Source organism: Diceros bicornis, chromosome 31 (assembly GCF_020826845.1).
Source record: "Diceros bicornis minor isolate mBicDic1 chromosome 31, mDicBic1.mat.cur, whole genome shotgun sequence".
NCBI classification, from domain to species: domain Eukaryota; kingdom Metazoa; phylum Chordata; class Mammalia; order Perissodactyla; family Rhinocerotidae; genus Diceros; species Diceros bicornis.
In genome coordinates this window covers 17,698,464-17,770,552 of record NC_080770.1, presented here as the reverse complement: position 1 = coordinate 17,770,552, position 72,089 = coordinate 17,698,464, and the positions used below count along the sequence as shown (strand labels likewise).

The 72,089-nt window shown below is 35.1% G+C and overlaps 4 protein-coding genes and 3 pseudogenes across 4 annotated transcripts; all 7 read left to right on the top strand.

Moving 5' to 3' along the window:
• Positions 1-419, top strand: part of LOC131395623 (olfactory receptor 1052-like) — a 940-nt pseudogene extending 521 nt beyond the window's left edge.
• A 10,561-nt stretch (positions 420-10,980) lies between these two features.
• Positions 10,981-11,848, top strand: LOC131395364 (olfactory receptor 8I2-like; annotated as a pseudogene).
• Positions 11,849-20,035: 8,187 nt separating this feature from the next.
• Positions 20,036-20,992, top strand: LOC131395363 (olfactory receptor 5T2-like). The gene has a single exon (XM_058527272.1). The coding sequence runs from the start codon at positions 20,036-20,038 to the stop codon at positions 20,990-20,992; it is 957 nt and encodes a 318-aa protein (XP_058383255.1).
• Positions 20,993-37,960: 16,968 nt separating this feature from the next.
• Positions 37,961-38,902, top strand: LOC131395622 (olfactory receptor 8J2-like). Its single transcript, XM_058527480.1, has one exon. The coding sequence runs from the start codon at positions 37,961-37,963 to the stop codon at positions 38,900-38,902; it is 942 nt and encodes a 313-aa protein (XP_058383463.1).
• A 10,438-nt stretch (positions 38,903-49,340) lies between these two features.
• LOC131395621 (olfactory receptor 8K3-like) lies at positions 49,341-50,276 on the top strand. Its single transcript, XM_058527478.1, has one exon. The coding sequence runs from the start codon at positions 49,341-49,343 to the stop codon at positions 50,274-50,276; it is 936 nt and encodes a 311-aa protein (XP_058383461.1).
• Positions 50,277-58,853: 8,577 nt separating this feature from the next.
• On the top strand, positions 58,854-59,804 carry LOC131395362 (olfactory receptor 8K3-like; annotated as a pseudogene).
• Positions 59,805-70,870: 11,066 nt separating this feature from the next.
• Positions 70,871-71,809, top strand: LOC131395620 (olfactory receptor 8K3-like). The gene has a single exon (XM_058527477.1). The coding sequence runs from the start codon at positions 70,871-70,873 to the stop codon at positions 71,807-71,809; it is 939 nt and encodes a 312-aa protein (XP_058383460.1).
• The last annotated feature ends 280 nt before the right edge of the window (positions 71,810-72,089 follow it).

The following is a 72,089-nucleotide window of genomic DNA, read 5'->3' as shown; positions in this document are numbered from 1 at the left end:
TTAACCATTATTTCTGTGATATCCCTTTGCCCTCTCAACTTTCCTGTTCTGACATCCAGTACAGTGAGGTTTTATTTACTGTCCTCTCTGGAACCACATCAGTGACTACCTTTCTGATAGTGGTTTGTTCCTACCTGGGAATTCTTCTCACTATCCTGAAGACACGCTCTACAAGGAGAAGATATAAAGCCCTCTCCACGTGTGCCTCCCACCTAATGGTCGTGACTCTTGTCTATGGAACGGTGATATTCATTTACCTGGGAACTAGCTCTGGCTACCCACAGGGGAGAACCAAAATCCTGTCCGTGTTTTATACCCTTTTGCTGCCAATATTAAATCTTCTGATATATATTGTGAGAAACACAGAAGCCAAAGAAGCAATGAAAATAATTATTATGAGAGAAATATTTGCTCAGTGATCACGAATTTTCGAGCAGAAATATTTAGGGAATATTTATTGGTTCTACAGGCAGGTACATTGCTAAATACCTGTGGAACTTGTTGGAGAAAAGAAGGATGGTATTTTCAAAGCAGCTTATGTGCAAAGATATACTCATTATTGGCTTTTGGATAATAATATAGTAATATGTGTTTGTGTGTGTGTGCATGTACATACATATACATATGCAATACATTCTGTCAGAAAGGAAAAAATTTTCCTCTACCCTCTCAGGTCTGCTGATTGAGGTCCTATGAATGAAACTGACAAAAGACAGATTACCAGGAGAAAAGACAGTTTATCTCTATGCATATAAGGGTGCACAAAAAAAGTGGTTTGCTCAATAATTAGAGATGGGGTTTATATACCTAATTTAAAAAGGGAAAGGGAGAGGGAGAAAAGGCTTCCAATGGGAGATGAGAAATTTTGTGCTATTATTTGTTTATGCAGGTGTAAGTGGTCCTCTCTGTCTTCTTCCTGGCAGGCAAAACTCCCCGGAGAGAGAGGATTTATGGCAGCCTCACTTGCAGAAGTTTCTGCCTGTAGTTAGATAAGGGAATTTCTGAAAAAGCCTCTTTCTGCATCTATTGAATCCCAACTGTTTTTCATTTAAAATAATTTTATGCCACTGTATAACTTGGATCCTTTCAATTCCCAAATTTATTATTTTGAACCTCTAGTAACTTCCTATATAATAAATTGACACCATCTTCTAAGGATTGGTTAGTTACAAAATAGGATCTTCAGTTTTGACAAAGGATATAGTAGAACCAGTAGGTGACAATCACACAAACATACATACAGAAACACATGCAGGCATAACTCGAGAATCGATTACAGAGAATAAATACATTCTTCCTCCTCCTTTACAACTTTGGAAGAGCCAACCCATTTTACAGATGAAGAAACAAAGGATCAATGGAGTTAAAAGCTTACGAAAATAAGACAACATCCACATTTGAAGAGGTAGAATTCAAACACACATATATTCATGTACTTGCACACAGGCCTCCTCCCATTTTACATAAATAATAGACTCTCCTGTATGTATTTTGTATGCCATCTTTGATTAGAACTGTTAAAATTTGAATATTTAACTTTAAAAAATATCTCCACAGGGGCCGGCCCGGTGGCGCAAGCGGTTAAGTGCGCGCGCTCCGCTGCGGCGGCCCGGGGTTCGCTGGTTCGGATCCCGGGCGCGCACCGACGCACTGCTTGGTAAGCCATGCTGTGGCGGCGTCCCATATAAAATGGAGGAAGATAGGCACCGATGTTAGCCCAGGGCCGTCTTCCTCAGCAAAAAAAAAGAGGAGGATTGGCGGATGTTAGCTCAGGGCTGATCTCCTCACAAAAAAAAAAAAAAAAAAAAAAAAAAAAAAAAAAAAAATATCTCCACAGGCACAGAAGGGCTTCTTTTTATGGCGACTCCATTTCTACCAGTTGTTTAACAGAAATGCCAAAATAATACCGCAAAGATATCCTATTATATCACAGTACAGTAGAATTTGCTAAGAATCAGCATTTAGGAAACTTCCGTAAAACAGCACAGTCATTTAAAAATGCTAATAGTTTTTTTTCTACAAAATGACTATTGGAATGCCATTTTGCTTATGTTCATCATTCCATATAGTGTTTATTGTTCTGCTCACTCAGACATGAGTCAAAAACCAAGTCTAGCACTGTTGTTATCACCACAACTGTTAAGAAAGCAAACACAGCCTTTGCTAAATGACACCTTTGCAATATGCAGTGAACAATAGTTTTGAGTTTGTGTAAAGAATGTTTATATCTATTAAATGGAATAATATTTAGCTCATAGTAATAAATCTCATCTATTAAAATCTATAAATCTATGGACTTTTTTCTTTTTACTTGACAATTAAATTTGTGTAAATATACAACAAAATATGTGAAAGCAAATTTTATTTCATTGTCTCTATACAGCCCATTATTTTCTTCCAGAATAATCCCATTGTCAAATATTTTAACTGCATATCACAATAACGGCCATGCATTTTTCAAAAAGTAAGTAATCACTGTCATTGTTATAATCAAGTTTTAAAAGCAAAACTAGTATTATCATTTAATAAAGGAGTCCTTAGGACATGGCAAGCAGCTTTCTGAATGATATCTCACAATCACAGACTAACATCTAGATCTACATAAGGGCCACCAAAGCATCCATCTCCTGGTGTAAATACTTCAAGATTTGACATCTCACAGAGTAATTTATAGCATAATGATAAAGTCTGTATGTAAAACTTCATTTTTCTAATTGTTTTCATCTCAATAAATTTCTAATAATGAAATTCTTTGGTAAAACACATGTAAATATTTTTATTTTGATACTTTGCTAAATTACTTTCCGAAAGACTTATTTAAAACCTAATTCTTTCACCAATGCAAACATATTTATTTAAAAGTTTCGTTATTTTAACCCAATAGACATAAATAAATAATGAAAGTTCTGTAATAAAATCTCAAGATCTTGGGAAAAAGTCAAAACCAATAATGTGAAAATCAGTAAAGATGCAATGAGTGATCGTGTTCTTCCTTCCTCAAATTATCACTTGATTTCATGAGAAAACATTTGAGAACATAGAGTTTTTCTCTTCTTTTTCTCAAAAATGGACTTGAGGACATGGTCACTGGACCAAAATCAAGAAAACAAAAGCATATTGAATCAAATATAAGGGGTAAATTCAAAATAAACGGGCGTTCTGAAATATTATAAAATTACAGATAGAGATATTGTTTAGGAATACCATTAAAACCACGAGGAACCCAGATGTCTTTAAATATTTCTTACTCAAGCTATAAATTGGTAGAGTGAATTTTCACAATAGTTTTAGGCAGAAATATAAGGGCACAACAAAAATTAACTTCTCAGACCTAGCAAGATCTTATTTATATACAAAGGTAGTTTCTCCAACAATCACTAAAGGACCCTAGCCAAAAAATTGACTTCCCTGAAGTTTGCTTCATCCACTTCTGAACTTTGTGATGATCCTGCTTCTGACAAGATTTTTATGCTTTTTAAATTAAACCAGTAATTCAATCTAATTTGATAGCATATGAGTGAATGTGGTGTCTTTGTTTAGATCTATAACCAGCCTGAAGATATGTGCTTGATTTTGTTGCTATTAAAAGCCTCTATTAGTAGTGCAATGCTAAGAGTAATATATACCAATATATATCTACATATCAATCTGTCTCTCTAGCTCTATAAACATATATATACATACCTACATATGTATATTGTTTGCATGATAAGATTAAGGTATTAAGGTATTGCGTTCTACTTTTTTTGCTGTTATTATGTTCTACTTTAAGCTACAGTGGTCGGACAATCCTGAATTATTATATGTAGTAATGAATATTAAATATTTAAATCTTCCAATTTGTTTAAGTTCTTCTGCAGGGAAAAGCAACAAGGATGATAAAAACACACAATTATGGAGAAATATAGAATTGAAAGGGTCAGGGCACCCATTATAATTGCCTCATTATGGAAGAAATGTCATGAGAAGAAGGGATTAGATTTGTTTTATAGAATTGAAGGAATACAATGATAAGAATTTTAAAATTTTTGAGCTAAATGCATTTGAAAATCAAAGAAATGTATCCTTAATGATATCTTGACTACTTGAAGCTATATGGAAATATAATTTGACTCAATGTAATAAGGTTGTGCCATATATAATATCCCAAGACTGAGATGCACAGAAGATAAAGATCTCTTGGAAGATTGAAGCTAAAGATGGACAACAATTTGGTGAGAATTTGTAGGGAGCAGTTTGAGTTTCAGATGGATGGTTATGCATGTTAGCGTCCAAGTGTCTTTCCAACAGTTAGGCATCTGCTGATGGCTATTAAATAGATTATAACTTACAAATTTCAAAGAGCTCACAATGGCCTCTTTTTTGGTGCCATGTTCTTTTTTCGGAATCATAGAAATTTATAATTTAATGGGACCTGATAATTGTTATTCTGATGAGAAAAATGAAGTATTGAAGAGAGAAAAAAACTATATATTATGTATATGTATTAGGCCTCGTTACTCATTGGGTAATTAGTGGCATTCTGATTTTCAGCCTAGTTCTCTTTTTATTGCACAGTGCTAGAAAACAATTTGTTTCACAAGCTAATTAAGATAGCCAAGAAAACTCAACATTCCACACAGCAGTACACTCCTATATCTTTTGTTAGTTTCTGTCCTTGTTCCACACGTATAGGTTTTTCTTTCATATCATTCAGTCTTGCTAAAGTTTTGGGGTCTTCTCAGAGATCACTCTGAGTTCCCTATTAATAAAAAGAATACATTTGGTACCCACTCCTCTTTCACATTTTGAAATGAAGCTGGATTTACCAGAGAAGCGTATAAAGAAGACATCAGTTATTGGGTAAGATAAAGGCCTCAGATGATCATAGTCTTCTTGTCTGGCCATGTCATAGAATCCCAGGGGGTAAGGCTTGCCCCCTACGGTGTGACACTGACTGCACAGTGGTTGAAGACAGTGGAGGAAGGAGTTGTTGGTATAGCTCAAGAGTATGCACATCTTACCCACTGCCAGGAGGCAATCCACCATGCACTCGATCATCAGCGCGCCTGAACTGTGATGGCCTCTGAGCATGTTCCCCAACCCCACCCCTGGCTCTGGCCTAGGGATCAGGCTCAGCCCACATAAAGGGTCTGATCCCCATAGTAGCCCCATCCCCATACCCCTCTCTCTTTCCCTGTGCCCTCTCCTCTCTCCCTTCCCCCAACCCTTCCCTCTCCCCTGCCCTCCACTCCCCTCCCTTACCACCCCCATCAGCAAGTCCAATGGGAGGGGACTGGGGACCTGGGGGCTGCTGCTGCCTTGGTTGCTGCCTGAATTCCCCCTGGGCCTGGGTTACCAGGCCTCCTGCTTCCCTTGCTGCTTGGCGCCCATGCACTCTCCGGCCCCGCCTCCCCAGGAGGATCTGCTGGATCATCTGATTGTAAATTTTTGTTTTCACTTCTAACTTCTCTTCTGGACTTTTTCTTCCTATAAGGAAAAGACTGTATTTTATTCAACTTCGTAGTTCCAAGATTACTGGGAAAGAGATTATCACATAGTAGGTGCACAATACTTATTTGTTGAATAAATTGGTGAGTTAATTATTTCATAGAATTTTCTTACCTACAATGTACTAGCATATCTGATACTGAAGACTAAATAAATAACAAAGATAATCAAAAAATTAAGAGTTTTTCCATCTATTACAATAGAAAAAAAATAAAACAACCACGACTGGAATCAAGTTTTCAATATACTAAAGTGATGGGCATGTAAATTATAAACAAAGATACTATGCAGTTTCCCGTGCATAGTAATGAAATAAATGCCTAACAAGACCATCTTTGATTCATCGAGCTCTATTCAGTGTGGAGCTTGAGGAGATGGAAACAGTCCCTGTAGGCAGAGTGATGTGAAACTGAGGGTCAGGGACCGTCTCACGGGATTAAAATCTGCCCGCCCCCCGGTCTAGAGCGCCTCCTGCTGACATGCAGCATAGAGTTGCAGCTTTGGCCCCAAATACTACTGCTGGTTATTCATCTAAAGGAAACAAGTCAATACGTATTCTGCATCCCTTTTTAAAAAAACAAACAAAGAAAAATCATGATTAGTATAAATGCCCAACAGTGAAGGAGACAGTTTAACAAATGTGTGTTTACAGATAAAGTCATTTATATATTAAGGAGATGGAACAAATATTGACTGAATACATATTATGTTCTCAATATCATCAAGTTGTTTTATATATATTATTTAATTTCATCTTCATAAACACATGAGGCACGTGCTACTATTGTCACTTTGCAGACACGGACACTGAGGCTCAAAGAGATTAAGAAGTTTTCACAAGATCATAAAGCCAGTAAGTGATATTTCTGGACACAAACCCAGAATTATGGTTCCCAAATCCAAACCTTTTCAACTATAGCATCGAATTTTGATTTTAAAAGTTATAACTGCAGAGACTTAGGCATTTAAAAGCTTTGAAAATACGTGTGAAATATTAAGAGAAAAATATAAGTCCACACATGAAAATAGAATATGTTGTCCAGACCCTGGTTTGCAGATGCCATCCTCCCATAAAAGATAGCAGGTGTCCTTGGAGAAGTGGTTGTTTCTAGATCCAAGTCCCAGAAAATAAAAGATGATCCTAAAGCATATTGTGCTGCCAGAATATAAGAAGTGAGAGAAAGAAAAAAGACAATAGCATGTGCAAAGAGCAAAGCACATAGGAGCTAATTTGGTGATGGTTCCATTAGTAAAGCTAGAACAATTTAAGCTACAAAATAAATGGTGGTAGTATTGAATAATCACCCAAAGAACAAAATAATCATCAATAAGTGCATATTGGTAGAACTAACCAACTAAATAAATAAATACATAGGGAAGAAAGAACAACTCTTCCTTACAGAATAACTTCAATTAAAACATGTTGAAAGAATATGAGAAATGAAAATTTGCTACCAAAACTCCACAGTAATAATTGGTAGAGGCAATATTTTGAAAAGATGCCAAAAAGTGTAAATGAAATATTTACATAGTCTAAATTATCTTCCCCAAATAGATATACATATATATTTACATAAATGTAAATTACAAAGAAAAGAATCAGAACTTTGCTGTGAAGAAGTCTGGCAAACACTACTTAAACTAAGTGATCAAGTTTAACATCACTGGTAATATCACATATGGACATCATGCATCCTCTGATAAGATGAACAGGGCCTACATGTCACTTCACTGGCACTTTTCCCCATAATGAATAACCTCAATTTAATCATGGAAAAATATCAGGCAAAGCTAAATTGAGGGACTTTATACAAAATACTTGACCAGTAATCTTGAAAAGTATTACGGTCATGAAAGACAAGGAAAGAAAATTGGTGTGTCACAGTTTTCAGGAGACTAAAGAGACATGACACTAATTGCAGCATGATGTTCTGGATTGGATCCTGAAACAGAAAACAGGACATTTTGGAATAACTGCTGAAATTGAATCAAATCTGTAGTTTAGTTAGTATTATTGTATCAGTGTAAATATCTTAGTGTTAATAATTGTACTGTGATCATGTAAGATGTTAACATTTGTGAAGCTGGGTAAAGCATACATAGAAACTCTGTAAGTCTAAAAGTATCTAAATAAAAAGTTAAATATAGCTGGTTAACAACTAGAACTCAGAATAACTTTACAAGCAAATATGAATTCAATTGAGCAAGCATTTATTAAATGTCCATTGATCCTAGAGCATGGTCACTCATAGCCCTCTACCAATTGTATATTGGTAGCCACTGTACCTATTAGCTCACCAAATATCAGAATATTAAAGAACTAGACAAATTTTGAATCTTAAAAGAGGCAATTAACTCTAAGTAATGTGAAAGTAGAGACATTATCACTCTCATCTCTGTAGTCCCACACAAAACATATTAAACGACAAAACATGTTATTTAATAACTGCTCAATAAATGTATGTTGAAAGAATAAGTAAGAGAATGGATGGAAATTTGAGATTTCAGATATACAAACCAATTCTTTCAAAGTTTTATTTCTCAACATACATACTGGAGGGAAAAAACTGTAGTACAGTTTCCTTTGCCCTAACATCTGAATATGTTGATCATCAGTAAGTGATAGGACACATCTATAATAGATTTTATTCCTTTTTACAATTTCTACTGTGACAACTAGAATTAGAGATATGTTTTTTCCTTCACCAATGAAGAATGTCTTGTTTCATCATTGTAATATTAAATCCTTTTTAAAGATAAGTAAAATAAAATAATGCAAAAATCACAGTAGAAAAATAGTTTAATTAGACAAGTCTGTGAGATCCTTCTAACCCAGTGTTTGTGGAAGTGTTTGCCAATAGTCCATGGACCTGAGGCATTTTGCAAAATTTACTTTTGTGAGTCAATCTCAGACCTACTAACTTAGAATCTTTATAGGGTGTGGCCTAGGAAGCTGCTTTAAACAAACAAACAAACAGCAAATGGAATCATACTGTGAGCTGAATTTTTAGAAATAGCGACCTATCAGCTGAGCATGAGACTGAGAGCGCGAGTTTAATTTTTCCTTAAGGTTTCTTGTTCGTTTTCCTATATGGCACCCTTCTTCTCAGCCAATGATTCTGTGTATGTACCGTTGAGCACACTCAATTAAAAATCACTGAATGCCTGCATTAAAAATAAATACATACATGATTTGTGGATATGGGTGATAACATAATTTCAATGTACATTAACACTGTTAAATCAGTAGATAGGAAAACTCACTTCTTTTTACTGAGAGGGTTCTCTAGCATCATGTATCTCATATATTTTCATAATCTTTTAGGAAAGGATTTATATATATATATACATAAACTAATAATATCAAAATAAACATTATTTTTAATACTATGTCAATTACATTTTTATTATGTCTATGGCCATTTAAACTGAAATACACAAAAGCTAGGAATGTGTATTTCTGCAGGTTTCCGTTAGAGATGTATCCCAGGCAAATTAGGAATAGACCTTGGGTTCAATTAAGATACAGTTCTCAAGAGATCAAAGATGTTAATTGACCAATTCCTTTACGATATAAGTTTGAGGAAGAGATGCTGGTATAATAAGACTGTTTAACACATTAGATTTCAGAAGTGTATTTCTATGACAAAGTCCCATCCTTTGTCATGGGACTGCTTTAGAAATACACTAAGAACAAATCTAATCCTAATACCAATCTAGGTTTGAGCTAAAAAATTAGATTTTAATTCTCAAGGAGGCATGTAAGCAATTACTTTGTTAATTTGGTTCTTATTTTTATCCTATCAATGGAATGTAATATACAGAATAGCCAGAATTTTCATTAAAACTACAAAATTTTTCATCAACTTCAGAATATTAATAGGGGTCTAATATATAGGAAACAGAGCTCTGTGCTAATAGCAGCAGCAGCAGCAACAACAACAATAACAGATTCAAGCCATTATATTGAGAATTCATGAGATTCAGAACTGCAGATGAGGCAAATATAATTATATGCCAGAAATTAATGTTGAACTTGGTGAATATTGCACAATGTTTTCTCTTCTGGTTGTCTGGTCATAAACCTGGAAATAGGTGAAAGATAGCTGAAAGAGAAAGGGGCTTCCTCTGGATGACTAAATCCCAGGTAAGTCTAGTTTTATCATCCTCTTCTTTCCATAACTCTGTGTGTGTGGGTGTTTCTCACACTGAGAAACTTTCTCTTTTTACATGCCTGCATCTTCCAGTAAGCCTTAAGAAAAGTGCCTTGAATGACAGGCAAGATAAAATGCCTTCAATGACTACATATATATTAAATAAGTGAATGAGTAAATAAATATAAACACTTGTGATCACAGGAGACACTGAGTGATTAAGTACACTCAATATAACATCAAGTCTCTGGGTTACTCAAGTAGAGTGTCAAATGCCTGAAACACTTAGATTAATATCATGTTAGTTTCAGTTTTTATTAATCACATGCTTATGTCAATTGAATTAAGCAAATAAGTTCTCCAATTTCTAGTGAGATCATCTTATATTTTAATTTTTTATTTTAAATGAAACAAATCATATTTATTTTCCTGTTTGTAGCCTTTTTATCATTGACTTGAAAACTACTGTTTCGCAATGAATTGACAGGCACCTGATGTTGTATAAAATCACGCACTTTTTATTGGAAAGAAACATGTTCATTAACCACACACACAAAACAGTTTGACTGTGTCACAGATTAAGTTCCTCATTTGGTCTTAGCTCACCAATAGAAAGAAATTTCTATTTTTCTTGTGATAGAAAAAAATACATAAAGAATTTTAGCATTAACATGTAAAGTAAGCAGTGTGTTTCTCTCTTTCTTTCTCTCTCTCTCTCTCTCTCTCTATATATATATATACACATATTAATATATTTTTTTCTACATAATTTAGCAAAGCTTTATTGAGTCCAAGGAACTATTAGATGTGTCCATATAAGACCTTATTAAGCTCCTAAAACAACCCTATAAAGTAAGGGTTGAAAAATTAAGACTGTAACACGAAGGTATCATTAAATTTACCAGTTATAGAACTTCCTTTCCTAAATCAACTTTATATTTAGTAAGAGTAACTCTATAACTAAGAGTAACTCTATAACTCTAGAGAAGTTTCTAAGTATATGATTTTGGGCTCAATAATAGACTGGGGTAGAAGATGGTATATTTCAGGGGGAATCTCCTCAAAAATCATTCCAGATATCTTTTGGATTGCTACCAATTCCACACAATTGTGAATTCTGAATTTTTTTATTAGTGTCTGTCAGTTCTATTAAAAAAAAGAAAATTTTATATAAATTCTCAATTAACTTGAAGTCATTAAATATTTGCTTTCCATCTGTTGCTCTCTCATGATTGGAGTCTAAGTCAACTTTGATTATTAGGTCTTTAGACTTGAATCCTTCTCTAACTTCTGTTATTGTTAGCTAGCAGGTAAGTCAAGGGCCTGAGTTGATAAAATGGCTGAGAACAATTTCACTGAGGTGACTCTCTTCATCCTCTCTGGATTCACAAATTGCCCTGAGATACAAGTGAGCCTTTTCTTAATGTTTCTCTTTATTTATCTGTTCACTGTTTGGGGAAAGCTTGGACTAATCATGTTAATCAGAATTGACTCTCACGTTCACACACCCATGTATTTTTTTCTTGGCAATTTAGCACCCATTGACATATTTTATTCCTCTACTGTAACATCCAAGGTACCGATTGGTAAATTTCCAATCTGATCAGAAAACCATCTCTTTTATTGGCTGTTTTGTTGGAATGTTCTTTTTTGTGGATTTGGTGTGTAGTGAGTGTTTTCTTCTGGGATCAATGGCCTATGACCACTATGTAGCAATCTGCAATCCCTTATTGTATTACATGGTTATGTCCCAGAAAGTGTGTAACTGGCTGGGTGTAATGCCATACATGATAGGCTTCACCAATTCTCTGATATCCACCTGTGTGATAAACAGTTTGTCATTCTGTGATTCCAGCATCAATCACTTTTTCTGTGACACCACAGCTCTTTTGGCCCTGTCCTGTGTAGATGCATTCAGCACAGAAGTGGTGATCTTTGTTTTCGCTGGGTTCACTCTTCTTAGTTCTCTCCTCATCATCACAGTCACTCACATTGCCCTCATCTCAGCCACCCTGAGGATCCCGTCTACAGCAGGCAGACAGAAGGCCTTTTCCACCTGTTCATCCCACCTCATGGGTCTGACTATCTTCTATGGGTCCCTGATTTTCACATATTTGCAGCCATCTTCATCATTGCAGCTGAGTCATCATATTAGGAGTTCAGTTCAGTTCATAAATTATTCAGACATAGACACACACAAGTAAGTAAAGAGGCATGTGACCAGTGACTAAATCCAACCCTGAACATCTTTGCATGATCATGCCATCCCACTGAAACATATTAAACAATTATTAAATGGACTTGTCATATGGTTTGACATTCGGTTTTCTCAGCCATCAAAAAATTGAAAGGAGAAAATTAGTAGATTAAGAAATTATGACTCTGGAATGTTATTAACAAGAAATGATAGCTGATAGCCTGAAAGCAAAGGAAAGAGTACAGAATTAACAAAAGCAAATATAAGCCACAGAGGGAGGGGTGGGAGATCGAGGTCATTTCAGTGAGGTGCAAACACTAATGAGGACAACAGACATCAGGTAATATAAAGAAATCTCTTGATAATGTGGATTCATTTTGTCATAACAGTTAAAACTTTGATCATTTATCTAGGAAACATGATCTTTGATTACACAGAAAAGTGGTGTGTTTACGGAGTATGTTTTCCATCAAAAACAGCAGTTTAATTTCTACAGAATCATAATGTGCCTCAGTAAATTCAAAGATCTCATAAACTTTTAAATGTATGTGCCTCTATGTGTGTAGATAAATGAAGCATTAGCTGTACCGCAATTCCTGAGACACTTTGGAGGTGTATATAGAGATTCTCTCTTCTCCAAATCAGGCAGAAAGACTTTGTTAAGTCTATAGTATTTAAAGGAGAAACTGGGTTTTTGTCTTATCTTTCCTTGAAAAGAAACTTGAACATAAATACTGTTTAGAGAACTCTCCCAGTCATTGTTACAAAATAACCACTGGAAAAGATATAACCCTCAATTCTGTCATTATTGTGCATGAATCATTGAACAGACATCAGAGGAGTTTATAATATTTCTCTTTCTCCAACAAGATTGTAAGCTCTTTGAGAAGAGTTTACTTGTTCATATTTGTTCTCTCTACAATGTCTAGCAATTGTGTTACATACAAAATATGTGTCAATATTTTCTTCGCTTTTTGTTTCTTGTGAAAGGACAGTGATGACCTCATTAAGGGCAAGGATTCTACATTACTCATGTTTGTATCTTTCTTTGGTGTTTGAACAGTTGTGTGCGTATTGGCATTCAAAAATGAGTTTAGTTGAAAATTCTATTTCTAGAATTCTTTCAAAATCTTTTCTTACTTATGTGTTGGAAATGGCATGGTAATTAACAGATATATTCCTTACACGTGATTTTTTCCTGAATGGTTAGTATATGGTAATAAGTATACACAGAATTATACGTTGTACATATGGTTTTAAATAATTGGACTCACATGGTTAGGCATTCTCATATATCACACATCACAAACAAACCTCCTATAAAGAAAACCAGTCTTCAGTCTTGGGAGTGACTGAAGGTAACTCATGTGAAGAGATCAGCATGTACTTATGTGCATGTTTGGTTTTTGGATTTTTAATTTTCTTCTCTGATCTGTATTACTGGGGTCTGGCTCCTGCAAACTTCATTTTACTATGTAATATTTAACATTATAAACTATTATCAATGACAACTTTTGAAATACACTATGCATTATTTTAGGGACATATTGAGACTGTTGTCTATCTCACCACTCATTCCCTCTTACTAGGCCTTCATGAGATATTTTTCCTTCTAAGCACGGTGTCTGAATCACATTAGTTGTTCTGAATATTTCTCATTATCGTAGAGAACTATTAAACTGATTATATTTCCTTTTTGTCTTTTTCTACCGAGGATTTTTATTCATGTATTCTAAAAACAATGCTCATTTTTTTTAATAATTGTGTGAAATATCATGACCTTTGCGCCTTATTTTTATTTAGCCTGGTCCTAATTGTATGTATTATTTTTTACCTTGCATTGAATATGTATTCTTCTATAGATAATTCCAAGACAATATTTATTTAGTATTAATAAAATTACTTATCTAATTGTTCTTTTTACGTTATTAACGCTTTCTTGCTGGTCTCTTTCTAGAAGTAAAAACATGCCACACTTTTTTTACTCACTATAGGCAGTAATAATATATTTTATTTGTTCAAAGTTATGAGTAAATGTCCATATATATTTTTAAATATGCTTTTCGTATTTGCCCCTGGTATACCTCCCATCATTCTCTCTTCTAGCTGATCTTTCTGTAACTTCCCTCTAGACCCTATGATACACATCTTTCCAGAATGGGCCATACATATCTTTGCCTTTTCTTCTGTCATTCTTTCTAGCGGACTCTCCCAGAACCCTTTCCTTTGACCAATCCAGATGATCAGCTCCATAGTATTTGTGACCTTGTCCCAGAAGTGATCATAGGATGTGAAATTTGCAAAATACCTTCTTTTATTATGCTGAAAAAAGACATTCAATTTAAAATATATTTGATGTATCAGGCTTCAAAATAAAGACATAGTTTTTTTCAGCCTGTTAAATCTGTGGTGCCTTTGTAGCGTTCCTGTGAACCATTTGTATTCCTTGAGTTTATGTTCTATTTCACCACCTTTCAGGTTCCTTCTGTGATTGGCTCATTTCATTTAGCACCATGTTCTACAGGTTCATCCATGTTGCAGCATGTAGCAAGATTTTCCTCTTTTTAAGGTCGAATAATATTTATATATAAGTATTATATATACATAAATATATACATACATATATATATATATATATATATATAACATTTTTCTTTATCTATTCATCTTTCAAAGGACATTTAGGTTGTTTCCATATCTTGATTATTGTGAATAATGCTGCAACAGTCATGGGAGTGCATATATCTCTTTGAGATCCAGATTTCAGTTCTTTTGGAAATATACCCAGAAGTGGGATTGCTGGATTATGTGGTAATTAAATTTTAAACTTTTTAAGGAATCTCTATACTGTTTTCAATAATTAATACATCATTTTCCTTCACACCAACAATGCAAGAGGGTTCCAACTCCTCCACATACTCACCAACACTTGTGATCTTTTTTTTTTAAATAATAGCCATCCTAGCAGGTGTGAGATTATATCCAATTCTGGTTTTAATTTGTATTTGTTAAAATGTCCATACTACCCAAAGGATCAAATGCAATTCTTATCAAAAAGCCAATGGTATTTTTTTACGGAAATAGAAAATTCATGTGATACCACAAAAGACCTCAAATGTCCAAACAAATCTTGAGCAAGAAGAACAAAGCTGGAGTCATCACACTTCCTAATTTCAAAATATATTACAAAACTATAGTATTGAATAGTATGGTATTGGAATAAAAACAGACATACACACCAACGGAACAAAACAAATAGCCCAGAAATAAATCCACACATATACGGTCGATTAGTCTTCAACAAAGGTATCAGTAATGCACAATGGGAAGGGGTTAGTCACTTCAACAAATTGTGTTTGGATAACTGGATATTGACATGCAAAAGAATGAAATTCGATTCTTATTTTACACCATGTACAAAAGTCAACCTAAAGACTTAAATGTAACACCTGAAACTGTGAAACTCCTAGAAGAAGACATAAGGGAAAAGCTTTATGATGTTTTGGCAGTGACACCATAAGCACAGGCAACAAAAGCAAAATTAGATAAGTGAGAACACATCAAGCTAATAATCTGCACAGCAAAAGAAACAATCAATCACGTGAAAATGCAACCTATGGAGTGGAAGAAAATCCAAACCACTTGGACAGACATTTCTCCAAAGAAGACAAACAAATGGCCAAAGTGCCAATATGAAAAAACACTTAATATCACGAATCATTAGGAAAATGCAAATCTGAACCATCATTATAAATCAGAGCACATAAAATACGAATAGATTGAATAAATAAAAAGGCTCTATTTTTTCAATAAGTATCAACATGTAGTGAATTATTCTATAACCATTTTCTTTTTTATTATTGAGTAAATTATCATGTTGCTATTTTGAACCAGAAGACAATTGGGGCATATTCCCCTTGGGGCATCTCCTGTGGGTTTCATCAACAGTTGAGTAAATAGATATAAACAATTTAAATTAATCATATTCATAGTTTATCTAAACCTGCTTTTGTCGTTTCACAGGTAAGAGAAAATTTCAGATCAGTGGCAAAATATTTTAGGAGATAGAACCTAAAATGTCAATGTCAAATATGTTCTGACATGCCCAGTACTAAACCCTTTAGTTGATGCTTACTGCAGGTGAATAAATATAACAGAGAAAACAGAAACTATAGACTTTATGTTTGTAGAGTTAAGTGAGAGTGCTCCAAATTGAGTGTATGCTTTCGTTTTCCTGATGGAAGAAGACAGATCAGATTAAAGGAAGAAAAATAAGAAAAATTTATCAGTGGAGGGCAAGAAACATTTGACTATTCAACTATCTGGAGGCTTATATTTTGCTGTAATGATAATTGCTATAATTATCCTTTTCTTTTGCTCGTTTTGTGATGTAGAAGCCACTTTATATTACTACTGTTTCATAATGTTTCTCTAGTCTCAATGTTAAAAAATATCTATATATATCAAGAATCATGTTTTATTTTACTGGGGTGACAAGTTGGGACGTCAGTTACAGAATGAATTCATGGTATTATAAGAGGCAGAGTAAATTGGTGAAAGTACATGCTCTCTGAGGGAGACTTGGGATTGGATCTTGGCTCTGGTACTTATTAGCTGTGAGAGTTGCTATAAAGGTGAAATAAATTAGTGTGCATAAATGTCTATTCTCACTGCAAGTGCTCAATACACTCCTTTTATTATTTTTCTCCTCCTTCGCAAACAGTGTTTGAATATTGAGCCAAAGATATTTGGAATTTTCTTCCTTCTATTAAAATTGTTTTTTTAGAAGTGACTTCATATTAATTTAAAAAGTTAGTTCCATACTATTAAATACTTCAAGAATAACAATCATTTTCTCTTTATATCTCTGAGTCCTTTCAATATATTCTAATATTGACTTAGTTATACCCAGTATAAGTTTTATTTGGCTTCTAATAGAAATGCCTGTTTCAAGAGAAATTTAGCAGAAGTACTTAACATTGTAGTCTCTCACTATCTTATTTACCCAAGTAAACTTAAGTTGACTGTAATGTAGCAAATGGAATAGTGGTGATCTGTGTGTATTTTTGGTATCAACAGATCATACAATTCACAAAACTTCTTTATTCTCTAAAGAATAGTCCAGAGACACAGAGTGAGTAGAGGAAAAAATTGTAATCAGAATGTGATTCATTGAATTTAATCTTTATTTAATTCTTTGGTTTGGGTGTGCATTAATAATCACAAAACAAATATATTGCATGTAGCTAAAGAATTAAATATCTGGCTCAAGGCTCTGGTCACATATATTTTTCAATGATTAGTTACAATATTAATTATGTGACCCAATATTTGCTAACATTATAAAATGAGTACATAGCGGGCAGGCCTCGTGGTGTAGTGGTTAAGTTTGCATACTCTGCTTTGGCAACCCGGGGTTCTCGGGTTTGGAACCTGGGCATGGACCTACACACTGCTCATCAAGCCATGCTGTGGTGACGTCCCACACACAAAAAATAGAGGAAGGTTGGCACAGATGTTAGCTCAAGGAGATTCTTCCTCAAGCTAAAAGAGGAAGATTGGCAGCAGATGTTAGCTCAGGGCCAATATTTTTCACCAAAAAAAAAAAAAAAAAAAGTACATCTGATCACAAAAGTTCAATTATCTGGTCATCCTAAAATTGTAACTAAAAATTGTTAAAGGAAATTGCTTTATATGTTTATAGTTTTATATATTTAATTAGTCTACCTGGCTGTATATTATTTTTTCTGCTTGCTCATTCAAATACACTACTATTTAAAGAGGAGTAAACTTTGGAGAGAAAGTCTAACATCACACATGGATTTTAATCACAAACTTAGCTGATGAACACATAAGATTCTAAATCTTATGTTATTTATTTTGAACAAGGCATATCATTGAACTGATGCCAAAAATTATATTGGGGCTGATCTTTTTCTTGTGACTCCTGGTCATATTTAAAAAAAATAGATTTTTCAGGGCCAGCCTGGTGGTGTAGCGATTAAGTTCATGTGCTCTGCTTTGGTGGCCTGGGGTTCACCGGTTCAGATCCTGGACATGGACCTACTCACCACTCATCAAGCCATGCTGAGGTAGTGTCCCACATAGAGCAACTAGAAATATGTACAACTATGACATACAATTATCTACTGGGGCTTTGGGGAGAAAAAAGGGAAAAAGTAGGAAGATTGGCAACAGATGTTAGCTCAGTGCCAATCTTCCTCAAAAACAAAAATAAGAAAAAAAGATTTTGGCATATTCATCAAAGTTCGTATTTTATTTCTTTTGATTCTCCTTTCACCTCATGTACATAAACTCTTTTACATGTATAAACACTTAACCTCTGTTCAGTGTATATTCATGTCACCCTTCCCATGACTCTTTAAAACAAGAACAAAAAACATACTTGGGGGTTTTCCAATCAAATTATTAACACATTTTAAATTAAATTTTATATTTAAAAGCCTCTTACAGTTTTAGAGTCCTTCAGAAATATTCAGTTAATTAGGGTAAGTGGTTTAAGTGCCCTAATTTGTTTTGGTGTAAATTTATATTCAATACATAAAATCTAGAATTTAGTATTCAACCTAAAATCTGCCTTCTCTGATGTCTCATATGAGTATTTCTTATTTTCTCTGCCTTATTCTTTCTAATAATTCTATGAAAAAATTTTCTCCTGATATCGACAATTCTTCTAGGGAATCCTGACTTTGTCTTTCCCAGAAGATTGTTGGTCTGTGATTTCTTCTGCTTCCCTCACTATTTCTAATCCAAATGGTTCTTTCTCTTACTGATGGGATCCATGTCAAAGTATTGAAGCAGGAGACTGACTTCTATTATGAGTTTAAATAATATACAGAATATTTTTTGCAGCAGATTATGTGCCCTCAAGACTGATTCAAATTTCCTGTGGGTGTGTATATAAAAAACTAAAATAATAATAACCGTAAGTAACCTGAATAAAATCTATCCTTCACCCTGTGCTATATTATGGGCTAATAAGTGAAACTTCGGATTCAAGTATAGGTTTGATTCCTAATGTATTTAACAATGAGATTATGTGGAAAAGATTTTTGCTCTTTCTTCTTTCATTTTTTTCTACGTTTTTGCTCTTAAATACTAACTTTTATCTCTTGGTGTAAGCATTGCTTATTGTTGTTGCTACATTTTAATTACTGTTTTTTATGAACAACTTTAATTGTGACTCAAATAATAATCTAGTTGTTATTTAACTGGATCCACAGTAAACAATACCCAAACAAGTATAATATTTTGAAAAAAATGGTATATTTTTTCAGAATAGTTCTTCCCTTTTTTACCATTGTTTTTGTTGGAATTGAAAACCATATAGAATTTAGATATCCAAAAGCAATAAATATGATCAATTGTCAAAAATGGACAATGTAATTCTTAGTATTTGAGAAATAAATTTGAATGAAATATAAGTTGTCATATAATTGCCTAATTCAATCATGGCTCATCATCCTGAAAAAAATCTTGATTAGTTCTTGCAGATATACCCAAAAAGATCTAGTAGAGTTAGAAAATATTTAGAGATTAGCTCAAAAAATATTCCAATCCAGGAGATTGCTATTCTGTACAACCAACCTAATTAAGCACATTCTGTATTTAACATAATTGTAAAGATTCAATTTTATTAACACATATTGTCTTCCAATATTTACTCCAATATTATAAAATAAAATTTATGTTCTCATTCTACAGGTGAGTAGATTATCACAAATCATTTTACACAATTTCTGAAAGGTCTAGAAGGCTGGTATTTTATTCCAATGCACTGTACACTGATATCTATCTCACCAGTTTGGATGACAGAGGGAAATTATTTTTTAGCCAATCATTTGGGATTTTAATATGAAAACAGCTAATAGAATACAGTGGCAAATTAACCAGTTGACTTGATGGTTTTAAAAATTACATGAATTCAGCCAATGTGTGAATACCCATATTTTCCATTTGATTCTGCAGGGAGTGGCATGAACAGTTGACCATCTGTCTTGTCACTGTTTCCTGATCCACAACTGGGAAATTATACCTCGCCAAAAAGTAAATATGAGTACATAGCTCACCTTCCCTTGAGTCACAATATTCAGTCACGATATTGTTTCTTCTCTTTGTAGTAAACGTATTATAATTTATGAATATTTTCAACATTGTCCCATGAGGTGTCAACATGAAGAATGTCACTGAAGTTACTGTATTTGTGCTGAAGGGCTTCACAGACAATCTTGAGCTGCAGATCATCTTATTCTTCCTGTTTCTAGCAATCTACCTGTTTACTCTGATGGGAAATTTGGGACTGGTTGTATTGGTCGCTGGGGATTCCCAGCTCCACAACCCCATGTACTATTTTCTGAGTGTGTTATCATCCGTGGATGCCTGCTATTCTTCAGTAATTACCCCCAATATGTTAGTAGATTTTGTGTCAAAGAATAAAATCATTTCATATCTTGGATGTGCAACACAGATGTTTCTCTTTGTTACTTTTGGGACCACAGAATGCTTTCTCTTGGCTGCAATGGCATATGATCGCTATGTAGCAATCTACAACCCTCTGCTGTATTCGGTTAACATGTCAGCCAGGGTCTATGTGCCACTCATCATTGCTTCCTATGTTGGTGGAATCTTACATGCTACTTTACACACAGTGGCTACTTTTAGCCTATCCTTTTGTGCATCCAATGAAATCAGACACGTCTTTTGTGACGTCCCTCCTCTCCTCGCCATTTCTTGTTCTGACACTCACACAAACCAGCTTCTACTCTTTTACTTTGTGGGCTCTATTGAGATGGTCACTATCCTGATTGTCCTGATCTCTTATGGTTTCATTCTGGTGGCCATTCTGAAGATTCATTCTGCTGAAGGGAGACGAAAAGTCTTTTCTACATGTGGCTCTCACCTAACTGGAGTGTCAATTTTTCATGGTACAGTTCTTTTCATGTATGTGAGACCCAGTTCTAGCTATGCTTTGGATCATGACATGATAGTATCAATATTTTACAGCATTGTGATTCCCATGCTGAATCCTATTATCTATAGTTTGAGGAACAAAGATGTAAAAGAGGCAATGCAAAAAATGTTTAGGAAAAAATGGTTCATCACTAAAGTATATGTTCGCAATAAAAATTAAATTTAAAAAATTGAGAGTGATGTTCTGTGCCTCAATATCAAGAAGATATCATGAAAATGTCTAGTTTATTAATATATTTTTGTTTTCCTGGATTCTTTAAGATAAAGATTATAATCAACGCTTTATGTAGACTATATTTATATGCAGAAAAAAACAGTATCTTCCATTTGCTTCTTAATACGTTCCTACTGATATATATATACACACACACACGTATCTATATGCATGTAGAAGCTATACTGATATAACAGAAATGCACAATCACAGGCATACGTGTATTTAATCTTTAGAATATTGTATATTGTTTTCTCTTATCTACATATGACTCAAATATGTAGGCTCCAATAATTGCAATTATAAATAACATTATATCTGACTAGCTTGATCAAATACCCCCTAATCAATAGCAAAGCACAGTTCACATAATCTCAGACCACTTTCCACGGAGTCATTGCTCTCTGACTCCAGTTCAAAGCACTCTGCCTCCGTCCTTAGACCTATGTATTGGCACCAATCTAATCATCAATTGTGGTTCGAGGACCACAGAAAATGTGTTCAAATTCCTGGTGTCATTACCCTGCTGATTTGTGAAGGTGCATTTCTCCTTATTTAGTTATTTTATCCAGATCATGGGTATTAAATCCATCTTTCATTTCTCATAGAAAACAAAGTCTAGGCATTAGCACTTATGAAGATCATGCTTAAACTCAAGAATAACAAAAACAAACCACAATTCAGAGAATAAGGTATACCTGTCAGGCAGATTGAGCTCTTCCCACCACTAAGCCCTGCCCCATTTTTAGAGGTTCCTGAAGGCTTGGCTCTGACTCAACTTCTAGTTCTCTTTTCCTTTGATTCCTACCCCTCTCTGATGCCCTTGCAGATCCCACACGCCTCAGTGCCCCAGCAGAGAAGCAAGGTCCGGAGGAGTCTCTCCCATGTGCATGTTTTAGCCCTGCATCCACTAGACTTCATGTTCATTGCAGGGTATATCTCTTTCAAAGATAATTTTAAGTTGTAGTCATTGGCCTTCCTTCTTTCATTTTTATTTTTTACTTTTTAACTATTACTTTGTGAAAATCATCCTGTTCCTCAAGGGGTATCATTGTTTAATTCCAACGTGACATTCTCCTTAGAATGAGAGTCCAACCTAAGGATATTTCCTTAATTTGGGATTATTAAATTTAAATAACAATTCAAGAGTTCTTATGTAGAACAGCTCTTACCGTCATGTATTCCTACCACAACTTCTTAGCCTTTATTTTCTTCAGTTTGAAAGGTTCATCCCACTGCTGTTCAAATGATTCCGTCCTTCAAATGTTAAAATCAAACCCTGATCACTGATTCACTCTCCTTGCATACCAACCCTTGCAAATGAGGACTGATTCTGTGTGTGTGTGTATGTGTGTGTGTGCGTGTGTGTGTATGATTCAGCATTGAAGAGATCCTCAAACACAACTTAAAATCATGAAGATAGATAAATATTATGCTTTAAAATTTTAAAGGTCTGAATAAAAAATAATTACAAATATAGTAAAAGAAATAGGCATAGACTCAAGAAAATAGATATAATTATGCATCTGTTGAATTGATAAATACAGTAAAATTGTATAGAACTATGGACAAAAATACACACAGAATATTCGCAAAAGAAGAAACCTCTTTAGGCCAATGCGTGCACTCTGCTTTAATAACGATCTGGAAAAAGGGAATGTAAAGTGATATAAAACACTCTTTCACACTCATAACACTGACAAAAATTGAAAAGTCTGGGACAACCAAGTGATGATGAATAGATGGAGTAAAGGAAATACTCCTAATCTTCTGGTGGGAGTATAAAAGTTACAACCATTGGGAAACAATTTTTCAATGTCTAATAAGTTTACATCCCCAGCAAAATCAGGGAACAATGTATAGACAAATGAATTAACATGGACATGACCAAAATCACACATCTGAGTAAAAAAAAACTTTACAGAATAAGATATTCAGTATATCATATAGATTAATTAAAATATGGGCAAAATTATAGTGTTTTATTAATGAGTACATCAGTATATAGTTAACCAATTACAACTTACGTATGAATGACAAATTATGATAGGGTTTATCTCTGGTAAAAAAGAAAACTTAATAGGATCAGAACCAAGGTTAATAGGAAGAGGAAGGAGTGTATAAAGTGTTTCAACTTTATAAGAAAAGAAATTTTTATGACAAAAATAAATGGAAGACTGACTAATGTGAATACTTAAAGTCAATTTTATTCCTACTTAATACTCATTATGAAAAACAAGTATGTTTTAACTTAGGAAAATGTATAGTTACATTGTTAATATTAAAGTTAATAGATTCCCCTTAATTAAAGTTTTTTTTAAAGTTGAGTAATTTTCAAATGCAAACTAATGTGACTACACCAAATCTGAAACTTCAACAAAACAAAAGATACCATAAACAAATTGAAAAGACAACTATTTTATTGTATATAATGGACCAAATTTATTATCAAGAAGACATACAAATTTTATGGAAAAATATAAAATCAAGGACTTCACTAAAAAAAACACGCAACTAAAAAACATTTGAAATTATACCTAAATTTATTTTTAAATAATTTATTGAAGTAATATTCACATACCATAATATTGACTGTTAAAAGGGCACATGCGTATGGTGATGGAGAAAAATTAGACTACTAATGGTGAACCCAATGCAGTCTACACAGAAATTGACAAATAATGTACACCTGTGTAATAATTATGCAGTGTTATAAACCATTATGATCTCAATAAAATAATTGAAAAAATAAATTTAAAAAAGGAACAATTCAGTAGCAATTATTGCATTCGTAGTGCTGTGCAACGGCAGCTCTATCTAGTTCCAAACAGTTCTCCCTATTCTTCCCTGCTCTCCAGCCCCTGGCTACTACCAATCTGCATTTTATCTCTATGAATTTATCTATTCTGGATATTTCATATAAATGATACCATACTAAATGCAACCTCTTGTTCCTGGCTTCTTTCACTTCGCATAATCTTTTCAAGATTCACATCTGTTGTAGCATGTATCAGTACTTCATACTTTTTATTTTATTGTATTTTATTTTCATTTAGTTTAGTTTATTATTTCATTTTATTGTGTTCAGAACACAACATTAGATTTACTGTCTTAACGAATATTTAAGCATACAATAGATTGTTGTTAACTGTAGGCACAATCTTGTACAACAGATCTCTAGAACTAATTTATCTTGACGTTATGCCCATTCATTAGCAACTCCTAATTTCCCCTCTCCCCCCAGTTTCTGGCAACCATCATTCTATTTTCTGATTATAAGGGTTTGACTATTTTAGGTAAGTCATTTAAGTGAAATTTGTAGTATTTGTCCTGGGACTGGCTTGTTTTACTTAGCATAATATCCTCAAAGTTTGTCCATGTTCTAGCATGTAGCAGGATTTCCTTCTTTTTTAATGCAAATATTATTCCATTGTATGCATATACCACATTATCTTTATCCATTCATCCACTGATGGACCTCTAGGTTCTTTCCACATCTTGGCTATTGTCAATACTGTTGCAATGAACATGGGAGTGCAAATAGCTCTTCAAGATCCTGATTTCAATTATTTTGTATAAATATCCAGAAGTGGGATTGCTGGCTTATAAGGTAATTCTATTTTTACTTTTTTGAGGAATATCCATACTGTTTTTCATAGCAGCTGCATCATTTTGTATTCCCACCAACAGTGTAGAAAGGTTTCAGTTGCTTCACATCCTCATCAATACTTGTCTGTCTTTTGTTTTTTATACTAGCCATCTTAACAGGTATGAGGTGATATCTCATTGTGATTTTGACTTGCCTTTCCCTAATAATTAGTGATTTTGAACATATTCTCATACACTTGTTGGATCGATTATATGTCTTTTTTGGAAAAATGTGTATTTAAGTCTTTAACTCATTCTTAAATAGGGTTACTAGGTTTATTTTCCTATTGAGTTGCAGGATTTCTTTATATATTTTGGAAATTAACCGCTTATTGATGCTGGCCCTGACATCAGTTCCCCTATGATGAACCTAGTATATATGGAGTTAAAAACCAAAAAGCACTCATTCCCTTTTGCTGCTTCTCTAAGGTACATTCACATGTAGATATTGGTTGTTTTAACATTTGTATCACTGAATCCCATAAGGCAAATGGAGGTAAAAAATTGTTAAAATCCCAGGTGGCTTCACACTGAAGCTCTGGCTAATTACCAGTTCTTGAGATTTGTTATAGGGAAACTGATATCCAGAAATTATCGAGAAGCTGAAGCTCACCAACTCCTTGGCTTCCTGGCACCATACTCACCATTCATCACGGAGACAGACAAATGGAGGACATCTGCAGTGTCCCTTATCTAGGCCAATTGCAAGCTGATGGGAGGACACAAAACTGCAAAGCCACAGCTCTCCCTCCCCATCTCAAACCTTGTAAACTTTGTAATCGTTAACTGGCAGCAGTTTCCTTCCTCTCCCCAGGGCCTAGTTTCTGATGGCCTGGGAAGATTGATCAATGGAATCCTAAACTGCCTGCTGTAAAGATAACAGCTGGCCTGGTGCCGGAATGTCTGGGACCCCCACAATATTCCACCCCAGCAAACAATCACAGTCATGAAGAGTACATTCTTTCCTACAGATTTTCCTTTAAAAACCCCAACTCCTAATGCCTTGAGAGGACTGTGGGTCTTGGAGCATGAGCCCACTTGCAGCCTCATTTTGCTGGCAAAATTAAACCATTTATCTTGTCCTCGATCCCTTGTCATTGTGTTCATTGATTCAGCTATGGTGACAAGGTCCCAGGTGTTTCTGGCTACACGTCTAGTAGATTTGAAAATGTTTATATCACATGACCTAATAATTTTCAAGTATCATCCAAGTATATAGACCAGATGCATTATTGTATATGAGCAAAATGAGGAATAAAACTATGTGAACTGCATTAGTTTTTCTTAACAGAGAAGACACAGAAGCAATCACAATGGCCGTCTCGTTTAAATGTATGAACTCAATCTATAGTAATCAAGATAATTAAATCTCCAAATCTTATGTTTGAGGAAAAAAATACATATATACCAATCACAAAATAATGTAAACATCATAAATCCACTACTCATGGAAGGACAAATACTCATGACTCCTTTATATGAGATATATAAAATGGTCAAACATATAGAAATGGAGAGTAGAATGGTGGTGTCTGGGAAATGGGGAAAGGGGAAAATAGGAGCTATGCAATACTTATAAAGTTTCAGTTATGCAAGATAATTGTCAAAGAGATTTGTTATACAACATTATGCCTATAGTTAGTATTACTATATTGTATCCTTAAAACTATTAAGAGTGTAGATCTCTTGTTAAAGTGTTCTTACCACAATGAAAAAATAAAAAGGTTTGGAAAAACAGAAAAAGATTGTAATAGTACTTGTTGCCTCAGACGGGGTAGAGAGAATGGGAATGGAGGAGGTTGGATCAGTGCAAATTTAGCTTATATGTAGTTATGTATTACTTTAAAATAGTAAATCTAATAAGGTAAAATTATTGTTTAATGTGGTTGATAGAAATATGTTCTCTATAACACCATTTTTTGTGCATGTATGTGTATGTGTTTGTATGTAGACATGTGTGTGTTTCTTACAAACATTTTTTTTTATTGTGAAGATTTTGTTGTGCATTATTGTTTGTCAGTTACCATATAAGTGCATCTCTCCACCCCTTGTGCCCACCCCACCCCCTAGCCCCTGGTAACCACCAAACAGTTCTATCTGTGTGTGTGTTGGTTTGTCTTACACATATGAGTGAAATCATGCCCTGTTTGTCTTTCTCTTTCTGGCTTATTTCACTTAACATAATGCCCTCCAGGTCCATCTATGTTATTGCAAATGGGACGATTTTGTCTTTCTTTATGGCTGAGTAGTATTCCATGGTATATATATACCACATCTTCTTTACCCATTCATTAGTTGAGGGACACTTGTGTTGCTTCCATGTCTTGGCTATAGTGAATAACGCTGCGATGAACATAGGGATGCATAAGCCACTTTGGATTGTTGATTTCAGGTTTGTTGGGTAGATATCCAGTAGTGGGATAGCTGGATCATAAGGTATTTCTATTTTTAATTTTTTGAGGAATCTCCATACTGTTTTGCACAGAGGCTGGACCAGTTTGCATTCCCACCTGCAGTGGATTAGGGTTCCTATTTCTCCACAGCCTCTCCAGCATTTGTTGCTTTTTGTCTTGGTGATTATAGCCATTCTAACGGGTGTAAGGTGATAGCTTAGTGTGGTTTTGCTTTGCATTTCCCTGATGACTAGTGATGTTGAACATCTTTTCATGTGCCTATTGGCCATCTGTATATCTTCTCTGGGTAAGTGTCTGTTCATTTCCTCTGCCCATTTTTTGATTGGGTTGTTTTGGTTTTTTTGTTATTCAATTGTGTGAGTTCTTTATATATTATGGAGATTAATCCCTTGTCCGATATACGGTTTGCAGTATTTTTTTCCAGTTGGTGGGTTACCTATTCATTTTGATCCTGGTTTCCTTTGCCTTGCAGAAGCTCTTTAATCTGATGAATTCCCACTTGTTTATTTTTTCTTTTATTTCCTTTGTCTGAGTAGACATGGAATTCAAGAAGATCCCTTTATGGCTGATGTTGAGTAGTGTACTACCTATGTTTTCCTCCAGGTGTTTTATAGTTTCAGGTCTCACCTTTAGGTCTTTGATCCATTTTGAGTTAATTTTTGTGTATGGTGAAAGAAGACAGTCTACTTTCATTCTTTTGCAAGTGGCTGTCCAGTTTTTCTAGCACCATTTATTGAAGAGACTTTCCTTTCTGCACTGTACGTCCTTAGCTCCTTTGTCAAAGATTAGCTGCCCATAGATATGATGTTTTATTTCTGGAGTTTCAATTCTGTTTCATTGATCTGTGTGTCTGTTTTTGTACTAGTACCATGCTGTTTTAATTGCTATCGATTTGTAGTACATTTTGAAGTCAGGGATTGTGATGCCTCCAGCCTTGTTCTTCTTTTTCAAGATTGTTTTAGCTATACGGGGTCTTTTGTTGCCCCATATGAATGTTAGTATTCTTTGTTCTATTTCTCTGAAGAATGTCCTTGGGATTCTGATTGGGATTGCATTGACTCTGTAGATTGCTTTAGGAAGTATGGACATTTTAGCTATGTTCATTCTTCCAATCCAAGTGCATGGAATATTTTTCCATTTCTTTATGTCATCATTGATTTTGCTCAATAATATCTTATAGTTTTCATTATATAGGTCTTTCACTTCCTTGGTTCAATTTACTCCTAGATATTTAATTCTTTTTGTTACAATTGTAAATGGGGTTGTCTTCTTGAGTTCTCTTTCTGTTAGTTTGTTGTTGGTATATAGAAAAGCAACTGATTTCTGTAAATTGATTTTGTACCTGCCACTTGGCTGTAGTTGTTGATTATTTCTAATAGTTTTCCAATGGATTCCTTAGGATTTTCTATTTATAAGTTCATGTCATCTGCAAACAGCGAGAGTTTCACTTCTTCGTTGCCTATTTGGATTCCTGTTATTCCTTTTACTTGCCTAATTGCTCTGGCCAGAACCACCAGTACTGTGTTGAATAAGAGTGGTGAGAGTGGGCACCCTCATCTTGTCCCTGTTTTCAGAGGGATGGCTTTCAGTTTCTCCCCATTAAGTATGATGTTGGCTGTGGGTTTGTCATATATGGCCTTTATCATGTTAAGGTACATTCCTTCTATACCCATTTTATTGAGAGTTTTTATGATAAATGAATGTTGGATCTTGTCTAAAGCCCTCTCTGCATCTATTGAGATGATCATATGGTTTTTATTCCTCGTTTTGTTAAGGTGGTGTATCACATTTATTGATTTGTGGATGTTGAACCATCCCTGTGTCCCTGGTGTAAATCCCACTTGATCAGGGTTATGATCTTTTTAATGTATTGCTGTATTCGGTTTGCCAAGATTTTGTCAAAGATTTTTGCATCTATGTTCATCGTGGATATTGGTCTGTAATTTTGCTTCTTAGCACTGTCTTTGCCTGGCTTTGGTGTCAGGGTGATGTTTGCCTCGTAGAATGTGTTGGGAAGTGTTCCATCTGCCTCTATTTTTTGGAATAGTTTGAGAAGGATAGGTTTTAAGTCTTCCTTGAATGTTTGGTAAAATTCTCCAGAGAAGCCATCTGGTCCTGGACTTTTATTTTTTGGGAGGTTTTGGATTACTGTTTCAATCTCTTTACTTGTCATTGGTCTATTCATGTTCTCTATTTCTTCTTGATTCAGTTTTGGGAGGTTGTATGAGTCTAGGAATTTATCCATTTCTTTTAGATTGTCCAGTTTGTTGGAATATAGTTTTTCATAGTATTCTCTTATAATCTTTTGTAATTCTGTGCTATCTGTTGTAATTTCTCCTTTTTCATTTCTAATTTTATTTACTTGAACCTTCTCATTTTTTCTCTTGGTGAGTCTGGCTAAGAGTTTGTCAATTTTGTTTATCTTCTCAAAGAACCAGCTCTTTGTTGCATTGATCCTTTCTACTGCTTTTTTTTTTTTTAATTTCAATTTCATTTATTTCTGCTCTGATTTTTATCATTTCCCTCCTTCTGCTGACTTTAGGCTTAGATTGTTCCTCTTTTTCTAATTCTGTTTGGCATAGTTTGAGTTTGCTTACTTGGGTTTTTTCTTGTTTGTTAAGGTGGGACTGTATTGCTGTGAGTTTCCCTTTCAGGATCGCTTTTGCTGCATCCCATATGAGTTGGTACAGTGTATTTTCATTTTCATTTGTCTCCAGATATGCTTTGATTTCTCCTTTAATTTCATCAATGATCCATTTGTGGTTTAGCAGCATATTGTTGAGTCTCCACAGCTTTGTCACTTTCCTGGTTTTTTCCTTGTAGTTGCTTTCTAACTTCATGGCGTTATGGTCTGAAAAGATGCTTGTTATGATTTCAATCTTCTTAAATTTACATAAGCATGCATTGTTTCCCAACATATGGTCTATTCTTGAGAATGTTCCATGCGTGCTTGAGAAGAATGTGTATTCTGCTGTGTTTGGATTGAGTGCTCTGTATATGTCTATTAAGTCCATCTCATCTAGTTTTTCATTTAGGTTCGTTGTTTCCTTATTTATTTTCTGTCTGGATGATCTGTCCATTGATGAGAGTGGGGTGTTAAGATATCCTACTATTATTGTGTTGTTTTGAACATCTCCTTTTAAGTTTGTTAATAGTTGCTTTATGTACCTTGGTGCTCCTGTATTGGGTGCATATATATTTAAATGTGATATGTCTTCTTGGTGGAGTGTTTCTTTTATCATTGTATAATGCCCCTCTTTGTCTCTCATTACCTGTTTTATCTTGAAGTCAACTTTGTCTGATACAAGTATGGCAACACCTGCTTTCTTTTGTTTGCCATCAGCTTGGAGTATTTTCTTCCATCCTTTCTCTCTGAGCCTGTGTTTGTCTTTAGAGCTGAGATGTGTTTCCTGGAGGCAGCATATTGTTGGGTCTTGTTTTTAATCCATCCCACCACTTTATGTCTTTTGATTGGAGAGTTCAGTCCATTTACATTTAGGGTAATCATTGATATATGGGGGCTTGTTGTTATTTTGTCACTCTTTTTCCGGTTCTTTTGCATTTCTTTTGTTTCTTGTCCCATGTGTTTTGGACTACCAATGCAGTTTGGTAGTTCTGCATGGTGGTTCTCTTAGTTTTCTCTTTCTTTATTGTGTGTGATTCCGTTCTGATTATTTGGTTAGTGGTTACCATGAGGTTTGTATAAAAAATCTCGTGGATGAGATAGTCCGTTTTTTGATGGCCTCTTATTCCCTTAAACTAAGTCTATTTGACCCTTTTCCTCTTCCCCTTCTATGTTATTGTTGTCACATCTTATTCCTTCTTGTGTTGTGAGTTCATGTTTAACATGATGAGGTTATATTTATGCTTGGTGCCTACCTTCCCTTGATCTTTGGTTTTATAATTAAATGTTTGCTAATCTATTTTGATAGAGGACTGCAATATTTCTGGTTTTGATGATCTATTTTCATCCATGTTCAAAACTTTGAATTCTCTTTCTCTTTTTTTCCTCAGGAATGAGGGCCTTCTTGAGCAATTCTTCTAGTGGGGGTCTTGTGGCAAAGAACTCCCTTAGCTTTTGTTTATCTGGGATAGTTATTATTTCTCCACCATATCTGAAGGATATTTTTGCTGGATAGAGTATTCTTGGCTGAAAGTTTTTGTCCTTCAGACTTTTGAATATATCATTCCACCCTCTCCTAGCCTGTAAAGTTTCAGTCGAGAAATCGGCTGAAAGCCTGATGGTAAGTCCTTGTATGTTATTTTTTTTTGTCTAGCTACCCTTTATATTTTTTCTTTGTTGTTGACTTTTGCCAGCTTTACTACTATATGCCTGGGAGAGGGTCTTTTCATGTTGATATATTTAGGAGATCTATTGATTTCATTCACTGGTATTTCCAGCTCCTTCCCCAGGTTTGGGAAGTTCTCAGATATTAATTCTTTGAACAAGTTCTCTGCTCCTCTTTCCCTCTCTTCTTCCTCTGGGATACCTATAATCTTTATGTTGGATTTCCTAATTGAGTCGGATATTTCTTGGAGAGTTTCTTCATTTCTTTTTAGTCTTAGTTCTCTTTCCTCCTCCATCTGGAGCATTCCTGCATTGCTGTTATCAATATTGCTAATTCTTTCCTCCATATTGTCAGCTCTGGTGCTTAAGGCTTTCAGATTTGTCTTTATCTCTTCTATTGTGTTTTTTATCTCTAACATTTCTGATTGGTTTTTTTATAGTTTCAATCTCTTTTGTGAAGAAACTCCTGATTTCACTGAATTGTCTGTCTGTGTTTTCTTGTATTTCATTAAGCTTTTTTATGATGGCTATTTTGAATTCTCTGTCATTAATCTTATACATTCCTGTGCTTTCCAAGTTGACTTCTGGGTGCTTGTCTTTTTCCTTTTGGTCTGCAGATTTAATATATTTTTGCATGGTGCGTGTTGGTGTCGGCTTACCTTTCCTCATAGTGAAAATATATGGTCACAGTTTCCTCTTGCTGCCACTGGGTGGGAGTCAAGGGCTATGTATTCTGGCCCATCTTAATCAGTGGACACTCTCCTTGACCCCTGGTTGATCTGCAGTGTGGCCGAGTGGAGGCTGCTGGGGGAAGCGTGGAAACAGCTGGAGCGGGAGTGCAGTTAAGCCGAAGCAGCTGGGGCTCGGGTGTGAGTGGGATGAAGTGCCACTGGGCCAAAGAAGCTGGAACTGGAGTGTGCAGGGCTAAAGAAGGACGAACTGGAACACTGCTGATCCAAAGAAGCTGGAACTGGAGTGCAGTGGGCTGAAGTTGCTGGCGCCAAGTCAGCTGGAGCCTGTGCACAGGCCAAGCCGAAGCAGCTGGAGGGGGTGGGGGTCAAGCGGAAGGAGCTGGGGGTGGGACACATTCCAGCCAAAAGAGCTGGGGCTGTGGCATGGTGGAGCTGGAGAAGCTGGGGTTGTGGCTTGGTCCAGCTGGAGCAGCTGGGGCTGTGGCATGGTGGGGACTAAGCTGCCGCTGCCTCTGGTGCAGGGGTGCAGGATCACCTCACTGCCGGTTGCTGATTGGGCCGGGTGCCAGGGGCCGCTGCCTCTGGGGACGAGACTGAGCTGAAGCCCTCTGTGCTGAAGCACCAGTCAGGCAGGCTGGGTGGCAGAAGGGCGTTTACTTTCACCTCCCCAATCTCAGAAGTTTCTCATCTCACTGTCACTCTCTGCTCTCCTGAGGGGCTAGCTTGTTGAAACTACCGTTGCAACAGTTCCTCTCCCTCCATAGGGGGATCCCCCTCAGGCTGTGAGGGGTCTTGGAGAGTGTGGTTTTTCACGCGGCGAGCCATCCCTCCCCGTCCTCTGAGAGCTGCATGGTCTCAGTCTCTGGGTCACAGTCCTTGGAGAAGGAAGGGAGCTCCTCTTATCTCCTTCCACTTACTCTGGAGATTCCAGCACCTCAGTCCTCAGGCATATGGCTACCTGAGTGCCTCAGACGTCCCCTGTGTTGTGTGAATATCTTCTGTTGGAATATGAATGTCCTTTTTGTTGTGTTCAATGTGGGAAGCTCACTCCACCATGATGCTGACATCACTCTATTTCTTACAAATATTTTGAAAGGTGAAATTTTCTGATCCAATAATGGTTCTGTCTTAGATTTTCATCTGCTTGACCACGGTAAATTTATTAAATAGCTTTCTCAAAACTTAGGAAATGGAAAATACTTCTTGTATAATAAATAATAAGCCTTAAATGAGAGGCCAAGCTGTAATATGAAGCATCAATAACAATTAAAAGTGTAAAAGCAATAGTTTTTAAAAAGATCTTCACTATATTATGGAATGATAAATAGATGAGGAAGCTGGCAGAGCTGATGAGGGAGTGAAAGCATTGTTATCTGAGCATGGTATGGACTGTCATTCATCACGTGAGGGACAATATACAAAGGCCATGAAAGAGGAAGCAACAACATAACCTTCATGTGGATATTTGACTCTGGGAAGAACCTCAAGGACTTAAAATCATTGTAAGGAATAACAAAGTTGGTAAAAAACTTTTTAATTTCCTCTTTATTGTCCACAATTTGTCTGTTGCTTCCTTAATTTAAGAACCTAGAATATGCCATATTCTTCTTAGATATTGGAACACCAAGATGAAGAAGGAAAAATTGTGTCCTGCCTCAAAGTATGAATATTCTAGAGAATCATATGCAAGTTGCCACTGTTTCTTTATCAAAGTTAAAATCACATTAAAGATAAATTACAGCACTGGGAATAAAAATCTCATATTTTATTTAAGAATTTTAGGATATATGTTGTATTCATTCATTAAGTTATTCATTGTCCATTCAATTAGCCAGTCAATAATGTCTTTTGAACATCAATTCTTTCCTGGATATTATTCTAGAAGCTATTAATACAAAAGCAAACTATTTAGACATACTCTTTTCAGTTATAAAGCTGATAGACTAGAAAATGCAACACAAAAATTAAAACAAAAATATTATCAGTATTTAATTATAATATTTATATATGCTTGAGAAAAGATCACAAGATTATATGAAAACATATATTTTCCATCCATATAATTTTAATTAAAAACTAGAAGTAGGACCAGTATATGATGTGTGCCTTATGAATTTCAATAACATAATTGATATTCAGTCTTCTTACAACCATTTATATTTTGAGTTTATGTTGCATGTTATCTGATTTTTATGGCAAATACACCAAGGCTTGTTCTTGACACAAAAATGGAAGTTTTGCATTCAATTTTATTCCCAATATTCACATGAAAATTGAACATTGGGGCCAGAATCCTGTGTTTTCTAACTGTCAGATTTTCTTCCGTCCCAGGGCCAGCAGCAGCACTTCCCAGCAAATGTAGAGGTGCAATGCAACACAAACAAGTGTAAACGGAAGGTGGAATCATTGCATGTGATTGTTATTCAATATGATCATCTAAGAGAGTCCCTGGTCTATCCCACATTTTTCACTTTTTGGATGAAATTTTGAATGGAGACTTGACTAATGAGCATTCAATTTGTCTTTCTTTCCCTGGGAAATCAGACCTTTATCTGGGAATTCTGGTTCTCCTGTTCAGGGACTGGGGCCATAAACAAACATATTTCAGTGTGAAGGTCTTCAGGGATTCAGACACTTGTAAAACCTTTCAGCATACTTCATGCAGCAGCTGTAAGAGTGGCTCTCAGCAGATCTCTGGGTACAGGTAGGCTAAACCAAATAATTGACTTTTTACTAATTCTGAATGTGAAGACAAAGTGTCTTGGAAGCTTTATCAATCCAAATCAGACTGAGGACTGAAGTGATATCTTCTCTGTTCTCTTTTCCTAGACTCAACTCTCTGCCTACTGATTGCTAAGAGCAAGTCATGGAGATATGACTTAAACAGCAGTGTCCAGCATCCCCACTGATGAATTACATGCTTGGGCATTTATACAGAACAATGAACAGTCATTAGAGAGATTATATTTCACCTTAGTATAAAGAAGAATGTTTTCTGCCTTCAAACTGGCAGAATTGATGGAAGTTTTAGACCAGATAAGAGGCTTCTTAAGTGACTTTAAAATATAGGATTCTATGTCTCCAAGAAAGACCTACCAAATCTCTTGACATCAATAAAAACAAGTTTTTATTTTGCCCAAGGTGCTAAACCCTAAGGTAGGAAGATGCCTGTGTCAACAGTCAGTCTCTATGTTGCTGGTGGACATTGAGAGCTCATATCAAGATGCAGTTTGTCCCTAACACAACCCAGGTTTAACTAAGTTTCAGACGAATTCTACAGTTAGAGACCAATGGAACATACTCTTGATATCATTTCAAAGGCTACTTAAAAATTAATTTGCAATACTATTTCTCATCCAAATTGTAACATAAAATGATTATCATTAGGTTTAAAGTTTTATTTACTGAGAATCTATTATTTTGGTAGACCTGTAAAATATTTCTTTTCAGAAATGAACTTGAAAAAATTATAGGTAAAAAATTAAAATAGCTCTTATCAGGAACAAATGCAAAATCAAATAAGATTCTGAAGAAAGAGGAGAAAATTGGGTTCTACAGAAACTTTATTTCAGTGACATATACTTACTGAAATAAAAAGCAACCCTAGCTTTGCCATCAGTCATATTTCAGTAGAAGAGGGGATTAGTAATAGGTAAGGATATATACAAATAGAGCCAGCCCTGCTGATCTAGGGGATAAGATTCAACACTCTCACCACCACAACCAGGGTTACATTCCTGGTCAAGGAACCACATCACTCATTTGTCGGTTGTCATACTGTGGCAGCTATGTGTTGCTGTGATGCTGAAAGCTATGTCACCAGTATTTCAAATACCATTAGGGTGCACCCATGGTGGGCAGGTTTTAGCAGAGCTTCCAGATTAAGACAGACTAGGACAAAGGACCTGGCCCCCACTTCCAAAAAAATTGGCCAGGAGAACCCTATGAATAGCACTGGAGCATTGTCTGATACAGCACTGGAAGGTGAAAAAACAGAGCAGGCTTCCACTCTGCTATACACAGTCAGCAGGAGTCAGGAATCGACTTGACAGCATTAGCAATAAATATACAAATATTCTCCTTTTCAAAAGATAATCATCCAAAATTCATAGTAGACAATCAATAATCACTGTTGTTGATGCTCTTTTTTTGTTCTTGTTAAATTAAGGATAAGTTTATTACACATATCTCAGAGTGAAACATGCACTGAATTGCTTTATGTGTAGCAAACAAAGATATTTTGATCCAAGTCAGTGGTGCCACAATGTTTTCTATCAAAAGCTTACCTATGCATTTCTTTCTAGATGCGGTGGGACATGAGATAGCTGCTGCGACACCATCAGATCAGCTCCAGATACACATTTGATGTAGGGAATAAAGCATCTGTAAATTAAAACAAACACACGCCACCGATTTATGAGAGAATCAGGTTGCGGGAGAGCACAACATGATTTGTTTGTTAAACATATAGCTAGATAGCATGTGTCCCAATTTTTTGAATATAAAATGAATTACTGGGACTGAAATAAGTAACCAGATTAAAAAATCATTCAAAACACTAATAACAATAACTACTGGTACCAATTATTTTGCATTCATTGTTACCTGGCTTTGTGTTAGCTAAACTATGTATGTGCATTATGTCATTTAATTCACACAACAGAAGAACTGAAACACTTGATAGAAATCACACAGCTGATCATTGGTGGACTAACAACCAACTGACAACTAATCAACCAAACCAGCAAATAAAGCACATAAACCCGTGAAACCCTGCCGTCATCCTTTACCCTTTGAGTAACTCATTCTCATTGAGTCATAGAAGTAATTATATGCATCTTCTAGGACACTCCTGCAGAATAATGAAATCATTATTTCAAATGCCCAGCATAGTTCTGGGCATAGAGTATGTTAAATACTGGTAGCACTCTCCCCCACTCATTTCTCTATACGAGTAAAAAAAAGTGATCAAACTGTAAAAAATTAAAACTATAAATAATATTTTTAAACAATCAAAAGAGATTTTAAACAATTTTAAAGGAAAGAGGGATAAGCTGGAAAGGAAAGAAAGGGATGCCAGAACAAAATAGTAGAGGAATCTGGGCAACTAGAAGTCAGAGGCATAGGACAGGACTGGCTTGTTTGGCAGAAGAAAGAAAATGTGATAAAATCAAGAGGATTCAGAGTTTCTGACTGATACTAAGGAGGAACAGTACTGAGGTATACTCTGTGTGTAGCTGCAGCAGAGTGGGGTGGTAGAAACTAATAAGGAAAAACCCAGCATAATGAAAATGTTTCCCACAGAAATATTGAAATTCCCATGGAAGACAACAAGGTACGGACTGGAGGGAAGGCCTGTGACACTTCAGAAAAATATAACTGGAAGTGACTGACTCATCAATTTTTTATAGGTAGCTCTCTTTTACCACTGCAAACATACACACACACACAGGCATCTGTGCATATATGTAAATATATACAGACACGTATATGCATGCATGTATATATCTTCATGCAATATCACATATTAATATGATTAATATATGCATATAAATAGTGCATACAATAATATAAAAATTAATATATATTCATCCAATATAAAATATATCCAACAGTGAATAAAGAAAATAGTAACTTGGTCAAACAGTTCTAAGATTCTGAGATTGGTCTCTGGAAAGTTTATATTTCTGAATTTCATGAAAGGATGGAGAGAAAAACACTTAAGATCTGAAAATTTTAAGTGTTTGTGAACAAAAATAATTTTATTTTAAATGAAACATTTAACAATCTGGCATCTAGGAGAGAAAAGCAATTTTACCATCTGTTAATCTCTTTCCACTTTCCCCATTAAAAGATGAAAGCAATAAAATAAATGGCTCCAGGGAATCAAACTCGGGTGACTGAGTTCATCCTCGTGGGAGTCTCGGACCATCCAGATCTCCAGACCCCACTCTTCTTTGTGTTCCTGGTCGTCTGTGGGCTGACTGTGGCTGGGAACCTGGGCATCATCACTCTCAGCAGTGTTGACCCTCGACTTCAGATTCCCATGTACTTTTTCCTCCGGCACTTGGCTGTCATCAATCTCGGCAATTCTACTGTCATTGCCCCTAAAATGCTGGTTAACTTCTTGGTTTCAAAGAAAACCATATCCTACCACGGATGTGCAGCCCAACTGGGTGGATTCTTAGTTTTTATTGTGGCTGAGATTTTCACGCTGGCTGCAATGGCCTATGACCGCTATGTGGCTATTTGCAACCCCCTGCTCTACATGGTGGTGGTGTCCCCACAGATCTGCCTTCTGCTGGTGTCCCTCACTTACCTCTACAGTCTGACCACGGCACTGACTGTCTCTTCCTGTGTCTTCTCGGTGTCATATTGCTCTTCCAATGTAATCAACCATTTCTACTGTGATAATGTCCCTTTGTTAGCATTATCCTGTTCTGATACCTACATTCCAGAAACAGCTGTGTTTGCCTTTTCAGGGACCAATTTGTTTTTCTCTATGATTATTGTTCTAATATCCTACTTCAACATTGCCCTTGCCATTTTGAGGATACGTTCCTCAGAGGGGCGACAAAAAGCCTTTTCCACCTGTGCTTCTCACATAATGGCTGTCACTGTCTTCTATGGGACTCTTCTCTTCATGTATTTGCAACCAAGGACCAATCATTCATTGGATACTGATAAAATGGCCTCGGTATTCTATACCCTAGAGATACCAATGCTGAATCCCCTCATTTACAGCCTAAGGAACAAGGATGTGAAGGATGCATTGAAGAGATTCCTGATAAGCCATGCCAATTGTTCAAACTAATGTGAATTTAAAACTAGAACTATCTTCATTTAAGGGTTTTCATTTACTCCTGAAAATCCTACTGTTAAGCGAAGACGCAGTAAATAGTTAAAATGTCCATAAATTTCAATGGGAAGAATATTAATCTTTTTTATCCCAATCCCAAATACCCAATTGTATCTATACAAAAATACCTTAATCGACCAAAGAAAACACACTTATATAGGTAATAAACAATAATTTGAAAGTAAAGACATTTTAAAATAAAATGTAAGTTACTAAAGGGTTTTTATAATTTCTAAACAAGGAAGAGAGAGCCTGAGACCTGTTGGTGGAGGAACCTGAGAGTCACTTCCTGGAAGGTGGTCAAGAGTCAGATCATTTATGGGGGCCGGCCCGGGGGCGTAGCGGTTGAGTTCTCACGTTCTGCTTTGATGGCCCAGGGCACTCTGGTTCAGATCCTGGGCACAGACCTACTCACCACTCATCAAGCTGCACTGAGGCGGCATCCCACATAGAAGAGCTACAACTCTACAGCTATGACACACAACTGTGTACTAGGGCTTTAGGGAGCAAAAAGAAAAAGAGGAAGTTTGGCAACAAATGTTAGCGCAGGGCCTATCTTCAAAAAAAAAAAAAAAAAGAATCAGATGATCTTCCTTGCCACAGATAACTTTTGCTCAAATATTAACGCTTCATTATTTTTTGCAACATTTTATCCATAAATTTCTCAACCTTTTTGGACTCATTGTGCTTAAAATAAATTTATATCACAGAAAAAATAAACTTTTAGGGGAAAAATAAAAACTTGAAAAATGCTTAGATATACACGGAAATAGGACATGTGGCAAAACAGACCAAAAAAATATATAAAAGGATATTCTATCTTTTTATCCCTCTCACTTGGTGCATGTACACAAAGCAAAATTTTGGCATTCATCCAAATAGAAGGTATAATTAGTTTTGTCCATATCATATTCTTGTCCAAAAATGGCTGTGTGGAATTAATTGTCTTTTTTATGAAATCATAACAACAAACATCATTTCTTTTAGCATTTTTATTTAGTATGTTTTTGGAGTGAAAAGTTACTAGATGAAAAATGTCATTGTCCTCAAAATCGCACTAATTCTCAAGGGCACTCATGGCCAAAAAAAAGTCAACAGTCATTATGTGCCCTGTCTCTGTCTGTACATGTAATACACTGCTAAATGGAGTGAGGGAGAGTGGACAGGACATGTGAAGTAAAGATAACAGAAATTGTCATGATTTCAGAATTTTTTTTATTCAAAAGTAAAATTGAGGAATTTTAAGGTTTCCGATAGAGATCTCCTTGTCCCTGAAGGTCTAGATAAGTTTGGTTTTAGCAGCTATTGCCCTCTCCCTGGAAGTCCACAGGCCTTCAGTCCAGGTGTCTGCATTGTCATAGGTCACACCTATCATGATTGCTTTCCAAAAGGCTATTTCCACAAGCCGCTTCCATGGAAATGAACAAGTCCTTTCAAAGAAATCCTTCAAAAAAGAAGAAAACTTCACTGCACACATGCAGGGAGGGAGGCAAAATAGAGGTTTATATTAAAGCATCATGCCGCCTTACTCTTAGCGTAACTTAACTCTGCACCACAAAAGAAGTTGCCACTTGCTTTTCTTATTTCTTCCCCCAGCCTTAAACCATTAGACTGGCTTCTCTCTCTAACTCCTTCTTGTCTCTCCTTTCTTTTCTCTCTGCGTGTCAATTAAAGGCTATAATTTTTTTCTTTCTTTCTATTAAACAGAGCTATTGCTTTATGAAGCTTGAGATCTTTTTATGAATTATGCCCCCAGTTGTCATCTTCTATTCCAAGCTTCTGTCCAGGATTGGCTTTGACTCTTTCAATAATTATAAAGGCATTTTTATAAACAACAACCATTATCTTGGTTGGAGAAATTATGTTGAGAAAAACAGCTGAGATAACAAACTCTTTACCTCATCTCACAAAATGTACATGAATTTGGGTTAACTAAAATATCAAACTAAATATTAAAATATATAATATGATATATAGTAATAATAAAATATCAAAATATCTACTTCTTAAAAAGCAGTTCTAACCACAAAAGCTATTTCAGCTATAATTGTCAGAGGAGGTTACTAATGATTTTAGAAAAAAATACTTCATAAAATGTATATTTCAAAGACCTAATAGAATATAATACTGAATGATAAAGTTATTAATGTTTACACAACTATAAAAGTGATTAATTTAAGACATAGATTCATGAGATTATATTATATTAATTTAAAATACTTTATGAACTATTTAAGTTAGAAACTTTCATATTAAGATATGGAGGTCTAAAATATTGAAGCCTTGACCACTGAATAATCAATATGACTGCAAACAAACAGGTCCTTGATTGTGGAGGTATCTTCGTTTCCGTTGTAATCGCTTTTCTCATTGTTTGCTTTCTCTCTCATAATTTTTCACCATTTTATCAACATTTTATGGTTCAACAATAGGAAACTACAAGCTCTAAAACATAAATGTTCAGTGGAATGCCATCCAGGACACACCCACAGTGGTGAGAGAATGGCTTACAGAAAGAAAGAGGCTGTGATACCACAACTAACTTCAAGGAGGATGAGAAATAGTCTAGCCATGTGTGTCAGTTTTGTGTGTCACTTCAATAGCTACTTCTTCAGTATTATTCAAAACTGTCCATCTTATCACTATTATAGACATTCAAATATTGAAACTAAATTACAATCATGTGTTTATCTGTCTCTGTTATAATCTCTGAACTTCTTGATTGAAATGGATTGTACTTAACGCGTCTTTCTATTTCAAATCCAAACCAATATTTGGCTTTTTTTTAAAAAATAATGCATTAAGACAAGTAAAACAATTTTAGCTCTATAAAGTTAAATCTCAGTTAATTATTTATTACAATCCCTTACTATATGTATAAGCAACACGTATTCATAAGTTGGATATCCAGAGTAGGAAATTCTTGTGTTCTGATGGTAGAATGTATATGGATTAAAAAAAAACCTAGAGCCATACTTATTCAAATGAATTAAAAGTGCTTATTTTTCCATATCAGGGACCCTCTCCAGGAGATATTTCACATACTGTTTCATTCATGGATCAGTGAGGACCAAGAGTTGGTAACTAACTAAATGCCTATTCCTATGGGAACAAGCGTATAGTAAATGAAAGTAGAGCCATATGATAACAACGGATGTTCACAAAATATTGGTGTGCGTGTAGTAAAATGAATATACTTCACAAACATATAGTTAAGTGAGAACATTCAGGTATCAAAATGAGTTATATAACAGCATACATGTAGACATTAAGACATACATTATATTTACTTTATAAACCTGTGTTCCTTTTTAAGGGCATATATCAACTTTGTAGAGGAGGTACCCATGTGGGGAAGGGAAATTCTCTCGGGGATGGGAAAATAGGACTGATGATGATTACGGGATATGGCATTAGGGTATCATTACCCCAGCTTAAGTCTTTTAAGTCACACACACAAAAAATAAAAATAAAAGTTACACACACATTCATAATTTTTATTCCTTCCAAATCTTTTATAACACTATAGAACATGTTTAAAGAGTTTTGTCATCATCCTCAGGCATAAAACTTGAAAAGAAGATATTGTGGAAAATGGTGAATGTTGAAGTAATTTGTGGGTGATTACAGAATGTATCCAACAAATAAAATACTTACATCCAAATATTTGAGTGGATGAAGTAAAAATAATAACAAAGGAAAGAAGGTGAATTGTATATAAAAGAACATTTCCTCAGTAGGAAATTCACAGGTACCCTGGATAATTAACAAAGATCAGAGGCATCATTTCCTGTTCTCACACGCTTTGGGAATAACCAAGAAATTGCATTCAAGCCCGAAAGGGACAATCAAGCCCCCAAAGGAGTGTCTCAAAGGGAAGAGACGCTTAAATTCTTCCAACTGCAGTTTGGTTATTAATCACGTGAGGGAACCAGACTCATCCTCGCTTTGGGTGAGTAGATGGCACTGATTATCATGATTAGTAGATGACTATTTTTGACGGCTGTCTTCAATTTAAATTATAGATATAAGTATAGTCACCAATGCCAGACTCAATACATTATCCCATGTATATTAATAATCTCTTTTCATAACTATGTTTTCTGGAGTAATGATATGTTTTTGCCATTATTATTATGTTCCTTGAGGGTAGTAAGAGATCTTGTTTCTATTCATTATTTTTTTTGTATTTATACTGGGATTCTAGACAAAAAACATTCTGAAGGGGGAGTATTTTTTGAAAGCTCCACCAAGAATGTCGTCTAAGCAAAGATGCTGCTCATCAGGTCAGGGTTATTGGCGCCTAGGGAGCGTCTATGCCTCAGAGGGTAATAGTTTCTGATAGGGCTTCCAGTTATCCAGTCATATGATACCATCATTATCCCTTACTATCATGCATCCATAAAGCGTCATTTGTGCTATAGACGTGTGGCCTCATTTTGCTGGTACCGTAAAAGAGACTGAGATTGTCAGAGTGTAAATTCTGCCAAGAGCAGACCCTGAGGCAAGGACTTGATGTTTATTTGGCAGATGTCTATTTGGCATATGATTCTTATTTGGTAGATGATTTCAGGAATCAAAAAATGAGGGAATAGGAAATGTGAGACCGAGAAGGGAGAAAAATAATAAAGTATGCAGTAAAGTATAGATGACCGCTGTAAGCAGCTACAGTTCCATCACTCAAGATGCTTTCAAGTATCCTTCAGAGCTCTTCTAGGAATTGTCCAAAAGAAGGCTAGGAAAGCTTGGGTGTTTATCAACCTGTCCCTTACCAGTTGAGTACTCCTTGACACATTAAATCTCAGGCACTTCCAAACTGCCTTGCATATGGTCTGAGCAAGCTTTCAAGACACTTTGCCCTAGGGAAAAGAAGTAAAACACTTGAGGTGGGAAGCTGCCAGCATGCCAGAAAAAGTCTACCATGGCTGTAGGCCAAATCAGGAGTGGACAAAAATGACAAGGTAGGGGGAGACCGATGTGTCTGATACAGTGACATTTGCAATAGTAAGATGATGGCAAAGCCAAAATAGTGTAAAATAGACTTTTTCACCTAGGCTAATATGTTCCCAGCACGACAATACTAAGATGCCTTTGTCCCTACTATCTTTGTGTTCAATTTGTTTTCATTTAGATAGTGAGGCTAAAGATTTTGAAGTATCTCCTTACATATTTATAGTAGGGGCAAAACCAAGTTGAAAATCAGCACAATTAAAGAGTCAAGGAAGATCAATCCTTGGAAGAATTATTAATTGGCTACATGTGTTCTATTTTCATTGTTGGCGAACTTGCCACACCTTAAACTCTTCGTCATCCAAGGCTTGTGTATTCCCTTTCCTCTCTCATAATATACCTAAATGTATGAAGGGAAATTTTCTTCTTGATCTGTTGTCCTTCGTGTTATAAATTGCACATGCCACAAGTGAATAGCAAAAATTATATTTGAAGGATGGGAAGAGGAGGGTAGGAGACCTTCCCATCCCTCTGCACAGGTCCTGGTTATATGGCACAGGTACAGCGCAAACCATGTCACTCAGCACACAAAATTTTGCCCACATGTTTGAGAATCTAGCATAACAGGATGTAATTATAATCAAGTACACTTTTTAAAAGTTTTCAGTGATCATGACAAGCCACATAGTAATGGTTTGGGGATTGGCATTGAATCCTGCAGCTGGTGAGTATAATTCTGCACATCTTAAGTTACAAAATTTTGGTATTCACATAGTAGGATTGGCCAAGCAGCACATTTAGTCAGGTTTCAAAATTGTGATTAGAAAAGATTTATATTGATTTCATATCCTTCACTAATTCCACTTTATTGCAGAGTTAGTGTCCCCTTATGGAGTTGATGCAGTATGTTTTACACGATAAGGGATGGAAACATATATAAACACTCATGGCCTTACTAGCAGTGTTGGATGAGAGAAGTATGGGTGTTTGTCCTTTTTTATAATTTAAAATAATAGTGCACATATTTCTGCTGATGCTAACTCACCCAAAGACAGCTGAGTCTGACATATTTTTAGAGCCATTCAAAATCCTTCCTTCTTTTGCACTCCCTCATTCTTTCTTTCCCTCCTTTGAATGGGAAGACAATGGGTTTGTAAATGACCAACCCATTTACTTCAGTTGAGTCTATTTGCAAAATCTTACAGAATACTTAGTTGAGTTTGGGTATATGCGTAGGAGGACATCCTTAGGCTTCAGATCCATTCCCCAAGTCCTACGGTAGTTCTGGAGTTTGAGCTTCCTTCAGATAAAATGTTTATTACTCGGTTTCCCTGTTTCTTTCCAGGCAGTGCTTGGGTAGGGGTGGTGGTGGGAGGAGCACATAAATTATCAACTCAGTTGTGTTTCAGAAGATCTCCAGGGATTTGTAAAATCACAACACCGTGATGTTGGAATAAAGAGGTTGGCCAACTGTACAAACTACTGTGGAACATCTATTATTTTGGGTATAACTTTTTGTAGCTTAAAGCATTACACTTTGCCATTTTCTTTTTTTGGTTACTGCTAATGAATGTTTATTTTTACTTTTTTTGTTGATATTTTGTTAATATTATGAAAAGATTTTTGCATAGAGCAGTTTTGTGAGGTAGATTTAATCTGCCAGATTAATCTTTAATTTCTCTTCTGATTTTCTTGAAATCTGCTGTTTTAGAGACATCCAGAGGTTTTAGTTTTTAATGCTATAAGAGTTTAAACATTTTCTTATAGCATTAAGTTCTTGACAAGTCTAGGATTGATTTTTATATGGATGAACTAAACATTCAAGTTCATCATCTTCTATAGGGATAATCACTTTCTCAAGCTACATTTATTGAATAGACCATGTCGGGGGAAGAGGGAGAATCTCCCACTGCCCTTTCCCTTAAGGTTCTTCTGGCTGGCCAAATAGTCGACAGACAGGTTAGCAGGAGAAAATAATACCAAGTTTAATAACATGTATACATGGGAGAAAGCAGGGACACTGCGTTTCTCAACACAATAGCAGAAATTCTCGTCTTAAATATCATTTTCAGCCAATGACAAAGGAGGATTTTGGGAGTGGGGGGAGTCAGTTACAGGAGATTACCACTAAATCACAGTAAACAAGAGTAAGGTTTATTGTGCAGCCCCAAAGCCTCACCTTCCACATTGATAAGTTACTAGACATGAGCTCATCCCCCCTTTTCCCAATACAGAGAGGGAGATACCTTTACAAATGGAGACTTCCCTTGTAAATGATTGTCTGACAGCTCCTCGCAGGGCCATCCAAAGAATGTGGCCAGAGAGACAGAACTCCCGATAAGATGGGCTTGTTGGTGCCTTTTCTATTGTAACCTCTATCTTAAATTATCTTTTATAGCAGTCATGATAATAACCACTTCCTAAAACAGATTTTTTTGTTTTAAATTCTTTAGGCAGTTTGGGAGGGGAAACTCAAATATTTTTCCTGAGCTCTCTGAGTCCTTATTGTCTTCAGCTCGAAATAATCCACATACCAGAGTGGTGCTTCCTGGGACAGCTTGCCCTGAGCACCATCAACCATTATTGCCTCACTGTCCTAATATGCCACCTCTATCATACACTGCAGTTCTGTACAATCATGAGTCTTTTACTGAGTCCTCTATTCTGTTCCACTGATGTATTTGTCCATCCTTGTGCCAATGCCACATTGTCTCAATAACTCTGGCTTTATTAGTTTTAATACTTGGTACCTCAGGTCTTTTCAAAGGTATCTTGCTTATTCTTTATAATTTGCATTTCCTATATACATTTTAAATCAGTGTCAAATTCTACAAAATCTCCTAGTGAGATTTTGATTGGAAAGGAATTGAGCAAATAGATTAATTTGAGCAGAACCGACATTTTTATAACACTGAGTTGTGCAATCCAGGAAAATAGTATTTCTATCAATTTATTTAAAACTTCTACAATGATTCTAAATAAAACTTTAATTATTCTCCTTTTAAGAGTAAGTTGTCTGGTTTCTATAAGATTTTCTATCATTATGAAATTTCCATTTTAATCTTAATTTTTATTGTTTTTGTCCTATCTAAATCGTATTACTTCATCTATTCAAATGCTTATATTATGTTTCCTAATTCAGTCTATGTGGTGAATTATGATTATAGATATTTCAGAATTAAACCATTCAGCCAAACATGGATCAACCCAGCTTAAATATAATGTACTGTAATTCTTATACATTTTTAAAATAGTTATCAATAATATATTAATATTGTTTAGGATTTTTACATCTATATAAATGAAGCGATGGGCCTGAATACATTGTTTTTTATTATGTATGTATATTTTAATCAGGATTTTTCTGGATGAGTTGCAGTGTGGTTCACATTTTTTAAACTCTGAAAGTGTTTATCATAAATATGGATGATCTTTTTCCATGAAAGTTTGGAAGCACCTGCCTTTAAAACAATCTGAAGGGGAAAGGAGTTGGGAAAGTAGAGGTAGAGAAAATGCAATCCCTACATTAAAATGTGTTAATTCAAAACATTTCATGTATTCTTGATGGAAGCTGAAATAAAGGTATAAGAATAATATTCTAATTGAAATATAGTGCATATACTCTCTTTCTATCAATGCCATATCCAATTGGCTTTATGTGGATCAACTAATTTTCTGTCCTGCTCATGTGCATTTAAACAGTACAATTTACATTACACTCTGGCTTTACACTCTAATGTAAAATTTGAGTGAATTTTCACACGAATCACTCAATATCATATTCCCCTCATTGCCCATGACTTTATCTTTCATCCTTAGAAGTCATACAACAATATTGTTTTCCAGCCCATGAGGCATTTGAGACAGCATTCTCTACTTTAGAGTGATGTTTCTCTTTGTTGGCTAAGCATATTGATAGTAGTTTACTAGATGATTTTAGGTGGAACATTAAGAAATGTGTTTTTTTTTTCATTTTTTTAAATTTTTTATTTTATTTATTTATTTTTTTAATTGATGTTTTAATAGTTTATAACATTGTGAAATTTTGGGTTGCACATTTGTGTTTGTCCATCACAATATATATGTCTCCCTTCACCTCTTGTGCCCACTCCCCACCTCCATTTCCCCTGGTACCACAATACAGTTTTCTCTGTCCACGTGTTGGTTTACATTCCACATATGAGTGAGATCATACAGTGTTTGTCTTTCTCTTTCTGGCTTATTTCACTTAACATAATAATACCCTCCAGGCCCATCTCTGTTGTTGCAAATGGGATGATTTTGTCTTTTTTTACAGCTGAGTAGTATTCCATTGTATATATATATATATATATATATATATATACCACATCTTCTTGATCCAATCATCAGTCAAGGGACACTTAGGTTGCTGCCACTTCTTGGCTATAGTGAATAATGCTGCAATGAACATAGGAGATTCCTCAAAGAATTAAAAATAGAAATACCCTATGATCCAGCTATCCCATTACTGGGAATCTAGCCAAGAAATGTGTTTTAATAATTTTTTTACTTAAAATGTGTTAGAAAAATATACCCACAGCATTAAACCCATCATTTCAGAGATATTAGTGCTAAGGTCAAACCAAATGTGGGGACACCTGCTGATTATTCTTTCTCAGAATGAGTAAATTATAGATACAGGCCTTACTTGATATGTAACATAGTAAAAATCAGAAACCTCAAAAATCAGCAAACAAGTACTGAAGTTTCAAATACACTGTTCTAGAGGAAATAAAAGAGTTATTTGTGTGCATTAGAGAGGACATGTGGGGGACTTATGTGAGGTAGTTAAATTATATTCCATCATTGTAAAAAATCATTAAACAATGTTTAAAACTCAAAAGAGCATAACAGAATGAGAATACAATTTAAAACATCAAATGGATAGTGGAATGAGAATATCACTTAGATATGTGGGATCATAACGAAGAGGAGTAAATCAAAGTCTATTAAATAGGCTAATTGTGGTTTTCTTTGGAGATTGGGACTGAGGTTGCAGGGACAGGAAGCAGAGGGCTATTCCTCTTTAATATAATTCCTTCTAAAACTTGATATGTTTTAACTAATTATATGTATTTTAAATGAAAAACATTTTTGAAAAAATATCAGGATTCTCACTCTAGGCCAAACTTTTCTAATGATATATTGTTGACAGAACCATAAAGGGACCGTATATACCTTGTAATGATAAGCTGTATGTGGCACAAAAAATAAAATGGCTACTATATATCTTAGGCAGTAATGGTTTCTAAATTTGGTTCTAGGTTTAATGATGGAGGTGGGTCTTATTTTAAATCACTCCAGCTAAAAAAGATTAGATTTGCCTTACACATAATGATTTTGCATACTAAAAGTTTAACTGATGATAGGTCCTGAAACCCAGTGACTCTTCTGATGGTTCTTCCCACAGTAATTTTCCATAATGGCCTGGATGGACAAACACAATCACACAGTGCTGAAAGAATTCATTCTAATGGGAATCACAGACCGCCCTGAGCTGCAGGCTCCATTATTTGTGCTCTTCCTCATCATCTACATCATCTCAGTGGTGGGAAACTTGGGCATGGTCATCCTCACCAAGATGAACTCAAGGCTACAAACACCCATGTACTTTTTTCTCAGACATCTGGCTCTCCTTGATCTTGGTTATTCAACAGCTGTGGGACCCAAAATGTTGGTAAATTTTGTAGTTAATCAAAATACAATCCCCTATAATTGGTGTGCTACACAGCTAGCTTTCTTCATCTTGTTCATCATTAGTGAACTTTTCATTCTGTCAGCAATGGCATATGACCGCTATGTGGCCATCTGTAACCCTCTGCTCTACACAGTAGTCATGTCACAAAGGGTATGTTGGGTGCTGGTAGCAGTCCCCTATCTCTACAGTGCCTTTCTCTCTCTGATAACCACCATAAAGATTTTTATTTCCTCCTTCTGTGGCTATAATGTCATTAGTCATTTCTACTGCGACAGTCTTCCCTTATTAACTTTGCTGTGCTCAAGCACACTTGAAATTGAGTTGATGATACTGTTCTTTTCAGCATTTAATTTGGTTTCATCTATTCTGATAGTCCTTGTGTCCTACATCCTGATCCTTAAGGCCATCCTCAGGATGAACTCTGCAGAAGGCAGACACAAGCCCTTCTCCACTTGTGGATCTCACCTGACAGTGGTAGTTGTATTATATGCAACTCTGCTCTTTATGTACATGCAGCCCAAGTCCAGTCATTCCTTTGATACTGATAAAATGGCCTCTGTATTTTACACTTTGGTAATACCCATGCTGAATCCTATTATCTACAGCTTGAGGAACAAAGAGGTAAAAGGAGCCCTGAATAGGATATGGAAAAATCTGTGAAACTCCCTATATAAAGATAAAAAGAGAATGTGTATACAATAAATTAGGTTCTAGACAACTGTTTATTATATATAACAAGACTTTAGAAAGCAGTAATGTGTAAAAGGCATGGGAAACTAGAAATGTTTTTTTTATTTTCTACTTATAGATGTTCAAGCAGTTATCCTTCTGGTATCAACTTTGATTTTGTCCTCAAGTTTCAGTACAAGAGACTGAAGTCTGCATTACTGTTCTCACATTGCCAAGTGCTTATGTTACAATTGAAGGGAAGTCTTTCTTAGTGCATCTCCCATTAGATAATGTTTTTAAAAAGGCATTCTTGTGTTGTTTAATAAAATATTTTCTTTGTGTCTCATGCACCATTTAAATACCAGTGCCCATCATACTGGTATACTGACATATAGAAGATGACACGTACTCTTCTATGTGCTGGGCATATATACAGCAATGAAGAATACATCAAAATATCTGCATTGATGATAGTTTCCTTGTATCTCCTTTGTGGTGGGTGGCATCTCAGATTTCTTTTAAATTATTATATGTGAACATGTAAATGCTTGCGGAAGCAGAAATAAAAGTGTAATTCTTTTGAGTGGTGTAGTTGTGTGCATTAAAAATTCAAAAGAATCTTCAAGCTAAAATATTATAAGTAATAAGTAAATTTTGCGAGGTTAGTGGATATATGGTCAGCATATAAAAGATCAATTATTTTGCTATATACTAACAAAAAAAGGTAAAAATGAAATTTTAAACTATCAGTTAGAAAAACATCTGTAAAGTACATGGGAAAAATCTAATGAAGAATTTGTGTGAGTTCATTGCTAGAAACTACAAAAACATTACTGAGTTATCAAAGAAGACATAAATGTAGCAATATATCATGTCCATTATTTGGAAGAAATAAATGCTGTCATGTGGTGAGTTCTCCCTAAATTTTCCTACAGATTTAATGCAGTAACAATCAAAATTCCAATAGCATTTTTTTAAATAATAAAGTTGACATCAAAACTTACGTGAAAATGCAAAGAGTAAAGAATAACCAGGGCACTATCTTAGAAGAAGAAAGAACACAAAGGACTTCCAGTAACAGATATCAATTCCTTTAATTAATCTAGGTTATTTAAAAAATTCTGTCATTAGTGCACATATGGACAGACAAACAAATAAAATAAATAACAATAAAGATCAAAAATAGACTCATGTGTAATTTAAATTGATTTAAAGCAAAAGCTCCACTGCAATGTAGTGAGGAAAGGGCGGTTTCTCAGAAAATTGACCGAGTTCAACGAGGCTTCCCGTGTAAAACATGAACCTTAGTCATTTACTTGCAACATATGTAAAAATTAATTGAGATGTATTATGAAGATAATTATGACAGCTAAAACCACAAAGTTTCTTGAAGAAAGGTAAACTAATATCTTCATGACTTGGGAAAAACAAAGATTTCTTAAACAAGGTACCAAAAATAATAACACTAAAAGTTAGGTAAACACCACTCTATCCAAAATAAAAATTTCTATTGATCAAAACACATCATAGGAAAATGAAAAGGAAATTCTGAGAGAACACATTTGAAACACATACACCCTACAAAAGTACTAATATCAGTAATTTGTAAAAAACAAAACAAAACAAAACAATGCAAATTGCTTAACTTCTAAAGTCATTATGATTGAAACTGGCAACCTATGGAGGAAAAAGGGTCAAGACATCTAAAGAAATACTTTACAAAAGAGGATATCAAAACAGCCAAAAATACATAAGCGTATTCAAAAAACTCATTAATCATTACACAAATGCAAGTTAAGACTGTATTGTGAAATCACTACACATCCACCAGGATAGCTAAAATTCAAGAGTTTGTTTGAACAGCAATTTAAAATGTTGATGAGAAGGTGGAGAAATTAAAATTCTTTTACTTGCTTGAGAGATTGTACATTCCTATAAAAACTTTGGGGAGAAAAGGGTGGTAAATACTAAATTTTAGTATGTGTATTCTCTATGATGCAGCAATTCTGTCATTAAGTTTTTATGTCCATGGGGGGTTGAGTAACAGAAAATTTTTGAAGATGTAGTCATCATAGATGTTAAATCCTTTTCAGGGGTAGAATGGGTGAATATATAATGGCATTTTCAAAAAATGTATTCTGCACAGCAATGCAAGAAGAAGAAGAGGGAGGAGGAAAAGGAGGAGGAGGGAGATAAATGGATATAATATTAAATGAAAAACAGCAGACTCTCTCAAACTTACACCCATAAATACAAATATAAAGGATATTGAGCTGTACTCATCACATATGGGCACTTTATACAAGTTATACATTTCATTTTAGAATGTGTTATACAGTTAACAAAGTACTGCATGCAAGAAAGAATGCAATGCTGATTTCATATTTGAAAACCAATTACATAAATTAACATTGTTTTAAGTTAAAAGAAAAAACAAAATAAGTTTATGATAAAGATCAACACTAACTTGTAGTAAACTGTCTAGCAGAGCAGAATAGAAAAAACAATGTTATAAATGATATCTATAAAACTCCTACATGTGGGAGAGGATGAATAGGTTGAGCACAGACGAGTTTTAGAACAGTGAAAATATTCTGTATCGTATTATAATGATGAATACCTATCATTACATTTAAAAAACCTACATAAAACCTGTAACGTAAACTGAAAGATTGAAAACTTTCCATCTGAAATTGGTCACAAGACTAAGAGACCCAGTCTCACCATTTATATTCATTATATATTGGGTATTAAGGCTGGTTCACTACAATAAGGTAAGAAATAAAAGAGATAAAGAAAGAAAATCACAAACTGCCATTTTTAAAAAAGTTTTATTAAAAGTTATGATTAACTACATAGAGAAAAATCTATAAATAATTTGGTAGAAATGAACAGTGAATTGAGAAAATTTGCTGGATACAAAATATATTTAGAAAAATCAACTTTATTTCTACATTCTATCAACAACAATTAGAGGATAAAATTGAAGGAAATGTAACATTTATGAAACCACTAAAAAAAGAAACATAACTTAGGAAAAATCTAATAAAAATTCTAAAACCTCAGTAATGATACATAATAAAAATTTAACAAAGCCTTTAAAGAATATAAAATCAATTAAAAGTTATACAAAATATGTCCATGGAATGGACATCTTAATATTGCAGGAAAGTTCAACATCTTTAGATTGATGTATGGTTTCAATATAATCCCAACATCAATCCTTTCTTCCCGCCTCCCTCCCCACTTCTTCTCTTCCTCCCTCCTTCTTTGTGTCTTTCTTCTTCCTTTTAGAACTTTTGAAGCTGATTGTAAAATTTATTCAGAAAGGCAAAACACCAAATTTTGCAAAGATAATCTTGAAGAAAGAGAATAAAATTGCAAGAGTTACACTACCAGATGTCACGGTTTCTTTACAGCCGTATAATTAAGAAAAGATTTTCCTGAGGACACACAGACTGATCAACGTAATAGAACAGCGACTCCAGAAACAGATCCACACGTACACTATTACCTAACTTATGATAGAGGCCTCACTATTTCCCAAAAGTAAAAGAATGATCTTTTCAATAAATGCTATTAGATAACTTGTATATTTTGAGGGAAAAAAAGAATCTGGACCTCTACATGCTCCCTGTACGGAACCAGTTCTGCCTGGGTTAAAGATGTAACTGGGAAATACAAACTGTAAACATTTTAGAGGAAAACACAGTGGGGCATCTTCGTGACAATGGAATATGTACAGATTTTTAAATAGAATCCACAAAGCAATAACTATATAAGATTTAAAAAGATTAAATGAACTATATTAAGAAATTCTGTTCATCAAAATTAATAGTGTGAAAAGGGAAACTCTCATAGTGAGAGAGGGTATTTTTATCAGACCTACCTAACAGGACTTATATATCTGACAGAAGGCTCATGCAAAATATAAAAATAACCCTTACAAATCAATGAATAGTTGACACAAAATACAATACAAAAATGACAAAATATATGAATGAGCGCTTTTCAAAAGAAAATATCTAAATGACCATTAAACATATGAAAAAGTTCTCAGTTGCATTCAGCGTCAGGATAACGTAAACTAACACCTCAAGAATACCCATACATCCCATCCAGAATGGCTAGAAAGAAAATAATGGAAAATACTAAATCCTGACAAGGATATTGAGCGATCATAACTATTTGCACTGCTAGTAGGAATGCACGTTGATATAAGCACACTGGAAATTCATTTAGCAGTATTTATTAATGCTGAATATGTGTATCCTATGACTCAGCAATTTCAGTGCAATGAGTATACTCAAATAGAAATACACTCGAGATTAAGCCAATCTAGATTGAATATTGGTGTGGACACAAGTGGTGTGAGAGTAGCTGTTTTTGATTACCATTATCAGGAAATTTTTGTATATATCAGTTTTTTGGAAACTATCAATTATTGTCTTTAATAAATACATGACAAAAGCCAATTTTTATCATTTTATAAAGACCCAAAATGCAAACAAAAAGTTTTATGTTCATCAAATCCTGGAATGGATTAGAATGTTTATAATATCACCGATTATAAAACCTCCAAACTGGAACCAATTCTAATATTCAACAATAGAATAATGGATAAATAATTTGTGGTATATTCATAAAGTGGGATTGTACACAGAAATGAGAATGAGTAATCTAAAACTACCTATAACAATATATTAAGTGAAAGAACCCAGACACAAAAAAATAACATGTATAGGATTTTTTTACACAAGGTAACAAATATAGGTGAAAATATCTATGCTTTTAAAAGTCAGAATAGTGGTTATTCATTTGTGTGTGTGTGTGTGTGTGTGTGTGTGTGTGTGTATAAGGGGACAGTTTATGGTAGAAAGGAGAACGAAGGATTCTTCTAGGGTCCTGATAATGTTTTATTTTATTTTTGTGGTAATTGCTGTTTAATTTGGATTCTGATTACACAGATGTGGTAAGTTTGTAAAAATTTATTTATGCTGTATGCATTTGTTAATATGTACATTATGCTTCAATAATAAGTTAAAACACCACAAAGGAGAAAACAGTTACACACATATGTTATTTTCCCCTGTGAATTTTTAAAACAATGCAATAAGCATTGTTCAAACATTTCTCCATTTTGTCCTCAGCCATGAAGTCATAAAAGGCCACTGTATTAAAAGAAGATGATTAAGAGTTGAAAGAAAAACTAAAACACCTGTCCTACAGGTACAATGTTTTGATTCCGTATTTCCGGGTTGCAGTAAGAAAGAATTAATGAAGAGAAACTGTGGAAAGGTATCTTTCCACATGTATACCACAAGGTATCTTAACATGACTTCATTTGCATAGAAATATAAAGATGTGCTGTATAATTATCAGATATCCCATTGGCTTTGTTTGAAGCTTTCAAATACATTAGGCATAATTAACAAATTGGAAAGAAACCCATAAATTCCTATTGGGTTATGTTAGGAACACAGGGGGAGCACAGAGCGATACCTCGTTAGAGGTGAGTAGACTGCACCTGTTTCTGTGACTAACTCTCCGAGTTCCAGTGACTCTTCGAGGCCCCATCTCCCATTTAAACTGTAGTCTCTAATACCCTATGTCGGTGATTTAGCCAAATTTTTCACAGTCTGCTTTGATAACTGAAGTATCTGGGCTAGTATGATGTTGTAAACATCTTTATTATGATTTTTTATGAAAGCTAGACTTTTACTTTGATGCAGTTACTTGGTATTCTTTGAATAGCAAAAAAAAATGCAACCTCTGAAAAGAGAATTAGTGTTGTTAATAAACTCCACTTTGGGGCCGGCCTGGTGGTGCAAGTGGTTAAGTGCGCACACTCCGCTGCGGGCGGCCCTGGGTTCGCAGGTTTGGATCCCGGTCACACACCTATGCGCAGCTTGGCAAGCCATGCTGTGGCGGCGACCCATATAAAGTGGAGGAAGATGGGCATGGATGTTAGCCCAGGGCCAGTCTTCCTCAGCAAAAAGAGGAGGATTGGCAGATGTTAGCTCAGGGCCGATCTTCCTCACTAATAAATAAATAAATAAATAAACCCCACTTCCAAGACCTTAAAATTTTCATGGTTATTTTCTTTCACTTGGACCCTTAATCAAGATGTCATACATGATATTGTGATTTGTAGTTAATCAGATTTGTTTCAGAATTGTTAACCTCAAATAATAACAGATTTCCATAGTGTTTTCCAGTTAGCTCTAGATTAAAAGGATTATATCAATATTTTTAAAATTCCTGAAATTTCTCTTTTCCAAATGTGCTATATGTTTCCCAGATTTACCAATATCATTGAAAGATGCAATGTCATTTACAATTCACCGCTTTTAGCTGGAGGTGAAGCTAAAGCAAAGTATTAAAGTATCTATTTCACTTCATAGAGTCTCCATCAGACCAGAACGTGTGATTAGTAAGAGGACCGCCTGCCCCTCTTTCCTCACAAGTCTTGGAAGAGTCTTTGAAATGTCATCAAACTGTCCCTTGAATGACCAAAGGTACATTAATAGATATTGGAACTAAGAGTAAAATCCGCACCAACAGATTTAAAAAAAGAAAAATCTTGGTGAAATTATAAAACAAGAATGTGTGTTTTATCTAAAATTACAGTATTTTTCCACTCCTTATTATTTAATAGCTCTTTCTGAAAGTCTCTTTATTCTCACTCCAAAATTACTTTGGCGTTTAAATATATATATATTTAAATGGATATTTTATTGATGTCTTCTTGTAGACTACATACATTATCACTTATTTTAGCATTGAAAGCTGGATCTCACAGGGGTGGGGTGGGGCTGGGGAATGATTTAACTTTTCTAACCTCTACAGTTAGGGTGGATTTATAGTGAAGGTCCAATGCTAAGCTCTGCCTATTGTATTTTTTATATATTTTGAGAGTCTTCAGAGAAAAAAAATATCAGGTTTAAAAGATCAGAACCAGGGCCGGCCCGGTGGCGCAAGCGGTTAAGTGCACACGTTCCGCTGTGGCGGCCCGGGGTTCGCCGGTTCGGATCCCGGGTGTGCACCGACGCACCGCTTGTTAAGCCATGCTGTGGCGGCGTCCCATATAAAGTGGAGGAAGATGGGCATGGATGTTAGCCCAGGGCCAGTCTTCCTCAGCAAAAAAAGAGGAGGATTGGCATTGGATGTTAGCTCAGGGCTGGTGCTCCTCACAAAAATAAAAGATCAGAACCAGGTCATCTTCAATAATCATATGAAATAATGTAAATATAAGTAGAACCATGTAAAGAAAGAATTCAGTGCTTTACATAGAATTCTAAAGATGGTGAGAAAACTATCTCGTATCTTGTTTCTCACATATAGATAAGCTCGTATTTACTAGCAGGGATTTAGAAAAGAGCACAGTTTTTCAACCTCTCATTTATTCAGTCAGATGACATTTATAATGCTTTTTATATCCACTAAAATTATGTCCCTAGATATATTGTCTCTTGTTAATTAATTCAGTGTTCCTGAAGAAGCCACAACTACTCTGATTTCTGTCTCTGGATTTTCCTATTCTGGGTATTTCATGTAATGGAATTGTACAATATGTGGCTTTTTATACCTGGCTTATTTCACTTAGCATAATGTTTTACAGGCTCCTTCATGTTGTAGCATCTATCAACACTTCTTTCTTTCTATGGCTTATTAATATTCCATTGTATTGATATAGCACATTTATTATACATTCATCAGTTGATGGGCTTTTGGTTTGTTTTACCTTTTTATTATCATGAATAATGCTGCTATGAACATTTACCTACAAGTTTTCGTATGAACACCTCTGGGTTTTAATACTTTTGGATATATATCCAGGAGTGGAATTGCTAGGTCATAATAGTAATTCTATGGTAAACTTATCAAGTAACTGTTAAACTGTTTTCATAGTGGCTGTACCATTTTACACTCCCAACAACAATGTATAAAAGTTATAATCTCTCCACACCCTTGTCAGCACTTGTAATTTTCCTTTTTTTAATAGCCATCCTAGGGGTCTGAAGTAGTATCTCATTGTGGTTTTGATTTGCATTTACCTGCTAGCTGATAATGTTGAACACTTTTTTATGTACTTATCGGCCATTTGTCTGTCTTCTGTGAGGAATATCTGTTCAAGTCTTTTGTTTGTTTTTTAATTTGGCTTTTCTGTTTTTGGTGTTGACCTGTGAGAGTCCTTTTCATATGCTATATTCTAGACCCTCACCAAATACATGATTTGTAATTTTTTTCATTGTGTGGGTCATCTTTTCATTCTTTGACAATGTCCTTTGATACATAAAAGTTTGTTTTTTAAATTTTGATATCGTCCAATTTATCTGTTTTTCCTTTAATGTTTCCGGTTTTGGTGTCATATCTAAGTAACCATCAAGAGCTTAGCTTGAGCTGGCAGAGAGAGAATTGAGTTACCAGGTGCTGGAGTAGCCAATTAAAGCAACAAGCCATAAATGACATATTTAAGCCTTTAGTCATGTATTACAATGGTAATCTAGTCATACTAATGAAAATTAATGATTGTTTTTATATTTATTCCCAGTATAGATTTCTTGTATGGACAAACACAATATAACAATGCTGAATGAATTCATTCTAATGGGAATCATAGACCTCCCTGAGCTATTTGGACTCTTCCTCATTGTTCATGTGGTCTCATTGGTGGGTAACCCGGGCTTGATCATCCTCACCAAGATGGACACCAGGCTACAAACAGCCATGTACTGCTGCCTCAGACACCTGGCTTTCACTGACCTCAGTTATTCAACAGCTATAAGACCCAAAATGCTAGAAAATTTTGCTGTAGATCAACATACAATCTCCTATAACTGGTGTGCTACCCAACTCACTTTCTTCAGTCTGTTTACCCCTAGTGAAATTTTCATTCTGTCAGCAATGGCCTATGACTGCGATGTGGCCATCTGTAACCCTCTGCCCTATACAGTCATCATGTCACAGAGATTATGTCAGCTGCTGGTGGCAATACCCTAACTATGCAGTGTCTCTTTGTTTTTGTTGACCACTTGAAAAATTTTCATTTTATCATTTTGTGGCTATAATGTCATCCAGCATTTCTCCTGTGATAGTCTGCCATTGATATCTTTACTCTTCTCAAACACACATGAAATTAAATTGATAATTCTCACCTTTTCAGTTTTTACTTTGGTTTCATCTCTTCTGACAGTCCTTGTGCCCTACATGCTGATCCTTGTCACTATCCTCAGTTTGAACTCTGCAGAAGGCAGGCACAAGGCTTTCTCTGCCTGAGGATCTCATGTGACAGTGGTTGTCATATTCCATGGTACTCTGTACTTTATGTATGTTCAGTCCAAGTCCAGTCATTCCCCTGACACTGATAAAATGGCCTCTTCATTTTATGCTCTGGTAATACCCGTGCTGAATCCCGTGATCTACAATCTGAGGAACAAAGAGGTGAAAATCGCTCTACATAGAACTTGGAATATGTATGCAAAGATTCTATTTAAAATTAACTGTAAGATACACTAACAAATGATGTGTTAGCTAAAGTATCCAATAACTATCATCATTTTAACCTTGCACTGCTGCCTCCACGGGATAGGCAAGAATCAGCATGTGATAAACATGAAAATAAAGAAATGTATTCATTATTTTCAAATCAAAATCTATCACCAACAAACGGCTAACTCCTGCTCATACTTCAGATATTAACCTAAACTAGTTTCAAGTCCAGATTAGGCACCATTCCTGCATGTTTTCACATGTAGCCTGTTTGCATGTCTCTTCCACTAAACATTTATTTTTATAAAGCCACAGACTATGTATATTACATTCACAATTTTATCTGTACCGTCTATCACAGGAAAAGGCACAAACAAAGACGCCTGATAGGTGTTATATAAATGGATTCATTCAAGGGAGTAAACTGATATTAATAAGTTTAACAACCCAGATCCCTCTGTTTATGAGGCTAGGAGAAAATAAGTGGAGAGCCAGCCCTAATGGCCTAGTGGTTAAAATTCAGTGCTCATTGTCTGGTGGCCTGGGTTCACTTCCTGGTCATGGAACCACACCACCTGTGAGTTGCCATGCTATGGTGGTGGCTCACATAGAAGAACTAGAATAACTTACATCTAGCATATACAACCATGTACTGGGGCTCTGGGGAGAAAAAAAAAAGGAGGAAGATTGGCAACAGATGTTAGCTCAGGGTGACTCTTTCTCTGCAAAAAGAAAGAAAAGTGGAGTGAGAAGTGGGTTATACAGTATGATAGACTGAATTGAGCAATATGAAAATGAAATGGAGCAAGTAGGCAAGATGGAGGTTAAATTTTAATTAAGGCTGTCTGAGAGCCCTGTGCAAAGATGGCATTGAGACAAACACTTGAAGAGTTGAGTGAGTGGACTATGTGGCTATCTAGGGGAAGACTGTTCCGGAGAGAGAGAACTGTTAATGCAACAGTTCTTAAATGACAATATTATTGTTCTGTGAAAGGACATTAGAGTCAAAGGCGGTTGGAGCATAAACTGTGATTAGGAAATAGAGGAGATAATGATAGACTTATAATATATAATTTGACATTGTTAGACTATATAGGCCATTGTAAAAGCCTTTTATTCTGATTGATTAAAAAAAAGCATTGGAAGATTTTGAGCTAAGGAGTAATTTAATCTATCTTTGGTTAAATGACAGCTGAGACTGCTGTGCAATTAATAGACTGTAAGATACTAAGATTTGGAAATGGAAAATCATGAGGGGTTTAATTATGCTAAATTTGAGAGAGAAGAAAAGCTTAAGCCAGGGTGGGAACAGTCAGAGGATGTGAAGTGATTAGATTTTTGACATATTTTTAAGAAAATGTCAACAATATTTTTTTCGTATTTATATGGGATATAAAATTATTTAAAAAGAATGGAAATTCTAGTTTCAGAGCTTACGTTAAGATTAAGTCAAAAATGCATTTAATATACCTAACCTACTGAACATCACAGTTTAGCCTAGCCTACCATAAACATTCTCAGAACACTTACATTAGCCTACACTTGAGCAAAATCATCTAACATGAAGACTACTTTATAAAAAAGTGTTAAATACCTCATGTAATTTATTGAGTATTGTACTGAAAGTGAAAAACACAATGATTGTATGGCTACAGAACAGTTTTAAGTGTATCGATTGTTAACCCTCGTGATCAGGCGGCTGACTGTGAGCTGCAGCTTGCTGCCACCGCCAAGCACCACTAGAGAATATTGTACCAGACATCACTAGCCTGGGAAAAGATCAAAATTCAAAATCTGAAGTACAGTTTCTACTAAATGCATATCACCTTTGCACCATCCTAAAGTTGAAAAATCATAAGTCAAAACATTGAAAGTTGGGGACTGTCTGTACTCTTCTGCTTCCAATTAATATGGAGTAACAGAAACTGAACTTAATCTCCCATTAAAACAAACAAACAAAAAAAAGCAAAGGTAATATGTAAGAAACAATAATTTTCAAAGTATTGACATTGGACAATGAAGAACAGTTTCTCTGGGAGATAAGGAACAAATGAGGTGAATCCTATGATTGCCCCACTTTCTTGTCTTAAGAGAGTTTCCAGGCTACACTGACAACAGGGCAAACTCAAGCAAAGTCTAGAAGAATCCTTGCGTGGAAAGACAGAGGTGAGAGTCCAGTGAGCCCAAGACGGCCAGAGTTTGCAAGACAGAGCTCCAAAGATAAGGAGTTGCGTGGGAAAGGACACTGGCTCTCTACAGAGAATCCTCCTCAATTACTCAACAGATGGCTGATCAGCATATGCAAGTGGAAACCATCCAAAGCTGAAGAAAGAATCACCTGAAAGGCCCAAAGACATCAGCGCCCACAACTCGAACAGTGGCAGGCATTGTGCCAATTTGTTACATAGACAGTAGGAAAACTCATAATTCACGAGGCTTTAGGTGGAGCACTCAAGAAGGTCTTACTCCATAGTGGGGAATAAGCACAAAACGGAGCACTGCTCTGGACTCACCTTAGTAAGTATAAAAGCCATACCTGAAAGGATTAAAGTATTTCCAAATAACTGTATCCCAAAACAAAGCTCAAGAATATTTATAAAATACAAAATTATCTGGCATCTACCAGAATAAAATTCACAATGTTTGGGATACATTTTACAATTACTGGGCATACAAAGACAGAGGAAAACATGATCCATAATGAACAGAATAACCAATCAATCAGAACTGACCAAAAACTTACATGTATGTTTGGAATATCAAACAAGAACAAAAAATGGTTATTATAATTGTGTAAATGGTAAGAAGAGACATGGAGGGTATTAAAAAAAAGAAATTTAACTTCTAGACATAAAATGTACCATGTTCAAGATGAGAGATACATGGGATTGTATTCACAGCAGATTAGACATTACAGAAGAAAAGATTAGTGAACCTGTAAATGTAGCAATAGAAAGCATCCAAAACGTTACACAGAGAGTGAAAAAAATCAAAAACTCGAAAAAAGCAAGAAGAGAACTGGAAGAGAACTTCAAGCAACTAAGTATGCATGTAACTGAACTCTCCCCAAAAGAGAGGCATTAAAATTATTCAGAAAAATATAGTTAAAAAATTTTAAATATGATTAAAATTAAAAAATCTCAGATTCAAGAAGATTAACAAAACCACCAGATACAAGAAACATGTAGACAACTACTTGAAGGCACATCATAATCAAATTACTCAAAGCCAATGATAAATAAAAACCTTCAGCAGTCAAAGAAAAAAGGTACTTTCTATACAGAGAAACAAAGAAAAGAATAACATCATATTTGTCATCTGAAGCGCTGCAGGTGAGATGTCATAGGAGAAACATCATTAAAGTACAAAGAAAATGCCTGTCGACCTAGAATTCTGTACCTGGAAAAAGATCTTTCACAAAGGAATGCATAACAAAGACTTTTCAGATGTACAAATGGGGAAAGAATCCATCACCAGCAGATCTGCGCTGTAAGAAATAATAAAGAAGCCCTTCAGTCAGAAGGAAAATGATACCTGATGAAAACCTGAATCTAGACACAGGAATGAAGAACGTAAGAACTAATAACCACATATAAGGTTTTTAATAATTTATATCTCAAAGACAATTAATTGTTTAAAAATAATAAAAATACCTAACAAATTGTATGAAGGACACGATGGGAGAGGTTAGATATTGTAAAGTTCTTATTTTATATTTGTTTTTTGGTTTTTTTTAAATTTTTTGTTTATTGCAGTAACATTGATTTATAACATTGTATAAATTTCAGGTGTACATCATTATACTTCTATTTCTGCATAGATTACATCATGTTCACCACCCAAATACTAATTACAACCCATCACCACACACATGTGCCAAATTATCCCTTTCGCCCTCCTCCCTCCCCCTTTATTTTATATTTGAAGGGGTATTATTACACTTGAAGGTAGACTGTGACAAGGAAAATATCTCTACCACATACCCTAAAGCAAACACTAAAATAACAACAAAATAATTATAGCTTTTCAGTCCTCAATAAAAATATAGAACAGAAAAATAGGAAAAGTAGACAAAAATGGGACAAATAGAAAGCAAATAACAATGTGATAGACTAAAACCTAACAACATCAGTAATCACAGTACTAAAAATCTCAAGGAATCTACAAAAAAGAAACAAAAAACAAAAACTCTAGACTTAAAAGGTGAGTTCAGCAAGGTACCAGGATACAAGACCAACAAGAAAATATCAATCAGGTTTCTACATACTAACAATGAAATAGAAATAAAAAACACAACAGTCACCCCGAGGGTAATGAATACTTAGGTAGAAACTAACAAAATATGTACAGGATCTGTTGCTGAAACGTACAAAATGCTGAATAAAGACATCAAAGAAGATAGCCAGCCCTGATGGCCTAGTGGTTAAAAAGTCTGGCATGCTCTGCTTCAGTGGCCAGGGTTTTGTTCTTGGGTGTGGAACCACACCACTCATCTGTCGGTAGCCGTGCTGTCCATGCTGTGCTGGCAGCTCATATAGAAGAACTAGAAGGACTTACAACTAGAATATACAACTATGTACCAGGGCTTTGGAGAGGAAAAAAGAAGAGAGGAAGTTTGGCAACAGATGTTAGCTCAGGGCGAATCTTTCATAGCAAATAAAAAAAGAAAGAAAAAAGAAAGAAAAGACATCAAAGAACATATAAACAAATGCGAGACATTTTGTATTCATAGATTAGAAGACTAAATATAGTAAAGGTATAAATTTTTCCCAAATTGATCTGATTTAATGAAAATCAAAATAATATCTCTGCAATATTTTTTGTAGATAGTACATGAGTTTATACTAAAATTTATATGAAATGCCAAAGACTCGGAATAGCTAAAACACATTTTTAAATCGAAATACTGTGGAAAGAATCAGTCAGCTAACATTTAGTATATAGTTACAGTTATCATGACTGGGTGGTATTTTCAGAGGGACAGATAAATATATCAATAAAATAGAAGAGAGAGCCAGACATAGACACTTATGAAAAAGTCCAACTAATTTTTCATGAGGTACAAACGTAATTCAATGGAAGAAGGATAACCATTCAAGAAATTGTACTGGAACAATTAGATGTCCATAGGCAAAAAAAATTGATAAAGAAAGAAAAGAAATTAGAATGTTGACCTAAACTTTACACAAAAATTAACTCAAGATAAATTGTGACTTAAATATAAAACTATAAAAGTTTAGACAAAAACATTAGAGAAAATCTATCTATAGTATCAAATACCAGGTGAACAGTTCATCAGCATGACATTAAAAATATGATCCATAAAAGTGCAAATTGGTAAATTGAACTTCAAAATTAAATCAAACTATCAATCTCACTCTTAGACATTCAGCCCAGAGAAATGAAAACTTATGTTCATACAATGACCTTTGCACAAAAGTTCATAGGAGTTTTATTTGTAATAGTTGAAAATTGGAAACAACATAAATGTCTTTCTGTCTTTTTTTTTTTTCAGAGGAAAATCAGCCCTGAGCTAACATCCATGCCGATCCTCCTCTTTTTGCTGAGGAAGACCGGCCCTGAGCTAACATCTATTGCCAATCCTCCTCCTTCTTTTTTTTCCCCTTTTTCTCTCCAAAGCCCCGGTAGATAGTTGTATGTCATAGTTGCACATCCTTCCAGTTGCTGTATGTGGGACGCGGCCTCAGCATGGCCGGAGAAGCGGTGTCTCGGTGCACGCCCGGGGTTCCGAACCCGGGCCGCCAGTAGTGGAGCGTGCGCACTTAACTGCTAAGCCACGGGGCCGGCCCCCATAAATGCCTTTCAATGAGTGAACAATTGAACATACTTTATCATGATTCACATGAAATAATAAAGGAACAATAATAATAAAGCAATGACAGAGGAACAAATGATTGATACACAAAAACACAATGGACCTCAAGAGAATTATGTTGACTTAAGAAAGCTAATTGCAAACAGTTACAAAGAGTATTTCATTTAGACAACATTGGTCAAATGATAAAATTATAGTGATGGAAAATGAATTAGTAGTTGACAAGGGTTAAGGACATGAGAATGAGAAAAGGGAAGAGGGTGTGGCTATAAAGGAGGGGCATAAAGGACATTTGTAGTTATGGACTAAGTCTGCAACTGACTGCTGTGGTGGTTACACAAACATACGCATATGATAAAATCACATAGAAATATATATATAGACACACACACAAACACACAAATGAGTGCGTGCAAAACTAGTGAAATCTGAACAAAGTCAGTGGATTATACCAATGTTAATTTCATGATCATAATATCATACTGTATACAAGTTTTCACAATTTTTTCTGCTCTTTTTTGCAACTTCTCATAATTGTATAACTATCCCAAAACAAAAAGTAAAAAATAATTAAATCTAAGGCCATCTGGGACAATATGGGGTAAGAAAGGGTAGAATGGAAATATTACATAAGAGAGACACAAAGAAACTCTGGCGGCGATGGATATGTTCATTATCTTGATTGTTTTGTTGATTTTTCAGATGCATACTTATGTCAAAACTAATGAAATTTTACATTTTATATTTGTGCAATTTTTTTAATGACAACTGTATAAAGCTGTTTTACATAATTACCAAACATGCCAATAAATCAAACCAAAAATAAGGAAAAAGTCAATAACAGACGCATACATTTTACAACACTATTCAATTAACAAGAGAGAATGTAATTCAGGCACCTGTCATACATGTGAAGATCTAAGAACCTCATCTATTTGGTGGTGGAAGAGGGTATTGGTACAAACAATCTGAAATATTTAACAAAATTAAATCTCATTATATTTTCTCTTATCAACAGGTCTCATTTTTTGTGTGTGCGTTATGTGTAGGTATGCATATAGATGTAAGTGTTGTATATGCATATCAACACACACAGAGACAGATATGTAAAATAATCATCGTGGATAATTTTGTTCACAACGTATTAACATGGCGAGCTCAAGGCTTTTCATTGAACTGTATGTGGCAGTAGTGTTGGTGGTAACTGAGGTTGGAGAAAAACAGACATCTGCCAATAATGAATAGATCCACGATATTTGTTATATGTTATTGACTGCAATGAAGAAAGAAGCCAAAAAAGTCACAACATGGATACATGACAAATAATTAAAGTGATTTAAAATGCAACAATGCAATTTATTACGGCAAAATAACACAGCAAAACATATAGACACAAAATAATACATTGTTGCAGAATATATTGATCATGCAGGCTATTTAGCAAACCCAGTAGAGTATGTGTTAAAGTAGACAAGAAGAATTGGAGTGAGTATTAGACGTTATGGAAAAACAGGAAATCTTGAATTGTAATACAGGCAAATACGATGAAAGAGAAGATCTTAACAGATGATGACAACTTACTACAAAATGAGGATGAGAAGTAGGGGTAGCTAATTTCTCTCCCCATGGTCAAAAAGAAAAGAAGAAAAAAAAAAAACAATAATCCCCCAAAATTAAGGAAACGAGATGTTATATGCACAATATATTATTATGTCTAGTTCATCTAATCATTTCAGTAATGCAGTAGGACAGCATTTAAAAATGTCTCCATTATGTCACCCATTTGAGGAGACCGTTGTAGAAGTGGACGAATACTGACAAGCTTGTTGTGAAGATAAAATGTAGGAATCCATTTCCCCATGTGGTTGTATTAATAAGGATACTTCAGAGAAACAGAAGCAAAAGGAGATTATATTTAGACATGTTTATAAAGACAGAGATTTTTAAGCAATTGACTCGTGGTTGTCGGGACTGGCAAGGCAGAAATCTGTGGACAGGCTGGCGCTGCAAGAGTTGATACTGCAGGCTCGAGCACAAAGGTGGGAAACTAAGGTAGAATTTCCATATTGCAGTCTGGAGCAGAATTTCCTTTTCCTTGGGGGACCTCAGTGTTTGCTCTTTAAGGCTTCAACTGTTTGGATGAGGCCCACCCACATTCCGGAGGGTAATTGGCTTTACTCAAGGTCTATTTACTTAAATGTTAATGATATCTAAAAAGAAATGTTCATAATAACATCTAGATTGTGATTGACCAAACAGCTGGGCACCAAGCCTAGCCAAATAGACACAAAAATTAACCATCAAAATAGAAAAAAGAAGAAAGTTAATCAAGAGTAACAGGTAGGAATGTAATACACAAATGAATGAATCTTCCTCACTTGCTGGCAAATACAATTTGTTTTAGACAATTATACAACACTCCTCTTGCATTCTGTTAAGCTTTCAAATGTTTCAGGAATAATCAATAATTGCTTGGCATCTCCTCAGGGAGAGTATCAGAAGGTGGAAAAAAAATCCATAAATTGCCCTCACTCTGCCATGTTATGAAGCACACGGGGAGCAAAGACAGAGGTTTCATTACAGGTAAACAAGCTATTTCATGTGGTGCCATGTTTTACTAGTATCTGAATAGTTTTGGTGACATGTGTAAGAACACCTTTATTCTATGGCAAAACATGGCAAAATATTAGGATTTCTGATTCACTTCTGTGCGCATTCTGCTTTTGATAATGCATGAGCAGAATAGAACTGCTCTTCATTTCTTCAGATTAATTGTTCAAATATTTTCACAAATGCTAATAAGCATCTTTGAAATGTCAGTACCATATTGCTTATGTAGTATTTATATTTCGTATAATTAATTATTCATATGAATAATAGAAAACAAAACCAAGAGACAAGAAAGCCTAACAAAAGAGTCAGGAATAAAAGAGTAAAAATTATGGCAGAATTATAAAACTGCAGGTATTTAGTTTCTAATTGGATGTCTTTCCAAATCCTTAGTCATTTAGTGACTTTAGGCTTTTCTTATTCCCTGCTCAAAAATATTGTAATAATTAATTTAAATCAATGCATAAATGTGTATTTTTCTGATCTCTTGATGAGCAAAATGGGGTTTTCCACCTTACATTGAGATGTGGAAAGAAATTTTCGGACGTTAGGAGATTTTAAGTCCCAAGTTTTATAGTGATTGTACAATGTACGGCATGTTCAGTTTCCAGTGGAATCTGACAGAAAGCAGATATAATTTTCTTGAAGAGTATAGTTTTAAAAAATAATAATCTGATAATCAACACAGAGAGTAACCAATGAAAAAGTAATTTGATGCTTTCCATAGAACTCTAAAGCTGGTGAGAGAAAGCCCTTAGCCCTTCTATCCTCCCTCATCTTATAGGAAATCAGCATTTACCAATGAGATTTGTTTTCTTTAGCTTTCCATCATTACACCCTGCAAAAATTTATATTGTTTCTTATTCCATTGATTTAAACACTTTTTCCTAACCGTAGTTCAGTATTTCTGACGTAGAAGGGTGTGTACGTGGGGACAGGGTAGGAAATCAGAAGCTCACAATCTTATAAACAATGTTTTATGTGAGAAAGTGTGGATTTCCTGCAAACACATTTATGATACAGTGTTATAAATGCTGTATTTTTCTATTTGTTTTCTTAGAGCTCACACAGAGACTCCTGACACTGCTACTTTCACTGTAGTCAAGATCAATTCTATTTCTTTCTCTTTTTTTTTAAGGAAGCATAGATACAATTTTTCGAACTACTAAATCTTTTACCTTAGCCTGCCATCCTCATTTTACTCTGGTATTACTCTGGTATTTTTTTTTAATTGATGGCTTATTGAGGATATTTATATGCATCTTTATTTCATTATACTTACTCAGGTCTGCATTAAATGTTATAACATACTATGGAGGAGTTCTTTGTGGTGGTAACGTGCAGATAGACTTAAAATAACATTGTGGAGTCCATATATATATTTGTGTATTTTATCTTGTCAGTATGATGTTGTAGAATACAGTGAGGGGGACGCACTGGGGACACTTACCTGGATAACACACTACTCCATCTATTCATCTTCATACTCATGACAAAGAAGTTAAGCTACACACAAAAAATGCATATATACATATGTAAAGATAATCCATTTCAGGAAACATATTGTCTCCACATAAATAAATAAAAACAAACACAAAATAACCCATATGTACTTGATATTTGAGTCATATTTCCAGGCACCATAAACACATTGAAACATGTAATTCTCAATTATCTTTCCAACAACACTACCAGAAAGAGTTGATTTTGCTATTGTGTACAGATATTAAGAAACCTTTCATCATTTGCCCAAAGTACACCTTTGTATATATCACAAATATAGGTATAGCAGAGACTATATCTGCTTATCTATACTTCCCTATATAAAGACAAATAATCTCTACTATCACCTTTTAGAGTTTCCTCGTTTACACACCTCTATCAAATATCAGTTGTGTGTTGTTTCATCCTGTACCACCTGTAGGCATAATGGCTTTCAGAGGAATGTTTATTAAAGTAGGGGCTTCTAAATGTTTCCACACATAATTGAAATTTGGATTAAAAAAAATCTATTATGTAATTAATATATGTATTGTCAAGTTATGTGATCATAACTCAGTAAATGTAATTACGTAATTGTCATTATATAAAAAACCAAAAAGTTTAGCAAACACCTGTAACCTAATGCCTAAAGTTTTTACAATTTTTAATTTTTGCTTCCTTTACCTACATTTATATCTGTCTGTATCTATAGCTATACATATATCTATATGTATATCTAAACATGTATCAGGGTTTGCCAACCTTGGCACTATTGGCGTTTAGGGGTGTATAATTCTTTGTTGTGGGGGGATTCCCAAATATAGCAGGATAATTAGCAGCATCACTAGACTCTAATCACTAAATGCCAGTAGCATCCGTCTTCCGGTTGAGGCAACTAAAATTCCTCCGAATATTGTCAAATGTCTATTGGGGGACAAATTTTCCCTGTGTCTTCAACTCTGTCCCTATCTCTATCTCGGTTTCTATTACTAAATGCATGTTTCAGTTGCAGAAAGTGGTTTATTTTATTAGAGTCTAAACGGTAAATTTGGATTTATTTTATGTATTCCAACTTAGTATGCTAAAAAATTACCATGTTATAGCACATGAAAGCTATTGACTATGCTGATTTCTCTATCCAGAATAGGTTTTCTGTTAAATCTGGATGGAAAAGCACAATCGAACAGTCCTAAATGAATTCATTCTCATGGGAATCACAAACCACCCAGAGCTGCAGGCTCCATTATTTGGGCTCTTCCTCATCATCTATGTCATCTCAGTGGTGGGCAACGTGGGCATCGTCATCCTCAGCAAGATGGACTCCAGGCTACAAACACCCATGTACTTCTTTCTCAGACACCTGGCTTTTACCGATATTGGTTATTCAACGACTGTGGGCCCCAAAATGTTAGTAAATTTTGTCGTGGATCAAAATACAATATCTTATTACTTTTGTGCCTCACAGCTGGCATTCTTTCTTGTGTTCATTGTTAGTGAACTTTTTATTCTATCGGCAATGTCCTATGACCGTTATGTGGCCATCTGTAACCCTCTGCTCTACACAGTCATCATGTCCCAAAGCGTATGTGGGGTGCTGGTGGCAATTCCATATCTTTATAGTACATTTGCTTCTCTTTTAATCACCATAAAGATTTTTAACTTGTCCTTCTGTGGGTACAATGTCATCCATCATTTCTACTGTGACTGTCTCCCCTTGTTATCTTTGCTCTGCTCAAACACACATGGAATTGAAATGATTATTCTGATATTGGCGAGTTTTAATTTGTCATCCCTTCTGATAGTGCTTGTGTCTTACCTGCTCATTCTCAGAGCCATTCTCAGGATGAATTCTGCTGAGTGTAGGTGCAAGGCTTTTTCCACCTGTGGATCCCACCTGACAGTGGTCACAGTGTTCTATGGGACTTTAATATTTATGTATGTGTGGCCCAAGTCCACTCATTCCTTTGACGCTGATAAAGTGGCTTCCATATTTTACACCCTGGTTATCCCCATGTTAAATCCCTTGATCTACAGCTTGAGGAACACAGATGTTAAATATGCCCTACGTAAGCTGTCGAAAAAATTATGCAATATCTTTTTTTAAAGTTCACTGTCTAATGTGATTCCTATAAATTAGATTATGACTTTAGCCTTACTGTGTGTGCCTTCAGAAGAAAAACCAAATACAAATAAGTTCATCATATATTTAGAGGTTGTCTTCTATGTTCCAGTCACACCTCTAAGTGCAATCAATACACAGGTGAACAAACCAGTAAAAATCTTTGCCTTCTTCAAGGGGGACAGATGAAATGTAAACATAATAACTAAGTAAATCCTATAGTACAGTAGAATGGGTTGGGGACTATAGACCATAAGAGCAGGCA

What these genes read in the sequence shown, in the direction of transcription:
- LOC131395363 (XM_058527272.1), top strand. Translation starts at nt 20,036, where the DNA reads ATGAAGAATGTCACTGAAGTTACTGTATTTGTGCTGAAGGGCTTCACA.
- LOC131395622 (XM_058527480.1), top strand. Translation starts at nt 37,961, where the DNA reads ATGGCTCCAGGGAATCAAACTCGGGTGACTGAGTTCATCCTCGTGGGA.
- LOC131395621 (XM_058527478.1), top strand. Translation starts at nt 49,341, where the DNA reads ATGGCCTGGATGGACAAACACAATCACACAGTGCTGAAAGAATTCATT.
- LOC131395620 (XM_058527477.1), top strand. Translation starts at nt 70,871, where the DNA reads ATGGAAAAGCACAATCGAACAGTCCTAAATGAATTCATTCTCATGGGA.